The sequence below is a fragment of the Corylus avellana genome, chromosome 4 (genome assembly GCF_965113065.1).
Source record: "Corylus avellana chromosome 4, dhCorAvel1.hap1.2, whole genome shotgun sequence".
Lineage (NCBI taxonomy): Eukaryota > Viridiplantae > Streptophyta > Magnoliopsida > Fagales > Betulaceae > Corylus > Corylus avellana.
The window spans coordinates 586,119-647,066 of record NC_142493.1 but is presented as its reverse complement, the minus strand read 5'-3'; the positions used below and the strand labels follow the sequence as shown (position 1 = coordinate 647,066).

The window sequence follows — 60,948 nt, the reverse complement described above, 5'->3', positions numbered from 1 at the left end:
AGAGTTCTCTAAATGGTTTCCTCTTCGTAACCAAATTTCTGTGTTCTTGATTGCAAATTTCCTTTCAGTATTTGATTGATTTTTAACTGCTAAGTTAGATCTGTTTTCTGGATAATTTTTGTAAAACTCCTAGACGTGTGAGTAGGTAATAATTGGAGTCGTTTTAGGATTTTCAGTGATGAAGGTGCCCCTTATTGTAGAATTACACAATCAAACTTCCTAATACTAGTGACACTAGCTAGTAACAAACCTAGAAATGTAAATCATTATTTCGTGGGAATCAATCCGCTATTTAATAAAACAGTCAATGTGGCTACACTTAAAGCTGAAGGTGCACCTCCATGATACAAGGACAGTCAAACATTCCTTGATGTCGATGGCAAGGGACCAGTTGTAAGAAGCTTGTCATGGTACTCTTTGAAGCAAATCTGGAAGCCTCTCTCACTTACATCCACCTTCCACTCTTCAAACGCCTCTAAGACCTGCAGAATTGACGTCCCATCTTTACTGATTACCTCTAAAAAATTGGTCATGAACACAGCCCATCTTTTCTCATTCTTGAAAGAACGTAATAACTCTTGAACTTCCTCGTCAAAATCCTGCGGTTTGCAGCTTTTTCCAACGCGAGACAATTCGATGATAATGTTTGTTTCCCTTATGAGCTGATCCTCAACCACGACATTTACTTTTTGGGAAAATTGTTCAATCCATTTGTTGTCCTTGCCTCCGCAGAGGAAAGTGTACTCTTCGATCTGATTGCACAAGATATATATGTTTAAACTCAAATTTTATTTGAAGGTGCATTAATTATAATTTCTTCCTAAAACTGGATGCATGAATATGCACACACGTGTGTATGTATGTTTGTGCAAGAGATATGTATGTGCATTCATTTAAGGACAAAAATTTTCTCTAAACCAGTTTGGGAGAGATTTTCTCCAACCTACCTTAATAGGTACCAAGTGTCATTTTTTACATGTTTTATTTAATATTCTTAACAGACATTTATTATCATTATACTAACCTAGGAATTAGGATCATCTCTAGTTCAATATTTGAACAGAGGAATTGAATATCCAGTTAGATATATTTGAGGAGTATTTGTATCCCGTCAAAAAGTGAAATGACAAAAATACCCGTCAAATATAACTAATTAGATATTATCCCGTTTAAATGAGCTAGAAAGGATCCAATTCCCTAACTTAGGAAGTCAAACATTGATTTTTTAGAAACTCAAACATGTTAATTAATTATTAAATGACACTTTGCACTTGTTAGAGTAGGTTGAAGGAAATTTCCTCCAAACTAATTTTGAGGAAATTTGTGTCATTCATTCAAAGTTGTGAAAAAAACTTTACTTCGTATGGTCCAGGTACACTCCTGTAAGATGACTTATACTCCCAATTCACTGGAGTGAAAGGGAAGGCACGCGTTCGATGTTGTCGAATCCTTTCGAGTGCATCTTCGTTTTCCACGTCCCCTTGTGGGTTCATCACCACAATAATAGGTTGATTGTCAAACTGCTCCTTAATGAACTTGATGCTTGCTACCAGTGAAAAGTATTGCACTATGTACCATGGCATCCTAGACCGCAACATCTCAAACTTCTTTTTTAGGTTATCGGTCCACTGCTCCACAATTGGGATCCATACAATTTTGTATTGGTCCCCCATCTCCCTTATTCCATCATTAATTGACTTCAAACCCGAGAGATCATTCTTGTGGATGTCCAAGCTTGAAATGAATAGTAGAAGATTCTTCTTTTTTAGCACGTTGATTCTAACCTGTTAAATTTGTGCAAGACAATTGTGAAAATTCAAGTCAACACTTCAATAAATTATTCTTAATATGTCCATTGCACATAATTCAAACGAGGTGCCATTATATTTAGTTTTGTATGTAAATGTAGTTATGACTGTAATATAGTAATTAAATTGATGAAGGAAACAATACGTACGAACAAAGTTGAAAAAGAAAAGCATTTTGAGGGAGGGTCAGCTGACGGCCTATCAGGTTGGCCAGTTAGAAACCCATTGAATCTATGTTGGAAAGTTCAGCCCCAAACCTTTGGTTCGATTATTTTTTTATTGGCCCAATAATATTTTGGATTTGGGCACAATCTTGAATGTTATCGGGAGTAGAGGGAAGGGGTCGATCAATAGGGATCAAATGCCCCTCTTAACCCCAAAAGTTTTCTTTACACCTCTATAATTTTTTTTGGATGTAGTGGTTGTTCAGTGTTCAGAGATTTAGGTTAATGCTGAAGGAGTTTGAATTATAATCCTTTCTATTTCAAATGAACTGAATAATATCTAGTTAATTATAGTGGATAACTAATTTAACTAAATGATGCGTTTAATATTTCTGTGGCGTCGAAATCCATATAACTGCTGAATGGCACTTTGTGTCAACTTCTCTTCCAACAAATTAAGCAATATTTTCTGTATGCTAAATATCTTAATTTGTTATTGTCTAGCATTTTGGTAAATTTCCCCCATGATTCCCTGAACAAAATCGCTACGTACAATTCCTTTGCAATTTGTAGTGTTTCTATTTTTTATGAATAGTTTTAGGAATTTTTTAATGAATATTTATTTAATGGTGAAGATGTGGAAGCACTATAAAATAATGAAATTTGAATAAATCGTGACTTGAATCAATACAAATAAGAAAAATGTTAAAGGCACAACACAAACCCAACTCAAAACCAACTTCTCTCCTACGTGGCTTTTTTTTTTTTAAAAAAATAAAAGTTGAAATTTTAAACCATTCAGATCGTCTTTTCCCCTTTCAGATCCAAACATCCTCTCTCAGTCTCTCGCTCCCCCTCCCGCGCTCATCCTCTTTCTCCTCCGGCGAGGTGTTCGGCCACCGGCGAAGCTGTCCGTACGTCGCTCCTGTCTCTCTCACTCCGGCGCAAGGTTCCGTCTCTGTCTCTCTCACTCCAGCGACGTCTTCGGCCACCGAGTACTCCAAGAAGCACGTCGAGGCCCCAAAAGCAGCCGCCGCGTCCGAAGAACGCTCCACCTCCTCCTCCGACGACCTCAAGGCCTGGGACGCCGAGTTCGTCAAGTTCGACCAGGCCACCCTCTTCGATCTCATCCTGGTGTGTCTTCTTCCTTATAAACTCAAATCCCCCTGTTAGATCTTTTTATTATTGATTTTTTTTCTTCTGATTAGGGTTTTGGGTTTTCTCGGCTTCAGTGTCTTTGATGTGTTTTTGTTTGGTTGGTGAGAAATATTCAGGGGGAATAGTAAATAGATTTGAGTGCTTCCGTTGTTTATTGACCAAACAACCTTTAAATATGTTATGGCGTTGAAGTGGCATGAGAAGAAGTAATTAATCAAATAAGAACAAAGAGAAAGCATGAGAAGAAGTAATCAAATAAGAACAGAGATTGCTGAAGATGTCAAATGAGACGGTTTTGTTTATGATCGAAATCTTATTTCTCTTTGATTTATTCATCATACTATTATAATATATGATGACCCAAAAAGGCATGCACATGTATGTATCGGTTGTCCAAGTTTGTTCTTTTTTAATAATTTTTTTTTTCTTTCAATTTTCTCGTTTATCTGGTCTCTAACAAAGTGAGATTTTCCCGAAAGTACTTATATTTGCAAAGACTATGTATAGAACTTGGTTTGAATTGGTGAGCGGAGAAAATGATAATGAAATATTCCAGATAATGACCTCTTCATATCTCAATCTTTTAGCATTGTTGGGTTAGTATATATATATATATATATATATATATATATATATATATATATATATGTATATATGTTAGATTGGTGGCTGAAGCAAGGCATGAAGGAATTGCCAATGGCTTCATAAAAGTGTTTGAAGTGTATGGTATAAGTGTGCTTGCAAAAGTGAAGCATCCATTATCAAGGAATTGTCTCGGAATAGTTGCTAGTGTTTAAAGTGTTTGGAATGGCTGCAATGCACTGGCAATTGGCAAGTGCTATTATTAAGTAATGGATCGGAACATGGACTTATGGGTCTTTGAAGTATTAGGGTCATCATCGAGGTGAATTTTTGGCCAAGTGAATATTGCTTTTATCAGGCTTGTTACTTTTTCCAGTCTTTTATTTAAGGAATTCGTTTGGTAGCTCTATCTGTTTTCTTTTGTGAAGTATTGCTTCTGTAAGCGTAGGCTCTCGTTTGTTTTTTTTTTTTTTTTTTTTTTTCAATTTTGAATGTTCTTTCCTTCTTCTCCATAAGTGGGTGTTTATCTCATTTACTCTATTTCTATTTAGGTTGTGCCCCTCTACGCCTTACCTTCTATGTCTTAATAAGATTGAACTACTTTTCCAAATACAATCTGGTTTATGCTTATGAATCAGTTGATGACTAAATTTATCAGATTATGGGATTTCTCTCCTTTTTGAAGGTCCAGTTAGTAGCACAAGTTTTTTGGACCTGCAATTTGTAGATCATCATGGCGGTAGATTTTTTTTTTGGGTGTTCCTTGAAGGGTGTTTGTTCTTGCATTTAACATGCACTAAACTACTATTGCATTATATGAGTAACTTCAACCATATTCACACCTTAAATTTCAATCTCACTTTGGAGTATGTCTGATTGGCAGGCTGCAAACTATCTGAACATCAAGAGCTTGCTGGATTTGACTTGCCAGACAGTGGCTGACATGATCAAGGGCAAAACTCCTGAGGAAATCCGCAAGACATTCAACATTAAGAATGACTTCACACCAGAGGAAGAGGAGGAGGTTCGTTGGGAGAATCAATGGGCCTTTGAGTGAAGATCCAAAATAAAGCACATCTGTTTTTTTGTGGCTTATGTTTCTCATTTGTGCTGGCAAAAGGGGATGTTGTTTCTACCTATCTAAGACTTCTTAAGATATTAACTTACTATTCTGGCAGTTACTATTGTAGACAATGGTTGTTTTGCTCAAACCTTGGCCCCACTTCCCTCCCTCTCCATTTATTTTTCCCATGATGTTCAATGGATCTTTTTTTTCTATGCTAATATGGTATATGCTGTTTTCATTCAGTGCTTTGTCCTTGTGATTCTTTTATCTACAATTTAGTCTTTGTTAGATTAAGGCGATTCACCATTGACTTTGCTAGAGGGGATCCAATTGAGCTTTGGCTGCAGAGGTCGTGAGACAGGGGGTTGTCTCATTATGCTATGTCCAAAGAGATTTCTTCAGTGGGTTGTTTATAATAGCTCTATCTAATGAGCCAGATGTAGAATTTTGTAGGTGCTTCATTTATATTGCTATGTATATGCTCCTTATCTCATCCTAACATTTATTTGATATTATCTTCCAATGATAATGTGCTAAAGAGAAATGATCAACCTTAACAGCATCCAAAGTGGTTAAACATCATCATAATCAAATCCGTTTTTCTGGTTTTAGCCTTCTGCAATCAATCTTGCCTTGTATCTATCAATCTTCTTACCATTTGCAGTGAGTGTTTCTCATTTCTTTTTTTTTTTTTTTTTTTTTTTTGGTGCACACTAATTGTGGTCAGGATTATACTCCAATCTTATTTTGCTCAACAAGATATGTGCACAAAAGACATTAATAAGCACGACAAAATTTAGATCACATCATCACATAAAACGCGAAAAAATCAATGAATGGAATTTTCATCATTGAATACAAATTAAACATCGTATGATTATATACATAAACAAGTCCGGCGGGTATGATAACAATGACTTCAATGAAAGAATTGAATTCAATGAAGACGAAGAAATTCTCATGCTTTCTATACCAGTTCTGTAGCCAAAGATTGTGTCCTTTCCTATGTAATTGCTACACTATAGAGAATTTTTCCCGGAAAATAATCAAACCTGCAGCAAATGCTCCAACATCTTAAAGAAAGAGTTGTCTAAAGGAAATTGTTTTGTTCACACTCTATTCCAACAGTGGCTCCATCATAGGTTTCGAAAAAGGGGTATGGAGTTTCATGGTGTATGTAACTGCCACCCCAACTAGTGAACAAAATGGTGGTATGAGACCCAAACCAATCCTTGTAACTGAAATATAGACATGTATTGGACTGGTCAAATGAACTGCTGGAGAGGAACCTGCAGTAGGAGCATATATGAAGTTAAATAGAATTTAAATTGAGAACTATTATTGGCATTTGAGAGTAAGAACTCATGAATTTTACACAAAAAAAAAAAATGAAGGGGGGGGGGGGGGGGGGGGGGGGGGGGGGGGTGGAGGAAAAAGTGTTAATGCTACTGATTGAGTCTGCAAATTACAAAGACAACAAATAACAGAGGAATTAATCTGGAGATTAGAAGAAACTACATGTCCGGAAAAACCAGTATCAAACTTTGATCAAACTACATGGCACATGTACTGGTTCTTGGTGTTTTCCACCGTTTTGGTTCCAGATTACAGAATCTTTACAGAAAACACCAAGAACTAGTACACAGGAATCAAAACAGCACTAACATTTGAAACAAAAACAACAGCCCAGCAAACATTTTACAAGCTCAACAAATAGAAGCCGTTATGTTTTCAGTGGTCAATGAAAAACAGTTTTGGGCTGACCACTATCTTATGCTGCTCCAAACACGCAAAAAAGGAAAAAAAAAAAACAAAAAAAAAGTTTTCCAGACAATCTTTTATGCCGAAATAAATGGGGCCGTAATACTTGAATAATCATGGGTGTGCAGAATCTGCAGATACACACCCAACAAAGTACCTAGTATCATATGAGAAAATCCTTTATGTTAAAGCTGTTGCAAAGAATGAAGATTCAGATGACATACTTTGAAACGACTGAAGAACATACAAGGCAAGCCCACATGCGATTTTGTCCAAGAAGCTCAATGATCCACACACAAATGCACAGCCGCCAAGATTCTCACCAATTAGAACACTTTGCATGCTTACTCCAGTCACTTGTTATATTTGAGAAAAAGTTAAAATTTAAAAAAGAACCAAGATGAAAGTAATTACAAACGAGATCATATGCAACTAAGATGGTTTTTGTTTCTTTCCTATATATATATATTTGGGTTTTTGGTCATGCTAGGATTTGAACCGCTCTTCATGTGGTTGTTATTTACCACCTATCATTCTATCTACTGCAAATTGGAATTCAGCTCCCATATAAATTACATTGACCGAAACTACAATAAAGTGTCCACACCTCTCTTCCCAATATTGCCAAAAAAAAAACATTTGCACAAAAGACCATAACCAACCTAACCGAATGTACTGCAATTGATGTAGAAATACTCTTACATTGTCATCTAGTAAGTTTCTTTTCCCCTGATAAAAGAAAATATTTTTTTTATAACAAAAATTTTATTTTACTAATGTTAAATCCAGAAAGCAACAATCAACTTTGAAACAGTCCAAAAAACTGAGATATATAGAAAACCAAAGTAATAACAGAGATATTCATATTGGTACATTTTTATTCACAACATTCATAGTGTTGTTACTAAAAGAAATAATGCAATACAAGGACTTACATTTGACAAACCGTAGAGAATAATGCAAATGCGAAATCTGACCAAAAACTATCTTTCTCGGGCATGAACAAACACAGCCTCAACCAACAGAAAAAGAAGTAAAAACCTAAACCCTAAATAATATTCAAAAAACAGAAATCTAAACCCTAAATACACATAAATCTAATACACTATTCTAGCACCCACTACACATAAATCAAAAAGCCTTAGATTTTGAATGTGGATGAGAGAGAGGGATTACTTACCATCGGTGGAGGAGAGAGAGAGCCTTCGGCTTCGCCGGAGTGAGAGAGAGACAGGAGCTTCGCCGGTGGCTGTAGACGTCACCGGAGTGAGAGAGACAGTGGACGGAACCTTGCGACGGACGGACAGCTTCGCCGGTGCCGAAGAACTCGCCGGAGGACAGAGAGGGTGAGCGCGGGAGGGAGAGCGATGGAGTGAGAGAGGATTTCCGGTGGCCGAAAAACTCGTCGGAGGAGAGAGAGGGTGAGCACGGGAGGGAGAGCGAGGGACTGAGAGGGAATTTCCGGTGGCCGATGAACTCGCCGGAGGAGAGAGGGTGAGCGCGGGAGGGAGAGCGAGGGACTGAGAGAGAACTTTTAGAATTCTGAAAATTTGACTTTTACAGACTTTTGATTTGGTTTTAAAAAAAATATGTAATAAAAAATAAATAAATGCCATGTAGGAGAGAAGTTGGTTTTAAGTTGAGTTTGTGTTGTGTCTATATCAAATCTCATAAATAAATGATCTAAAGAGACCTGAAGTTACAGGTAAATGGAGCTTCATTATGATGCAATGATTAGTCTTATTTACATTGAAAATGATATATTTAAGACTATTAGCAATAAAGAGATCATGCAATGATTTCAATATAAAGATTCGTCGAGGACAATTGAATAAATTAACGCTAGAAATGACAAAATAAATTGTAAGTTATATTTTATATGTTTTAAACAATAATTAAATTTTGTTAGTTATATTCTTTAATTCATTTTGTTCAACTTTATTTTTAATCTTAACCCCATCTGAACCAAAATTCTGACTCTACCATGGCCAAAAATGATCTTAATCAACATTTCATTTTTAATATTATTTATATAGTCGTAACTGTATATGAGCCGCAATTTTATGTGGTGAAAAAGTGAGAATTAAAAAAAAAAAAAGAAAAAAAAAAAGGGTATGTTTGCATGTTTTCAGTTGTAGAGCTAACCATTTCGTTGGTGGAACCGTCAATGAGAGGTTGCATAGCATCCCTGGCCAAAAGTTTCTCCAAATTTCTTCATGTATCCAGTTTCTCTGCAATGAACAATTAGAATTTTTGGTCAGCGTTGTTTCTCATTTAATTAAGCCATGCATGTGCAATAGATTCAATGGAAATTGAGAGTGTCCATTAAGTGCATTTAGAATGACAAATTTGTCCAAAAAATTTGCCCCCAAAAGAAAAAGACAATATCACCCTCTTTTTTTCTAGATAAAAAAGTGAGAGGGGATGACTAGTGTAATTTTTTTCCTTGGGTGTGACCATCGGGGTTTTCACCCGCTGTGGATTAATGTTCGGTTTGAGCCATAACTACTACCTAGGAAGGCGAGTCCGCACTACAGCCTCACTAAAGTGCAAGTTGGTAAAGCCCCTTCTTAGTAGCATCTAGTTCACAGACTACTACTTTTAGTAGGTTCGAACCCGTGACCACTAGAAAGAAAGGAGGGGAGAATTGAACCTTATCCTTTACCAACTCAACTACCACCTTGGTGGTGACAATATCACCAAGGTTCTAAATTGATACTTTCAATTTCATTTAAAATGAAAATAATCCGTTTCCAAATTCAATGGGGCATGCTTAATTCTTTATGATTGAAATCAGCCCAGTGGCTAACCTATTTTAAAGTGGCACGTGCGTATCATTTTCTTGGCCAAGGGCAATAAATTCTGTGTCTTGTCCCTGAAAGCAAGCAACATGGTCATTAATTTGCAATAGATTAAAACCATAATATTATCTATCAAATATTTTATTTTGACACCCTAAGTGGACACGTATAAATTGGCCTGTAGGCAATTACATTACAACAAATCTGATTATTGTGACATGACAATGATTTGAGCATACATAGTACATGTCAAGGACAATAACTTACTTATCTATCTAAAAATTTTAAGCTGATAGGAATAGGTAAATTTAATTACTTAATCATTACTTTAACACTCTCACTCACATGTGGGCTCAAACTCATTTTTAATGGGTGAGGCCTAACACATAGAATATTTAATTTAAATAGGGTGATTTGATTAAGTCAAGGTTCAATCCCAGGACCTTTGGCTCTCATACCATGTTAAATCACCAGTTATTTTAAAAGCTTAAGTTGATAGGAATAAGTAAATTTAATCACTTAATCATTACTTTAACATATTCGACTAACATCTTTATTTTATCTAAGAAAGTTATTCATGACATTGAACAAAAGTTTAATATTAGATTTTAATGGAATGCTAGAGCTAAAGTGGCTTGGAGAGATTTGTGTGTTCCGAAGGAGGAGGGGGGTTTGTGTATAAAAAAGTTGGAGGTTTGGAACCATCATGCTTCTATGTTGAGGCATATTTGGAGTATTTTTGCTAGATCATGATCTATTTGTGTGGCTTGGGTCATGGTGTACTTGTTGAGGGGTAGGGAGTTTTTGGAATGTAAATATCCCTCAAAACAGTACATGCATGGACTTGGAGGAAACTCTTAAAGTTACGAGATGTAGCTAAGAAGTTTCTGCATTTTGATGTTGGAGATGGGCAGGATATTCGTCCTTGGTTTGACTGTTGGCATCCGAGTGCAGGCTTTATGATATTATGGGCATCATGTTGTTTTGGAAGTTAGAAGTAAATTGGACGTTAAACTTTCTTCTGCCAGTGAGGGGAATTGATGTTGGTTTCCAGCTCGATCTGACTATATGGTGAATATGTATCCAAAGCAAGCTGAGTTTGATTCAGATTGGTGGCAATGATAAGGCTAAGAGCACTAGCAGCCTTTCTTAAGTTTAGGAAAAAATTCAAAAAAACTACAAAAGCACCCATTCGACTTATATATTGTTATTAAAATAACAACATGCATGTTGTAGTTTAAGCAACGGTCAATATTGAATCTCTCAAAAATTTTCTTCATTTTCTCTCTCATGTTAAAAGCTTCTAAAAGTAAGTTAATTTTGAGATTCAATCTTAACCATTACTTATTAAAATAACAGCATGTAAGCTAGATCCCAAAAACACACCCACATCAAAAGCCCTATATTTAACCTACACCAATGGATATCCACAATAATTCCGATTCCAATGCGTTGGGAAACACTGTAGTTACCCAATGCTTTATTAAATTATAAATAAATCATTTTCTCTCCTATCTCCTTCATATGTCCCAACAATTCTCCCTCCTCTCTCATTCTCTCTGTTGAGCATTGAAAGTTGCAATGATAAAAAGAAATAATGCTATTTAATTCATATAGGGAAAAAGAAAAAAGAGAAAAAAAAATAATAAAGATAAGACTAAAAAATATTATTTAATTAATATAGGAAAAAAATAAGGAAATCTATTGTGAAGTGTTTTTTTATAGGGAATCAAAAAGTAGTTTTATTCTTTAAATTTAGGGAAAATGGTTGAGAAGCTGCCGCTAGTGCTCTAAATGGAGATTCACTAAAGCTGGTGTGCTCTCTGCTGGAATTCAACCCTAGTAACTAAAGAGATTTTTGTAGTTTTGTGTTTGTTGATATAAAATTCAATAATTCATAAAAAATAAAAAATAAAAAATAAAAAATTTTAAAAAAAACTTACTCATCGTTAGTGAGACAACACAACTGAGTTCTGCAAGCTGCAACAGTAATGATAATCCAGTAGATACCCCTGATGAGAAGACCCACATAAAATGACCAATATTCTGTATCATCACCCTTTGTATCGTTCTTAGTAGATAGCTTGTTCCATCCATTAAAGATGTCGTTCATGACGGCCAACGCGTAATTGATAATTTTGTTAAGTTCACCAATTGTTTTCCTGCATTTTTGGAGGTCTAGGTGCTTTAAGGTGACAGGTACATGTTTTGGAATCTTTACTGATTCGACAAGTTGGTGCGACAAGTGAAGCTGGGGAAGAGCCAAAAAATTCTCATAATCCAAAGCAAAAGCTGCAAGTGTCAATACTGCCTTAGTATTCCATGAATAGCTTGAGAGTTTGCTAAGTATTGACATCGTTGTTTTGTGTGCAATTTCCACACCTGGAGCCTTACTTGCCATCTGACATTACATATTTGCGATTGTGAACAAAAAAAAAAAAAAACGTAACTATATAGTAACAATGATCATATTCCTCTTCTTGGCTGTGGAAAGGCATCTTAAAGTCTAAGCCAATCATCTCTCAAGGTGCTTGCCATAAGATTCATAGTTTTTCCTCCCTTTCTGTTTGGAACTCCTCCTGGATTCCTACTGTGCCTTTTTTCACCCCCACTCCTCTCCTTCTGAGTAGGTCCTTTTATCCAGACTTGATAATATCAAATCTCATTACTCAAATGGCTCTTGGAATCTCCCTCTTCTGGTCTCTTTGTTCACTTCCCCATGTGTCCAAGAAATTCTAAAGATTCCAATCAGCCCTAACCTTTCCACTTCTTTTCTTTGGACCCCCTCTTCAAATGGCAATTTTTCTACCTGCTCAGCTTATAGGTTGATTAGCAACCCTAGAACCCCTACTGTCATTTCTCCTCTTGAGTCTAGCTCTTGGAAGGCTTTATGGAATCTTAAGCTTAATGCTAGGCTGATTTTGTTTCTCTAGAAAATTGCTTGGGACATTCTCCCTTCTAAAGTCAGGCTGAAAGCTATCTTCAATATCCCTCATTCAGAATCCCTTTGCCCTCTTTGCAGCTCTGAAGATGATTCTCTTTCCCATCTCTTCTTTCGTTGCATTTTTGCTAGAGCAGCATGGAGATCCTCTTTTTGGCCTCTTGATTCCTTAGTTTGGTCCTCTCTTAGTCTCCCAGACTGGATAAAAGGCATCATCTATCCTTACTCTTCTTTTGGCATTCCTAAAGCTGATTCTCACTTTGTTTCAAATTTATGCTTCGGTTTTATGTGATCTTCTTTGGTTTTCTAGAAATAAAGCAGTGCATGAAGGCATTATTCCAGATATCATTTCTTTGGCTAGCTCCATCAGAAGAACATCTCTGGATCATGCAGCAGCTTGGAAATCTTCTTCCCCTATTACTGTAAAAGAATTCTGGTCTCCTCCCCCAGCAGGTTCACACAAGATCAATTTTGACAATGCTATAAAGGAAAAAATTTCAGTGCAGGCTGCTGTTTGCAAAGATTCAAAGGGTCACATAGTTAAGGCTATTTCCCAAATAAATAGCCATTCTTTCTAACTATTACCTCAAAGGAAAGTTGTTTGAGTGTGCATAATAATAGATTTAAACTGTGTCTGGACTCATTTTCCTCCATGTTCTTCGGGTGTTCCTTGCCCTATATAAAGTAATTCATAAGTAATCATTTGATCAATAACTAAAAATAACTTTATTCCATCTATTTGTTCTGATCTCCTAGGATAAACGTGTTAAATCTTATTGCTCGACTATTATATCCCACCTTCGAACTAGAAGGAAAAAGTGAAAAAAACATAAAATCTTATGAAGAATTAAATGATGGTAAAAGCATACATACCAGTAAGACGTTGTCAACAATATGGGTTGCGCGCTTAAGAATGTTTTTGACGACAAGGAAAAGAGAGTGGGCATCAAAATTTTCTTCAGCAGGAACATGGCCATGGGTTGCAGAAATTAGATTCAGGATCTGCTCGTCGGACATGGTTAACACGTCCAGCTTATTGCTGGAGTTCCCATTCCCCATAGTTGTCTATTGCAAATTAAAACTTAAGAGGTTAGAAAGTCTTAGGTTTGGAAAACAACAGAGAAGGTGGCTTGTGTCTGTTGTCATATGGTGTACGTGGCCTATATATAATATTCATAGACCGGGAATCTGAAAGATAATTAATTCGCACTAGGTTATGCGCTTGTGTTATAAGATTTCAACAACTACTACCATTGAAAAATGAAAATTATGAGTCGCAGGATTCGAGAATTAGTAAACTAAAAAAATAAAGGTTCACAATGATTGAAAATGCTTCGAGCGTTAACCACGTGAATATATAAAAAGACTTGAATAAAAAAAACCAAGAAACTCCAGCTTCATCGTTGATGCTTAAGTTCTATTAAAAAAACACATAGGTATTGAAAGTGCTGCATGGGAGTGTTGTTGCAGCTTGGTTTTTGCTTTCCTGGCCTCTATTCATGGGGACAGATTGGTGGTAGTTGATTTTGGCTATTTGTCTATGTTTCTTGGTGATGCAGAGATATAGGTTGTGGGTGTACAGATTCTGTGGATTTTTTCTTGTTTAGATTGCTGTCTACCTGTCTTATTACTGCATAGTTTTAGCGTTTAGGAAACTTAATTGGTTGTTTTTTTGGAGTTTCTAGTTTAAAAATAATTAGAGAGCATTGTACTCATTTGTTGATATATATATGAAAGATTTACTCATTTACCAAAAATAAATAAATAAATAAAATGTTTCTCACATGTTTATTAAAAAATTATATATTTTTCATACACTAAAGAATACGTACGTGATAAATTTATAAATTAGATTGGTGATCAAAATTTCTCCAACCCAATTTTTTTAAAAAAATTATTTCCATTTTAATTTAGCTGCCCTATTTCTAATTTTCACGGCTTTCTTGAAATTGGAAATAGGTTAATATATATATATTACACATAATACATATATACTATGAAAAGTACAGCATGAGTAGCGGAAAAAGACCCTAGAAAATATAAAGTCATGTTGATGGGTCGGAAATGGTAGAATTAATACAGAAAACGCACATGGACATGCATGGTAGATTAATTAACTATTTTATAGCATAACTCTTAATGAACTGTTTGACAATAACCCATCTAATCATTTTGAATCCCACGTAGAAAGATCTCCAAATCTCAGTACTTAATAAAAAATCACCTTGAATCTCCAAAAATGATCTGTTTAATAATAAACAAACCTATGGAACAATTTTTTAAAAAAAAAATTTTTGCCAACGTGGTTCATATATAAATAAACCTGTCCTGAAAAACCTCGTCCTCATAGCAGTCGTTTTGTTTGAACACATCTAGTCAACGACATCACAGCCAACATTTGGTCTATATAAGTTTCATAATTTTAATCATTTACATCACACCACAACACAACTGGCTGGTAGTCGATCAACCCGCGTGGCATCAGATTAGGTTGGCGACCACCGCCGAACCATCAGATTTGGTTTGCGATCGCTATAGGCAGGGGTCATCACACAACAATATATATTTTTTTATTTAACTTTTTTATTTTTAAAAAGTGTTATATATATATATTTTTTGAAGTGTTCTAAATTTTGAGAAAAAGTGTTATATAAATATAAAAAATTATATTTATTAATTAAAGATATGGATAAGTGGCTTAATGTTAAAGGCTCTTCTAATTAGCTCCTAGGTGAGAGGTTTGAATCTCCTCCATTACTATAAAAACATTTTTACCCATAAAAAAAAATAATAACTGATTAGGGTGATTAATAAACAACTTAGAATAGATGATTCTGGTTTTTAATGATGGTTTAGTGTGTCCATTTTATGATTTGGGTTTTCGCATATATGGAATAGACTATTGAGCTAGATATTGTTTAAAATATTAATTAGGTATGTTTCACACTATAGAAGTTCAAGATATTCGAAATTATAAATAAGTGGATGAGGTAAGTAAATGCTTAGAGAGCTTTTTTAATAGTCACATATATGCAATATGGTAGAGGATTGAGCATGTTTTACTTTTCAATAACATGTTCTGAACCTAGCAAATTTTAGAACATGTTACACTACTTCAAATGGACGAATAATTATATATGATTTCCTCAGTAAATGAATGATAAATATATGGTATGACATAAAACATCGGTACGTGCGATATAATGGCCATGAACATACTTTTTGAGATTTCTTTTCTCGATCACTTTTGTACCACATAAAATAATACTTTTCTTTTTCAAATTTGTCCTTACATAATGTTTCCTTCATCAATGTACTATACTGTCATAGTTACATCCTTTAATTTAGACCACCGTAGCGTAATATATGTTCAACACAGGCCAAGAGAAAAGACTAGTTGAGTAACAAAAAGTTCTTAATATTCTAATTTTACATTGATTTTGTACATATGGAATAGACACTACACACCCAAAAAAAAAAAACACCCTAATTAGTAACGTTTGGAATATGGACGTTTTTTTAAAAATGTTGCTAATTTGAGGCGTTTTACAATTCAAACATCCCTATTAAAAAATAGCGACATATGAACAGTGTTACTCTTCATGCATAAATATAGACATGTGAATAGTGTTACTGTTCACACGTCCCTATTCACGCATAAATATGGACATTTGAACAGTAAAACAATGAATATAGACGTTTGAACAGTAAAACACCTCAAATTAGTAACATCTTTCAAATGTCCCTAATTTTAAAAATATTGGCGCTTAAAGTTTGTATTTATAACAACTACCTACACATAAAAACTTCAAAATTTCTCATCTTTCGATTTCACACACATAACACTAATTTTTTTGCTTTTTGAAAAAAAGTGTTGGGTGGCTGCCGATTTCCAAACCGGTAGCCACCCTTGAGGGAGGGGGTGACCCGTGAGCCACCCCAGAGGTGGTTGGGGGTGGCGCCAGCCACCTTTGGGGTGGCTTGCGAGCCACCCTTGAGCCTGGGGTGGTTGCCACCCCTCTAATTTTTTATTTATTTTATTAAAAAAAAAAAAATTAACTTGAGTTTGTTTTATTTTTTTTTTAAAAAAAAGACAGTTAATTTGATTTTTCATGTTTTATATATATTATTATAAATATTATTTTGGGAAAATTTATTTTTTAAAATATTAGGGACATTTAAACAATACAAAACTTCAGCTTTCAAAAGGTGACGTGCATACTAGCTATTGCCACGTCCCCTTTTATAAGGGGACTTGTCAGTGAAAATGTCCCCTTTTAGGAACATTTTTCACTATTTAAATGTTCATAATTTTAATTATAGTCACTTTATTTGGAACATTTGCAAAATGTCACTATTTGAGCGCCCCTAATTAAATAGGAACTTTTTTGGCCTTAAAATATCACCTTATTAAAAATGTCCATAATAAGTTTTTTTTTTTAAAAAATAAATTTTTTTTTTTTAAGTAGTGAGAGTTGTACGAGATACATGAATAAATGTAATTATGGCTTCAGTAAAAGCTTTGGCATTATTCTTATAGCTAGTTATACTTTATTTTCTGTTGCTGGTCTAATTAAAGTAAAGTTATAATAGTAGCACCTCGTGGAATTTATAGACGTAGAAAAATAAAAGGGTAATAATGTTGGGGCGTTACACGTGATCTAGATCTTGAGTGCATTAGAAAATAAAATGTAATCAAAATGCAATCCAATACAGTCAGAACTACAGCTACTTTAATTTAGGGATGCGATTGCACAGACGACATAATGGACAATACAGTTTGTATGAAAGTGAGGATCAACGTGAGAGCAACACCTATTGAAGCAGCGGCAATCCAAGGAGTGCCAAAATAATCCCGCTTCAAGGAAGTCAGCCAACCATGCGAAGGTTTCTCGTAGAAGTCTTTCAAATCCTCACAAAGATTATAATATTTGGAACTCATGGTTGAATATACGATACCTGTGCTCAGATTGTTGATAAAACTTGCATCGTTGTTACCTAGCCCATTAACCACGATCCCCTTCTGACTAAGTAAATGCACATCTCTTTCACTCTTGATAAGAATACTTAACATGACGTATTCCTCATTTGGATAGTAACATTGCTCCAAAGCCATGAGGTTTCGAGCAAAAAGCTCTGTGAAATCGTCCAAAGTAAAATGTGGGATTTTTAACACACCCTTCTCATAGTGTAGGTCAAGGTCAAGTAAGCATTTGCTTGAATGATTCACCTCAAACTTCAATCCTACCTCATCCAGTTGGGTTGCACCGTACACATACGGTTCTTTTTTAGTTTTTCTCTTGGGTAGACTTTGGGGGAGGTAAAATTTTCTAAGCAAATCAACAAAGTGCTTTATATTTGGATCGATCGGGATTGTGATGCAAATTTTGAATGTTGTAAACCCTAAAGTAGTGAAAGGTAAGCTCAATGAAGGAAGGTAAGTTTGTCTGAGATGAAAATGCAAGGTCAAATAATTTCTTAATAATAAAGAAAGGAAGTTGATTTTCAAGTAACATAAAGTCCAGCTGCATCCTAGAAGCCAACCATGGCTTTTGTACTATCTTGTCATCAGGTGTCCATACTGATTTTCCCTGGCGATATCTGTAAAAAATCTCAATAATGAAGCTCGCATCTATTAAGATCATTTTCACAAAATCATACCTGCTAAGTGGAATAGTCTCTGCATAAGATTGACGAACACTTTGTTCTGACTCTTCAATAGTGCTTACTAAAATCTCTATGTCTATCCCGGACCGGTCCACGAATCCCTTGAGATAACTCTCTTTATACTTTTCCATGCTTTGCAATTTTTTGTTGTCACGATGAAAGGGCCCTATTGAAATAACCTGAGGAGTGTAGACTTTTTCGTTCAATTTGCGAAGGTGATCCGGAACCTTGTAGATACAAGGCTCGGATGATGAGAGAGGCTGTACTTTCTTTAGCATTTCTGTGATGTCAATTACCAAACTGTCACGTTGATATTCATCAATTTGTTGAATTTCCGCACTTGGTGATTGTTTGAGAAATCTGCTCGGCGAATACCAGGTAGCAGCCATATCTAACTAAACCGCTGAGATTGAGGGGGGCTATTGGAGCATCTGTCAACAACTCTCCAGATAAGCCAGAAGAGACGTCCAAGACTTCATCCAAGATAAAGACTTCCACCTATACACATAATTTACGACAGCTAGCTCAAGATTCAGAAGCCGTGATCGATGCTGGTGTAAATTTGCTCTAATTAATCTTTAAAACAAAATCAAATGAAATGATTAAAATTTGAAGTAAAAATTAAAGTAAGGCCGATGATGGCTTAAGAATAACTAAAACAAAAAAACAAGAAGCTGATGAAATTGGAGTAGAACACGGTGTTCAAACTCATGACTACTTTTGGTTCTAATACCATGTTATATTATCATTTGTTCTAAAAGTTTAAGTTGATAAAAAGAAATAAATTAATTTAATTATTTAATCAATATTTTAACACACCTAAAGATGAACAAGACTGCAATCCATATATATATATATATCAACATTAAATCACTGCAAACAAAATCAATAGACAATGGGATAAAGTATATATAGAGAGTGCATGAAACTATGGAAGGGAGAGATTATAGGACCTGCTGCGCAAAAAAGGTATTGAAGCCGGCCTGTTGTGCCACGCGTATAAAGGAGATGGAGAGGCAGCGCGCTTTCACAGGGCTATGCAGCAGATCACCTTCGTTTCTTTTGTAAATGAAATGTAGATCTGATTTGCAGCCTCCAACAATAGACCATGGGGGAGTTTATAAATAAAAAGAAGTTGCAGTCTCTCTAATCTATTTAATTACCTAAGGACGATGTAATTAAGTATCCGGTTCAGATCCGCTACCATAACTATAAAGTCAACGATTGATTGTTCTCATCTTAACAAAGTTTTAAAGTATCATTTAGACGAAGAATTTTTTTTTTTTTTTTTTTATGGTTGTGTTTGCAGACTGCATAAAATTTCTTTGGGGGACTTAAATAAATACCTCGTGCTTGTCTCATGTACTTCTTTGACCTACAATTCTCAACATCCTTAGTTATACCTCCTTATATATGTTTATTCTTAATTAATACATGAGACACAAGATAATGTGAGTGATCGATTTCATTACACCCTTCCTCCGTCCTCCTTGAACCATGTTTGTTGGTGGCATGGCGCGCATGAAGTAATTCTAGAAATCTTTTTGTGTTTCAGTCCCTCAAAAAATGATGTGACTATTTTTTTTTTTTTGGGAAAATGAATAATATTATTTCATCAAATAAAGATCCATCTAGAGCATAGCTCTAACATAAAAGAGCATACTGCTCTAATGTTACAATAGGGTGGATGCATTCAGGTATCTCCTCCATCCAAACATGTTCTGAGGAACATGTTAGTCCAAACTTTGCCAGACCATGGGTTGCCATATTTGCTTCCCTCTTTACGTGGCAGCACGTCCATCTCCTCATTCTCTCCAGAATTGTGTTGGCATTCTCTACCACTTGACCATAAGGTCTGAAATTAGCACTGGAATCCATGAATGCTTGAACGACCTGTAGCGAATCGCCCTCCAGGATAACATCTTGTATACCCACATCTCTACAAAAATTCATAGCCTCTCGAGCTGCCGTGACTATTAAAATCACAATTTGATCAAAATTTAATAATGATCAATCACAAGCCCAATAGTAGTTTTAATAGCCACATCATTCTTGGAGTAACTCAAGAGGAATACAAAAGGAACTTTTAAAATTTTGCTCAGCGCGCATGTGTTGCTTTCTTAACTCTCATTAATTAATCTTTGTATTAACGCATCATACAAAGAACATCTGACCCGGCCATATCAATTTTGACTTCATTCCCTCATAACATACCACCAAACGGCTGGCCTGGCACCCATCAGTCGCTAAAAATTGAATAATGTTTATAAATAAAGCATGCAATACATATATGCGAAGGAAAAAATAAATAAAAAATTGAAACAACAAGATAATTTGTGGTGTACAAATCACTATTTTTAAGAAAATATGTACCCCGTCCGAAAAAAACATTATTATTAAGTTGCTAGCAAATTGTTTCTAGAATATAATAAAACTTATAAATTTTACGGATAATAATTTTGAAGAATTTTCACAATTTCACTTGTGAACTTCTAAAACTAAAAATGAAAACGGAATATAAAAATCTGTGGATAAATGTATACAAATGCATCCAACCCATTATGTGACTAAAACAAACCATATGCTTAATTGCTTATACTAGTCCACTAAAAAAAACTTAAGAGTAATTACCTTTTCCCCAATCAATTATAATGTATTGTCACTTTGTCCACATAAATTGACAATCCTGCTATTTGATCCTATCAAACTACCATTTTGTGCCCAAAACTCCAATTTCGTCACTTAATCATGTTAAATTGGATGGTATATTTTCTTTTAGATGTTAAATTTTCTTAAAAGACAGAAATACCCCAAAATTAAAAATTTAAACAAAAAATATAAATATATAAATTATTATTTAAAAAAAAAAAAAGGGTTTAGCTTAAACCCTAGGGAGGGAGTGGCCAACGAGCCACCACCAAATATGGCTGGGGGTTGGCCGCACGCCACCCCCAGCCACCTCTGGGGTGGCTCGTTGGCCCCCCAGTAGCTACCCCCTATTTTTGTTTTATAATATATATATATATATATATATATATATATATATATTTTTTTTTTTTTTTTTCTTTTAATTTTTTATTTGGGGTATTTCTATTTTTTAAGGAAATTTAACATCTAAAAGAGAATATTTCGTTCAATTTAATGTGGTTGACTGGCGGAATAAGAGTTTTGGACAGAAAATGGTAGTTTGATAGGGTTGGATAGTAAGGTTGTCAGTTCATAAGGGTAAAGTGACAATACATTGTAGTTAATGGGAAAAAAGATAATTACCCAAAAAATAACAACATATTTTTTGCTTAAGACGTATGCAACAAGTGCAAGCCATGTCAACTTTGCTTAACACGCCAGCCTCTTGGATTTGGCACTTAATTAGAAGTTAGAACAACTGAACAAGAGCCAAAGGTGGAGATGATAATCCATATATTCAAGTGCTTCAAGGTGTACGTCAATGTACGAGAGGAACTTTTACAAACACCTCACAGAATCATATGCATGAAGATTTTCAAGGCGCTGATTTTTGCCAATTAAGGATGATAAGCAACCTCTTTTTGACGGTTCAACCAACCAAATGGCTAGCTCTACAAACAAAAACATATATATAATTCTCTTTTTGAATTTTGTTTCTCACTTTTACACCACATACGACATAAAATTGCAGTTCAGTTCATATATGTTTATTAAGAGATAATTAGGATATCTTTCAAGAATTATGCAAATAAATAGTATTAATTAATTAAAATGAAACGTTGAACAATATCATGTTGAGGGCATAACAATCAAGACAGTGCCCCAATTGGGCCAACGAAAAATAGTTGGATGAGAGGTTTGGGGCCAAACTTTTCAACAAATGTTCAAATTAAGGATTCTGGATTCATGGCTAGCCTCATAGGCCGTCAGGCTGGCCCTCCCAAGTATGACTTTTCTTTTTCAAGCTTGTATATATGTACGTATTGTTTTCCTTCCTCAATGTACAGTCACAGCTATATCCTTCACGCTTGCCACGAATCTGAATATTCATGGTGCCTCGTCTTCATTATGTGCAAAAGACACTTTAAGAATAATTTAATTAATTAACATTTGATTTATTTTTCATAATTGTGTTGCACAAGCAGGTTAATTGTCTGGGACCGGGAGAAAATATCTCCTAGTGGCCCCATTCTTTTTTACACTTATTTACAACATTACTCTCACCCCTCAACACATGTACACACCACTTTTGTACTTGAGGATAAAAGGAGATAGAAGAGAAGGAAATGAGGTTCTTCTCCTTCCGCCACGGAAGACCCCTCTCTCTCTCTCTCTCTCTCTCTCTTGCTTTGACGTTCTTCTCTCCTCATTTATTATATACTTCACTCAACACACTGATTGATAGATATTAGAGGCAAATTTTCATCATATTTTTTATCCACAAATAAAAATATTAACTTAAATATCAGAGAGTCTTCGGCTTCAACCGAAGACCCTCTAACCTTATTTTTGTTTTGCAAGAACTTCATTGCCGTACAAGAAGTTCTTTACAGCTTAACCATCAATAAAATTACTGAGCAGCAAATTCTTGAACTAAAAAAACGCTCTAACACAAGTCAACATCAACACGCTAGAAATTAAAGAAGAATGTTTTATTGTTCATTTCAAGCTTGGACATCCCATGAATGTTATCTCAATTTTGATGCCAATTTATAATGGAATAAGGAAGAAGGGGGACCAATACAAAATTCTATGATTCCCAATTATAGAGCAGTGGACCAATGACTTGTAAAAGAAGTTTGAGATATTGCAGTCTAAGATGCCATGGTACATAGTGAAATACTTTTCACCAATAGCATGCTTCATGTTCATTAAGGAGTGGAACTTAGAGAATAAGCCAATTATCGTAGCGATGAATAGGGCTGTTAAGTGAGCGAAGCGTCTCGCGAGCAAGCTCGGGCTCGGCTCGCATAAGCTCGGCTCGTGCTCGACTCGAATATTAAATGAAGCACTTCATGAACACAAATCCTGGCTCGAATATTAAACGAAGTAAGCTCGGCTCGACTCGGTTAAGTTCGAGAACAGCTCGTATAAGCTCGAGTGTGTGTATGAGATTTATAATTAATTATCATGAAGGGTCTAGAATTTTTCATTCTCTAACGCTTAAATATAAATGCAATTTTAAGGTTTTAATAATTATGAGATTTATAATTAATTATCTATTACTTAGTTTATTTATATATATATATATATATATATATATATATATATATATATATATATATAAATAAACTAAGTAATAGATAATTAATTATAAATCTCATAATTATTAAAACCTTAAAATTGCATTTATATTTAAGCGTTAGAGAATGAAAAATTCTAGACCCTTCATGATAAAAGAGAGAGAGAGAGCAATCATTAAAAAAACCTCGATTCAATTAGAGCAGATCCAAATGAAAGGAAGAAAAATCAAGCAGAAACTATTGAGGGAGATTGCGAAAGGCATAAACTATTGATGAATCAAATAAACCCAAACACTATCACTACATGTCTGGTGAGTGAGAGTGAGAGAGTGGGAAATGAGAGTTCAGGTGGAAGATCCGTTGTGAGTGGTGAGGGGGATTGAGAGAGAGACGTTAAAAAAATATTTTTTTGTAAATGGCGTTGTCCCACTGCAGTCTGAATGCAACCTGTTAACTTGTCCCACATTGTTAAGAAAACATCAATCTCCAAGTTTGCTTATCTATAAAATGATGCATATCCTCTCTCTTTGAAACCAAATGCCTTGCTGTATTAACTCAGGCTCCATACTCGACTAGCCAAGCTAAGCAAATACTCATATGCAAACTAACTTCTTAAGTCATTTAAGAGTACTTGAAGTTAAAAAAAAATTTTAAAACAAAAACATTAAATATAAGAGCCAGCTCGCGAGCTGGCTCGGCTCGATTTATTATTAGCTCGAACTCGATTTTTTTTGGCTCACCCTTGAGCTCGACCCGAGCTCGAGCTCGAGTAAAATTTAAATGAGTTAAGCTTGAACAAGGAAAGCTCGCTCAAGCTCAGCTCGTTTACACCCCTAGCGATGAACCCACAAGGGGATATGAAAAAAGAAAATCCACTTGAAATGAATATACATGCATATCTTTTGCACGGACACATATACACCTATGCACATATTAATGCATGCAGTTTTAAGCCAAACTCAAAATGCACCTTCAAATAAAATGTAATTTTTGAAGAGTACACTTTCCTATGTGAGAGCATCTACAACAGTCCTTATAAATTGGTGTTTTCAGCTAAATTTAACTATTATACCCCATTTTCTTATTTTAAGACGGACTCATTTATAAAGATGCCTATTCAAAGCAAACTATAAAATGTGTGCTCAAACTTGACTTGTTGGAAGCTCAGGAGAGCTCGAGCGGTAATTCACTGACTACTTCAGTGGAAAAAAACAACATAATAACAAAATCTTCTTAACCATGATTTATTTGTTAAACATAAAAAGAAAAAGTAACAAACCAGAAAAAGAGAAAGCATAGTAACAAAATCTTCGTAAACTTTGAATTTCGAATTTAACCATGATTTATTCGTTAAACAGATCACTAGCTACACCAAATTTCACTGGCCGGCCACCTAGAATATATATACAGAATTCGTATAATTAATAATAACTACATGCAATTAGTTCATACTTCTGTATCAAAAACATATTTTTGCAACTTAATTTAAATGGGAGTTTAAGTATTATCACTCTAACCTATAATGCTAGGAATTTGTTCATGCATGCATAAAAAGATGCCCACCAATAGCAACAACAAAAAAGGATAACGTTGGCATCAGATTACCATCGCGATCAAGATTACAAAATCAAACTTGTTAATACTGGTTACAAACTTAGACCCAGTTTGACGTCGATGGCAGGGAACCAGTTCGAAGCAAGTCTTTGAAGCACCTCTTTATGCGTCTCCCCCTACGCACACGCCCCTTCCACTGTTCAAATCTCTCCAAGAAGGTCAGAATTGTTGTCCCATGATTACTGATTACCTCATTAAAATCATCCATGAACACGGCCCATCTAAGCTCATTCTTAAAGGGACGCAGTAACTCTTGAATATCCTTGTCAAAATGCTGCAGCATGAAGGGACGCAATAACTCTAGATCATTCTCGTCAAAATGCGGCAGCTTGAAGGGACGCGATAACTCTTGAACTTTCTTGACAAAATGCAGCACTTCGCAGTCTTTTCCAACGAAATAAAATGTTATGACAATGTTTCCAGCTTCAGTTATCAATGGATCCTTGGCCACGGCATTAAAGTTTTGGGAAAATCGTTGGATCCATATTTTGTCCTTGCCTCCACAGTAGAAAGTGCAAACTTCGTTCTGATTGCACAAGATATATATGTAAGTATGTAACATCAAATTTTATTTGAAGGCGTACTATATATGAAGTTTGCCTAAAACTGCATGCATGAATATGTACGTGTATTCATTTAGAGTAGTAAAGAAGACATTACTTGATGAGGTCCAGGTGGATTGATGAAACCTGTACGTGGAACTGGTTTAGGCGGAGTGAAAGGGAAGGCATTCATTCCCCATTCCCGAATCAAGCCAAGTGCATCTTTGTTTTTGACATCTCCTTGCGAGTTCATCACCACGATAATCGGCTCATTATCGAAGTGCCAATCCTCCTTAAGGAACTTGATTCCTGCTACTAATGAAAAGTACTGCACTATGTACCATGGCATATCTGACCGCAACATCTCAAACTTCATTCGCAGCTTATAGGTCCACTGCTCCACTATTGGGATCCATACAATTTTGAACGTGTCCTTCTTCCTCATTCCAATATAAATTGAAATCAAAGTCGAGATATCATCACTAGAAATGTTCAGACCTGAAATGAACAATAGAACATTTTTCTTTTCTAGCACGTCAACGCTAACCTGTTTGTGCACATAATTCAGAGGAGGTACCAAAATATGCAGTTTAGTAGCAAGTGTAAATTAAGGATGCAGTTGTGACTGTAGTATAGTACATTGACAAATTAGCTACAAAAAAACTTGAAAAAGAAATGTATTGTAACAGAGGGCCAGCCTGACTGCCAATGAGGCTAGCCAGTCAAAAATTCTTTGAACGTGTTGGAAAGTTTGGCCCCAAGTCTATAGTGTTCGACTATTTTTCGTTGGCCCAATAATATTTTGAATTTGGGCACGGTCTTGACTATGATGACCCAAAAGTGATCTTGCTTGACATTTCATTTTAACATTATTTATTTGCATAACTCTTGTAACACATAGGTTACGTTTGGTATGCGAAGTGGCTATTCCATTAGAAAAATAAATAGCTTTTATTAGAAATAGAAGAATATTGAATGGAATAACCTTCGAATAACCATTCTCATTGTCCATGAGGGAATAACTATTATCTTCTCAATTTAAGGAATAGTTATTAATCCTTCATTGGCAATGGCTATTCCAAGTGTATGAGCCTTATCATATATTCTGACATTAAGACTATTCTATTCAAACTTCTTCAAGTCTTAATAAAAGCTATTTCTCTATTCTAATAGAATAAACATTCAGCGTTTGGTACGTACCCATAGTCTTACCATATATAAACTGCGATTGTATGTGGTGCAAAAGTGAGAAATAAAATTCTAAAAAAAGTTTGTGTTTTGCAGAGCTAACCATTTCCTTGGTGGACCCATCAAAAAGAGATTGCTTATCATCCTTGGCAAAAATCAACCCCTTGAAAACCTCCACGATTTCGTCGGGTGTATGTAAAAGTTCCTTCAGTTTCCTTTCTGCCTTCTTTTCCTCTGCAGTGAACAAGGAACTTTGGTCAGCATTGTTGCCCATTTTTAAGCCATTATATTTCATATATGTGCAATAGATCTAATGGCGCATGCTTCCTTATGATTGAAATCAGCCTTGTGGCTAGCTAACCTATACGAAATTGTTCGTCAAGTATGCAATCCTCTAGTTCTGAGTGCCAGTCACTGATTTCCTCAGCCAAGAGATAAAGATCCTGTGTCTTGTCCCTGAAATCATGCAACCATGGTCATTTGTAATAGATTAAAAGAACAATATTATCTATCAAATATTTTATTTTGACACCCCAGCATATAATACCTATGAATTGGCCAATAAGCAATTGCATTGCAACAAGTCTTATAATTGTGACATGGCAGAGATTTCTGCACGAAGGATTTGAGAATATATACATAGTACATGTCAAGGACTACAAGAACTTACTTTTCGTGAGTGAGACAACACATCCAATACTTTAGGTTTGAGAGGATGCCGCTGATTTTCTCAGCGAAGGGCTTGTCCCTAAAATCATGCAACCATGGCCTTTTGCAATATAGCTAGATTAAAAGGATAATATTATCTATCAAATTTTGACACCCTAGTGTATAGTACCTATGAATTGACCAATGAGCAATTGCATTACAACAAGTCTCATAAATGTGGCATGGCAAGGATTTCTACACAAAGAATTTGAGCATACATAGTACACAAGAACTTACTCATCACTGGTGAGACAACACATCTGAGTTGTGCAAGCTACAACAGAAATGATAATCCCGTAGACACAAAACGAGATACGGCCCAGGATATATGAGCATGGCTTATCCTCTATGTAGTTGTTAGTAGATAGCTTCTTCAACTCAAAGACGGACTCCGAGAAGTCCAACACATCATTGATCATTGTGTTAAGTTCACTAATTGTTTCCTTACATGTTGGGAGGTCTAGATGCTTTAAGGTTGCAGGTACATGTTTTGGGATCTCCACTTGGCGCGATGAGTGAAGCTGGGCAGGAACCGAGAAATACTTGTAATTCAAAGCAAAAGCTGCAAGTGCCAGCACCGCCTTAGCTTCCCAGGAATAGCTCGAGAGTTTGTTAAGTATTAAAATAGTTCTTTTGTGTGCAGTTTCCGCACATAGAGCCTTGCATGCCATCTGAGATTACACATTTGTTACTATGGAAAAAATGCTAATTTGGTAACTATACCGTAAAAAAGATGACATTCATCTCAATTGTAATTCTTGTCACAAACATTGAAAAAAAAAAAAAAAAAAAAAAACTTTACTTTATACTTCTTAACTCTCTCTCGTAGAAAATTCCTAAATTTCAAAAACTCTCATCTTAATCTCTGAACTTCAATTTCAATCGATTTATCCTTTTAAACGTAAAAAGGGATAAAATAACGTTTATATCCTTAACTTCTTTTTTTTTATAAAATTTCAATTTACCCTTAATTTCAAACTAAAAAAAAAAAAAAAAAAAAAAAAAAAAAAAAAAAGAAGATAATCAAAAGATAATTTAGCCTTTTAGACATTTCCATTAAAAAGTTAACCCTAAAACTAACGGAGTAAATTGATTGAAATTGAAAATTTAGTGGGGATAAATGTATGGGTATAAAGTGAATTTAAAAATAAAATAAAAAATGTGCTATTCTTTGTAACTACCTCAGAGGAAAGTTGCCGGAGTCCAAGTCTGCAGAATAGTGGATCAAAGCTGTCTTTGGACACATTTAGCTCCAGGTTCTCCGGGTGTTCCTGGCTGCCCTATATATAGTAAGTCATAAGTAATTATCAGTGAAAGAAACCTCAAAAACGAACTTGATCCCATCAGTAACTAAAAAAAAAACCTTTATCCCATGTATTTGTTCTGATCTCCTGGAATAAACGTGTTAAATCTTAGTAGTCGACTATTATATTTATATCCCCGTTTCGGACTAGAAGAAAAAAGAGAATCTTATATGAAGAATATGAATTATGATGGTAGAAACATATATACCAGTAAGGCATTGTCAACAGTACGGATAATGTGCTTAAGATCGTTTTTGATGTCAACGAAAAGAGAGTCGGCGTCAATGTTTTCGTCAGCAGGAACATGGCCATGGGTTGCAGAAATTTGAGAAATTAGACGCATGTGACTATCGTAGCAAAAGGGCCTGTCCCACATGGTTAACGGTGGTGAATGAGACAACTAGTCTGATTTGAGAAGAGAAAAAGCAAATAAAAAATGGAAGCTTGCAGAGTTGCAGAAGGGTTTCAAAAGCAAAAGAGATCCGTTGAGAAGAAATGATTTGGGAAAGTAATGCTATTGGGGCTACGCGTCTTCTATCCGACTGTTGGAGGCTGTTTGGCAACTGCACTGTTCATGTATGGGATGGAGCGCTGCCATCGCAGAAATGACCGGCTGCAGGGGAAAAGTAACTGCAAGTTTGAAAAAATGGTGTTGCTGAAATTCCTATTTTATCCTTACGTTTTCCCATATGGGTTGTATTATGGTAATTTTGAACCGTAGGCTTTTTTGTCATTCTACCGCCTGATGGCTTGTCGAAGACTGAAATTCTTGGAGCCTGTGCCGTGTTAATTCAGAACAAGACTGCTCTGTGCACCGACGGCAAACAGTGCCGTGAAGCGTTGGATTTGCCAACAACGCCTTGGATCATAAAAGTCTTGGCTTATTAACACGTGAGGTGAGGCTCATGTGGAAGATGGAAAACTAAATTGGGCTCAGCTGGTTGGAAGTGGACGGGCCTAATAGCGTGGGTCATTCAGTTAGTCACTCGGCTCAAAAAGTGTCATTCATTCGGAGCCATTTAGTTTCTTGTAAAATGACGATGGCCCAACCATATTTCCTTAATTCACTTCTATCTATACATTCATTGTCACGCCAGGATAAGTACAAATTAGAAACCTAATAAATTCACTTCTTGATTTTTTTTTTTTTACAAGTCCGCATAAGAGGGGGAGAAAAATTCTAACTAATGACCTCCGCTTCATGAGGCATAGTCCCAACTGATTAAAGTACCTCTTGGGGGCAAATTCACTTCTTAATGTGGAGGGTATAAAATTTAAAAAATATGACCATTATGATAGATAAATATATTCTAATACCAAATATTCTCAATTTAAGGACTAATACATAAGTTTTACACACATTCAATGAGTCTTGAACATATGATCTCATCCTTCCAAGGAGGAGGAGGGAGTGTCATTTCAAGATAGAGTTACTAGTATGGGCATGCAAAATGTAAGTGTAAGACAATTTTTCTAAATAATGAAGAATATTTACATCATATGACATGGTACATGTGTACATGTAGAAGAATGACTATGGGATACCATTATATGGGTAGAACCCCATGGTCAAAGAGATTTACGTTTATGTTTGGCCTTAGATCCAATGCTTGTTTGTGACGCCGAACCATGTACTGATGCAGTCACTATGACGACTTTGATTGCAACAATGGCTACTTGAGGTTAGATTCGGTTGAATTGCCAGTGGAAGACGGTATGCGACAGTATATATTTGGGGCACCAGTATTGTACTACAAGTCTCTCTGGACAATATCAACTCTATTGAGAATGAGTTAAGGGCTCAAATAGACCATTAAGAATAACATTTTGACCATTAACTTATATATGTATCGATAAATTTCCATGCATCAACATACAAATGACTTATTATTGAGATTATGCCAGTCTTCTTTATAAAATAAACCACATTTTCTCTAATTGGTATAATAGTGGAGATAACATTAATCTTTTTATAAAATGTATATTTCAAACAACTACTTGAGGCTCTTTGTGTAGACAATTTTATAACAATTCGACTTACAAAGTCGTGGACTTACCCGGTTATTTCTTTCTACTGTGAAACACTTCGATGCATGTTGTGTAGATTAGCACGCGTCCAGTAATAGATGGGAGTATTCCGCTAAGCTGAAGCTGCTAAGTGAAGGAAGTACTCTTAGTTAAGTTTGATAGCATGGTTATGTTTGTTGGTTTGACCTTATTGTGACCGTTGGTTGCTAGCTTATTTTGTAAGCAAACATTCCCTTCAATAAATCCCACCAAAGGGCAATTGAGAATATATCTTTCCTTCTACACCTCTTCCTATTGCTAAAATTTTTTTGAAATTATCTCACAAGAAAAAATGGTTGTCTTTATTAGCTTTCGCTCTTGGAAGTGCATCATTAATGAAGGTAGACACAATCTAATTATGGGAGGTTGTGTGTCAAGGGATCCAATCACATCGAGTTAAATACAACGGGAGCCATAAATAAACCTTTAAGGACAACACTCTTGTCTGATTATATACCATTATGAAATCTTTTTATATTTTATTTTCATATCTTGTATTTTAGTTATTCTATTGTTAATTTTCAAATTAGTATTATTTTATTTCAACAAGAGTTTTTGCATCTTACATATAATTTCCCAACAAGTGGGGCTAATTATAAGGGAATCCACACCTCACATGCTAACCTACTGTTTCATGTGTGAAGCGTACGTCCATCCAATATTTCTAATGCAAGTGATTTTATGCTTCTCATTAAAAAAGTGTGGGCTTTTTATCATTGAAAAAGTGATGTCAATTTATAATGGAATAAGAAAGAAAACCAGTACAAAGTTGTATGATTCCCAATTATAGAGCAGTGGACCGATGACTTGTAAAAGAAGTTTGAGATTTTGTGGTCGAAGATGCCATGGTAGATAGTGAAATACTCTTGACCAATAGCATGCTTCATGTTAATTAAGGAGTGGAACTTCGAGAATAAGCCTATTATCGTAGCGATGAACCCACAAGGGGATATGAAAAAAGAAAATGCACTTGAAATGAATATACATACATATCTTTTGCAGGGACACATATACACATATGCACATATTAATGCATGCAGTTTTAAGCCAAATTCAAAATGCACCTTCAAATAAAATGTAATTTTTGATATATATATATATATATATTGTGCAATCAAATTGAAGAGTACACTTTCCTATGTGAGAGCATCTCCAGCGGTCCTTATAAATTGGTGTTTTCAACTAAATTTAACTATTATACCCTATTTTCTTATTTCAAGACTGACTCATTTATAAAGATGCCTATTCGAAACGAGCTATAAAATGTGTGCTCAAACTCAACTTGTTGGAAACTCAGGAGAGCTCGAGCGGTAATTCGCTGACTAAGCTTGAGTGGAAAGAACAACATAATAATAACCATAGTAACAAAATCTTCTTAACCATGATTTATTTGTTAAACATAAAAAGAAGAAGTAACCAACCAGAAAAAGAGAAAGCATAGTAACAAAATCTTCGGAAACTTTGAATTTCGAATTTAACCATGATTTATTAGTTAAACAGACTAGCTAGCTACGCCAAATTTCACCGGCCATCTAGAATATATATACAGAATTCGTATAATTAATAATAACTACATGCAATTAGTTCATACTTCTGAATCAAAAACATATTTTGATACAATTATGAAGAGAGCAATTCATAGAATAATAATAAAATAAAAATTGACTATGATTTAACACGTGATTTTTTCGACTTAATTTAAATGGGAGTTTAAGTATTATCAGTCTAACCTAAAATGCTAGGAATTTATTCATGCATGAAAAAGATGCCCACCAATTGCAACAACAAAAAAGATAACGTTGGCTTCAGATTACTGTATACACCACCTGGATACAAGACAGTCATACATTCATTGACGTAGATGTTGATGGCAGGGAACCAGTTTGAAGCAAGTCTATGAAGCAAGTCTCTATGCCTCTCCTTCGCACATTCCCCTTCCACTGTTCAAATCTCTCCAAGAAGGCCACAATTGTCGCCCCATCTTTACTGATTACCTCATTAAAACCATTCATGAACATGGCCCATCTACGCTCCTTCTTGAAGGGACGCAATAACTCTTGAATATCCTCGTCAATACGCCTCTGTTTGGTGTCTTTTCCAACAAAATGCAATTTTATGAAAATGTGTTCAGCTTCAGCTATCAATGGATCCTCAGCCACAGCATTAAATTTTTTGCAAAATTGTTGGATCCATTTTGTGTCGTTGCCTCCACAGTAGAAAGTGCAAACGTCATTCTGATTGCACAAGATATATATGTCTAACATCAAATTTTATTTGAGGCCATGCATGAATATATGCATGTGTGTATATATGTGATGCAGCATGACTTAGTGGGCTGCAGCGAAGAACATCAATAAGCAGCAGATAAATAATTTTAGATCTTTAGTCTATCAATGATCTGAGAATTTTTCTAAAAACAATATATACTCTCTAAAGTTTATAGGAAAAGAAGAATAAACACAACTCTGAGTATTCTCATTAATCAAAATCAATAATAAAACAACAACTGATTTTCTATGGAGGCTATAAGCATATATTTATAGCCCAAAACCCTAAACCTAATAAAATATGACATAAATACTCAAAAAACTCTAAACCTAATAAAATAACGAAATAAAGACTCTCAAAACCCTAACCCTAATAAAGTAATAACATAAAGTGGGTTTAAGATAATAAAAAACGCAGAAAATTAACATAATGCCCCGCGTGCGCTCGATTGTAGCACACGGGTGCTCGATCGTTGTTTCAGAGAGCAGGTGTGCTCGATAGTGTGATCGATCGCAGTCACAGGGCATAACAAGCGCAGGTGCGCTCGAGCACACTACCAGAAACCATTATCCGAGCTGCATCAATATGTATATGCAAAGGATATGTACATGTATTCATTTAGAGTAGTGAAGAAGACATTGGCTTCGTTTGATAAACGATTTTGTTTTGGTTTTGGTTCGATACTGTAGCAGGAAGTGATTGATATGAAAAAAAAGTAAGAATATATATATATATATATATTTTTTTTAAAGTGAAAAAGTAAGAATGTTTGGTATGGAAAAATAAAAAAAATTTGTTTTGTAATGATTTTTTTATTTGAATAATAATAAAAAATGATTAATATGATGTAAAAAGTAAGAAAATATTAAAAAAATAAAAAAGTGTGATGAATAGTGTAGAGCCAAAAACAGGCAAAATCGTTTATCAAATGATGCCATTACTTCATGAGGTCCATGTGTGATGCAGCGTGACTTAGTAGGCTGCAGCGAAGAACAACAATAAAAGAACGGATAAACAATTCCAGATCTAGATTCTATCAAAGACCTAAGAATTCTTCTAAAAACAATAGATACTCTCTAAAGTTTATAGGAAAAGAAGAATAAACTCAACTCTGAGTATTCTCATTAATCAAAATCAATAATAAACAACAACTGTTTTCTCTAGAGGCTATAAGCATATATTTATAGCCCCAAAACCCTAAACATAATAAAATATGACATAAATATCCCCAAAACCCTACACCTAATAAAATAACGAAATAAAGGCTCCCAAAACCCTAATCCTACTAAAACAAGGAAATAAAGACGGCTTGACCTAATTTAACAACGCAGAAAATTAACATAATGCTCCGTGTGCGATCGATCGCAGGTATAGTGCGATCGATCGCACGACCAGGGAACCTGCGACCTGCATCATCTCGCACACGGAGCATTATGTTAATTTTCTGCGTTGTTAAATTAGGTCAAGCCGTCTTTATTTCCTTGTTTTAGTAGGATTAGGGTTTTGGGAGCCTTTATTTCGTTATTTTATTAGGTGTAGGGTTTTGGGGATATTTATGTCATATTTTATTATGTTTAGGGTTTTGGGGCTATAAATATATGCTTATAGCCTCTAGAGAAAACAGTTGTTGTTTATTATTGATTTTGATTAATGAGAATACTCAGAGTTGAGTTTATTCTTCTTTTCCTATAAACTTTAGAGAGTATCTATTGTTTTTAGAAGAATTCTTAGGTCTTTGATAGAATCTAGATCTGGAATTGTTTATCCGTTCTTTTATTGTTGTTCTTCGCTGCAGCCTACTAAGTCACGCTGCATCAGTTGGTATCAGAGCTCAGTTACGTTCCATGAATGGGGAGGAGCAACCGCTTTGCAGACATGAACGAGGTGTACGTGCGCACAGAGACAACACATAAGGAGCAACCGGCGATTCGTTTGCGGCACATGGAGGAGAGGTTTGGTGGTCTAACCGTGCGGAAGGAGGGGCGTGCGTGCACCCAACACGGGGTCCCTACCGATCACTTGGCCGACATGGATGGTCAGAGCGTTCGTCGTCGTCAACCAAAGCCGATGTACGCGGTGGCGGGTGATAAATTTATCGTTGAGAGTGAACCTGTCAATCCTTATGCGGGGCGCGGAGTGCGGAAGGAATTTCCAACGGCACAAGCCTATGCTATACCACGGGGCGCAGGCGTCAAGCTCGACACCCAAAAAGAAAAGATAGAAAAGTCAAAAAAAAAGAGGGTGCCTAAGGAGGCGGCAGAGATGACGAATCAATCGGTGATTCGTTGGCAACGCATGAAGGATGATGTGGAGATATTGCGGAAAGAAATAGAGGCCTTCACGACCCGAGTTGACAACCTAGTCGGCCCTAAAGTTCGTCACCATCAAGCAAATCCAGGCTTTGTGGATGAAGATAATGTGGTTGTCGTTCATAGGGTGCAATCTCAACGACGGAGAGCATGGAGTGAGACGGAGATGCCGCGACAGGCCAACTTGACCATTATTCGCGAGCCTCAAATCCATCAACCAAATCTATATTCTATGGAGGAGGAAAGAGAATTGGTAAATGAAGAGTTTCAGGAATCCGAGTTCATTAATGAAGAGTTCACACACGAAGATGTTGAAGATCCTTCGCAAGAATTCGTGGATTGGAATCCTCCACCAACCTATGATGAGGAGCCCAAAGAAGATGACTCATGGGAAGAGGAAAGACCCACGGAGGAGCACGAAAAAGATGGATTTTTTTCCTTGTTTGGCGGTCTCTATCCCGAAGAAGATGACCCGTTGGAAGAGGAAGAATCCCCGGATGATGTTGGCGATTATGGAGAGGTTGATGAAGACTTTTCAGGTGAAGTGTCTAATTTTAATAGTGAAGAGGTTGATTATGTTGATTTCCTTGGCGTTGAAGATATTTTAAATTCGTCTAACGAAGATTATGGTGAGTTTTATGCAGATGAGGAAAATTATATGTTCACAGGGGAAACAATAGTTGACCCGTTCTTGAGTATTTTTATGGCACATGGAAGGGAGAAGGAACGGGAGAAGAACGGCAAATCTCAAGTATTGCCAAGTGGTGTATGGGGCTTTCATGTCAACCATCAAGGTATTTCGATGACGAGAAATGTCACCCTTATTTTCGGGCGTTGTCTTGGCTTGGTCTTGAGGAACAACGAGTGGGATGAATTGACTGGGCATCCGAAGGATCGTGGAAAGAACCGGTGGAATTCGAGGGCGAATTCTCTCCAACAAGGGGAGGATGATGCAGGTCGCAGGTTCCCTGGTCGTGCGATCGATCGCACTATACCTGCGATCGATCGCACACGGAGCATTATGTTAATTTTCTGCGTTGTTAAATTAGGTCAAGCCGTCTTTATTTCCTTGTTTTAGTAGGATTAGGGTTTTGGGAGCCTTTATTTCGTTATTTTATTAGGTGTAGGGTTTTGGGGATATTTATGTCATATTTTATTATGTTTAGGGTTTTGGGGCTATAAATATATGCTTATAGCCTCTAGAGAAAACAGTTGTTGTTTATTATTGATTTTGATTAATGAGAATACTCAGAGTTGAGTTTATTCTTCTTTTCCTATAAACTTTAGAGAGTATCTATTGTTTTTAGAAGAATTCTTAGGTCTTTGATAGAATCTAGATCTGGAATTGTTTATCCGTTCTTTTATTGTTGTTCTTCGCTGCAGCCTACTAAGTCACGCTGCATCAGTATCAGAGCTCAGTTACGTTCCATGAATGGGGAGGAGCAACCGCTTTGCAGACATGAACGAGGTGTACGTGCGCACAGAGACAACACATAAGGAGCAACCGGCGATTCGTTTGCGGCACATGGAGGAGAGGTTTGGTGGTCTAACCGTGCGGAAGGAGGGGCGTGCGTGCACCCAACACGGGGTCCCTACCGATCACTTGGCCGACATGGATGGTCAGAGCGTTCGTCGTCGTCAACCAAAGCCGATGTACGCGGTGGCGGGTGATAAATTTATCGTTGAGAGTGAACCTGTCAATCCTTATGCGGGGCGCGGAGTGCGGAAGGAATTTCCAACGGCACAAGCCTATGCTATACCACGGGGCGCAGGCGTCAAGCTCGACACCCAAAAAGAAAAGATAGAAAAGTCAAAAAAAAAGAGGGTGCCTAAGGAGGCGGCAGAGATGACGAATCAATCGGTGATTCGTTGGCAACGCATGAAGGATGATGTGGAGATATTGCGGAAAGAAATAGAGGCCTTCACGACCCGAGTTGACAACCTAGTCGGCCCTAAAGTTCGTCACCATCAAGCAAATCCAGGCTTTGTGGATGAAGATAATGTGGTTGTCGTTCATAGGGTGCAATCTCAACGACGGAGAGCATGGAGTGAGACGGAGATGCCGCGACAGGCCAACTTGACCATTATTCGCGCGCCTCAAATCCATCAACCAAATCTATATTCTATGGAGGAGGAAAGAGAATTGGTAAATGAAGAGTTTCAGGAATCCGAGTTCATTAATGAAGAGTTCACACACGAAGATGTTGAAGATCCTTCGCAAGAATTCGTGGATTGGAATCCTCCACCAACCTATGATGAGGAGCCCGAAGAAGATGACTCATGGGAAGAGGAAAGACCCACGGAGGAGCACGAAAAAGATGGATTTTTTTCCTTGTTTGGCGGTCTCTATCCCGAAGAAGATGACCCGTTGGAAGAGGAAGAATCCCCGGATGATGTTGGCGATTATGGAGAGGTTGATGAAGACTTTTCAGGTGAAGTGTCTAATTTTAATAGTGAAGAGGTTGATTATGTTGATTTCCTTGGCGTTGAAGATATTTTAAATTCGTCTAACGAAGATTATGGTGAGTTTTATGCGGATGAGGAAAATTATATGTTCACAGGGGAAACAATAGTTGACCCGTTCTTGAGTATTTTTATGGCACATGGAAGGGAGAAGGAACGGGAGAAGAACGGCAAATCTCAAGTATTGCCAAGTGGTGTATGGGGCTTTCATGTCAACCATCAAGGTATTTCGATGACGAGAAATGTCACCCTTATTTTCGGGCGTTGTCTTGGCTTGGTCTTGAGGAACAACGAGTGGGATGAATTGACTGGGCATCCGAAGGATCGTGGAAAGAACCGGTGGAATTCGAGGGCGAATTCTCTCCAACAAGGGGAGGATGATGCAGGTCGCAGGTTCCCTGGTCGTGCGATCGATCGCACTATACCTGCGATCGATCGCACACGGAGCATTATGTTAATTTTCTGCGTTGTTAAATTAGGTCAAGCCGTCTTTATTTCCTTGTTTTAGTAGGATTAGGGTTTTGGGAGCCTTTATTTCGTTATTTTATTAGGTGTAGGGTTTTGGGGATATTTATGTCATATTTTATTATGTTTAGGGTTTTGGGGCTATAAATATATGCTTATAGCCTCTAGAGAAAACAATGCAGCGAAGGATAGTAATGAACAAGAAAACAGCAAGTAGAAGGGATAAATATTTCTAAGATTGTGAGACTATCACAAGAATCAAAGAAACCTTCTCAAATCAATAGATGCTATCTATAAATTTAAGGGAAAAGTGATGAAGAAACTCAACTCTGAGTATTCTTATTGAGAAAACCAAATAATAATCATAAAAACTGAGTTTGCTAGAGGCTATAAGCATGTATTTATAGCCTCCAATACTCCTAATACTACTAAAATACGGAATAGGGACTTTCAAAACCCTAATCCCAACAAAATAAGGAAAGAAAGTCGTTTTACAGCGAAATAAATGCGGAAAAGTAACATAAGCGCCCCGAGTGCGCTCGATCGCAGGTAACTTGCGATCGATCGCACTTCCAGAGGCTAGGTGCGCTCAATTATGCGATCGATCGCTGAAACAGGGGCCATCGGTCGCAGTTCCAGGAACTCCATTCTCCAACACAGGGGAACTGCGATCGATCGCAATCAGGGTGCGATCGATCGCACTTCCAGGGACTACTTCTTTTGCTGCGCGAGTCTGGGATCGTGTCACCATCTTCTGGGGCGTCTTCACACACTTATCCATTCCCGTCTTCTTCATGAAGTCCCATACACTTCGGTCTACATCATCCTCCCCAGGTTGGAGAGAATTCGCCCTCGAATTTGCATCCTCGTCCGAAGAATCTTCAGTGAACGGGACAAGGTGTTTGACATTAAAGACATCAGACGTCTTAATATGGCTAGGCAACTTCAAGCGATAAGCATTTGAATTGATTTTCTCGACAACCTCGACTGGACCAATCTTGCGAGCCGCCAACTTGTTGTATTCTCCCACCGGAAACCTATCTTTAGTTAACACGGCCCACACGAAATCTCCCTCCTCAAATTCGACAGCCCGGCGCTTCCTATCCGCATCCGCCTTATACTTTGCTGTGGAGGCTTGTAAATTTTGAGTGGTGAACTGGTGACCCTCTATGATCTGGGCTACTAAATCTTCGGCCTTACCATGAGGTCGCTTCAAATCCGGAATAGGTGCCAAATCCAATGGGGCACGAGGATTACTCCCATAAATGATTGTGAATGGGCTAAGGCCGGTACTCCGGTTAGTGGAACGGTTGTAGGCGAACTCGGCTTGGAACAATTTCTGGTCCCACGACTTGAGGTGCTCCCCTACCAAGCTCCGGAGTAAGGCTCCTAGTGAGCGGTTGACGACCTCTGTTTGCCCATCCGTCTGTGGATGGTAGGCGCTGCTAAAGTCAAGCTTAGTACGAGACAAGTGCCACAAACATCGCCAAAAGTGGCTAAGGAACCGTGTGTCTCGGTCAGAAACAATGGACAATGGTAGCCCATGTAGGCGGTAGACCTCTCGAAAATACAATTGTGCCACATGTACCGCATCGGCTGTTTTCTTACAAGCAATGAAATGCACCATTTTAGAGAATCGATCAACAACCACAAAGATAGAGTCGTTACCTCTTTGGGTCTTTGGTAAGCCCAGCACGAAGTCCATGCTCACATTGGTCCACGGCCCCTCTGGAATGGGAAGGGGCATATACAAGCCAGCATTGGTAGCCGACCCCTTGGACACGTGACAAATTCGGCAATTTTTCACCAATCTTTCCACCTCTTTCCTCATGCTCGGCCAATAGAACTGGTCCGCCACCAGTTGTAGTGTTTTATCCCGCCCCATGTGCCCCTCATTGTGGCGTTCTTGGATAATCTTCAAGCGCAGGCTGCCCTCAGGAATGCACAGTTGAGTACCTTTGAAAAGGAACCCATTGTACAAACCAAAGTCGTCTCTGACCCCCGAGGAGACCTCTCCAACAATAGGACCAAAAAACGGATCAATAGACAAAGAATCTTTCAATAAGTCAAAGCCTAGTACCTCCGAACTCATGGCGGTCAATAGAGATGATTTCCGGCTGAGGGCATCGGCCACTTTGTTCAAGGTTCCCGACTTGTGCTTGATAGTAAATGAGAATTGTTGGACAAAGGCAGCCCATTTAGCATGTCGGGATGATAACTTATCTTGACTATGGAGGTGTTTGAGGGCCTCATGGTCCGAATACAAGATGAAGTCATTGGAGGCAAGGTATGAGCTCCAATGTTTCAGTGCTTGCACCAATGCATAAAACTCAATATCATATGTGCTATAATTAAGTTGTGCATTCTTCAATTTCTCACTGAAATAAGCCACAGGCTGGCTCTTTTGGCTGAGTACCGCCCCAATGCCGATCTTTGAGGCATCACAATGTAACTCAAAGGGTAAGTCAAAGTCCGGAAGGACTAGTAATGGGGCTGTAGTCAATTTTACCTTGATCAACTCAAAGGCGGTAGTTGCAGCGTCACTCCACACAAATTTTCCCGCCTTCATACACTCCGTAAGAGGTGCCAAGATGGTACTAAAATTTTGAATAAAACGCCGATAAAAAGATACTAACCCATGGAAGCTACGTACCTCATGAAGTGTTGTTGGGAGAGGCCAATCCCGAACTGCTGCGACCTTGGACTCATCCACCGCCAACCCATCTTTGGACACCACGTAGCCAAGGAAAAGAACCGAATCGGCCATGAAAGAACACTTAGCCGGTGCCGCATAAAATTTTTCTCTACGCAACACATCGAGGACCTCCCGTATATGTCGAATGTGTTCCTCCGCGGTGGAGCTATAGATGAGGATGTCATCAAAGTAGACGACTACAAACTTCCCGATGAAGGGGCGGAATGCTTGGTTCATCACCCTCATGAAGGTGCTAGGAGCATTGGACAACCCAAATGGCATCACCAACCATTCATAGAGCCCTTCGCGCGTTTTGAACGCAGTCTTCCATTCATCGCCAACCCGCACCCGAATTTGGTGGTACCCACTCTTCAAATCCAGCTTTGTGAAAACCCTTGCCCCACTCAGTTGATCCAATAAATCATCCAAACGAGGGATAGGAAATCGGTACCTCACGGTGATTTTATTGATGGCTCGGCTATCTACGCACATCCTCCATGTGCCATCCTTCTTAGGCGTGAGTAAGGCGGGGACTGCACATGGGCTTAAGCTCTCCCGAATATGCCCTTTGACGAGAAGTTCTTCCACTTGTCGCCTCAATTCTTCATGCTCCTTAGGACTCATGCGGTAATGTGGGCGGTTGGGAAGACTAGAACCGGGCACCAAGTCGATTTGGTGTTGAATGTCACGAAGGGGTGGAAGCTCCTTGGGTAACTCTACCGGGAACACATCGCAAAATTCGTCTAACAAACCCGTGACCGCAGTCGGAACTACCTCCGTAGAGCCACACTCCTTGCCATATAAGAGATACACACAATCCGAATCGAGCATCTCCTTAATGAACTCATGCTTAGCTAGCAATGTTTGACCCGCCCCTTTAGACGGTTTGGAATCTTCTTTCGAATTTGGAAGGAGAGTAAGTTTGACATTATCCACAAAAAAACTATAGGTATTCTTCCTCCCGTCATGATGAGCACTCCGATCATATTGCCATGGCCGTCCGAGTAATAAATGGCATGCATCCATGGCCACCACATCACACCATGTTTCATCTTTATACTTATTGCCAATTGAAAAATTCACAAGGCAACGTTTGGATACTATTACCTCGTTTCCTTTCTTAAGCCACTCCAAGCGGTACGGTGCCGGGTGTGTCTCGGTCCCAAGGCCCAATTTCCGAACCGCTTCCTCCGCTACTACGTTCTCACAACTACCCCCATCAATGACAAGCTTGCACCCTTTGCCCCCAATTGTGCATGTTGTCTGAAACAAATTATGGCGTTGGCCATCGTCGCTCTCCGCCTTCCGGGGTGTAAAACACACCCTCCGAAGCATTAATAGAGGGCTGTCATCCCCGGTAACAAATTCTTCATCCACCCTACCATAGTCGTCGAACACCGCTTCATGCTCATCCTCCTCTCCTGGTTCTCCGAATGTGTCTCCCGAGTCAATGAGTAGCCCCTTAGCATATCTTTCTCCTTTGCGGCAATCCGCCATCCGGTGGCCCGGTTCTCCACACTTAAAACATTTAGGCCCATTGGATGTTGCAGCTCGAGTCGGGGGCCCCATGGTGGTTCTCATGACGGGAGGTTCCCGATGATGTAGACCGAAGTGTATGGGACTTCATGAAGAAGACGGGAATGGATAAGTGTGTGAAGACGCCCCAGAAGATGGTGACACGATCCCAGACTCGCGCAGCAAAAGAAGTAGTCCCTGGAAGTGCGATCGATCGCACCCTGATTGCGATCGATCGCAGTTCCCCTGTGTTGGAGAATGGAGTTCCTGGAACTGCGACCGATGGCCCCTGTTTCAGCGATCGATCGCATAATTGAGCGCACCTAGCCTCTGGAAGTGCGATCGATCGCAAGTTACCTGCGATCGAGCGCACTCGGGGCGCTTATGTTACTTTTCCGCATTTATTTCGCTGTAAAACGACTTTCTTTCCTTATTTTGTTGGGATTAGGGTTTTGAAAGTCCCTATTCCGTATTTTAGTAGTATTAGGAGTATTGGAGGCTATAAATACATGCTTATAGCCTCTAGCAAACTCAGTTTTTATGATTATTATTTGGTTTTCTTAATAAGAATACTCAGAGTTGAGTTTCTTCATCACTTTTCCCTTAAATTTATAGATAGCATCTATTGATTTGAGAAGGTTTCTTTGATTCTTGTGATAGTCTCACAATCTTAGAAATATTTATCCCTTCTACTTGCTGTTTTCTTGTTCATTACTATCCTTCGCTGCATCAGTTGGTATCAGAGCCCAAGTTTCTTTCCATGGCACCAAACACAAGAGGAGGAAGGGGTAACCGCTATGCAAATTTGGAGAATGTGTATGAACGTGAGGACTCAGTTCGTGGAGAACAAGCGGCAGCACAATGGCAACTTATGGAGGACACAATCGCAGAATTGAGGGCACAACTTGCAGCCGCCAATACTCGGTTGGCCAATCCGGAGTTCCACCGTGAGCGTCGCCACCAACCCCCACCGCCTGGCTCGGATGGGGAAGACGAACAAGGTACGGAGAATGAAGCTGGGAACCCTTTTGCAGGGCACCGAGTACATGGCCATCAACCCCATGTACAAGCCCATGCCAATCGATGGGAGAGCGGTTTCAAACTCGATATTCCAGAATTCCACGGGGGCCTTCAACCCGAAGAATTTTTGGATTGGATAGCAGCAGTTGGAGAAATTCTTGATTTCAAAGGGGTGCCCGAGGATCGACGAGTTTCTTTGGTCGCAACCAAATTCCGGGGAAGAGCAGCGGCATGGTGGCAACAATTGAAGCAAGCAAGGGAACGGCAGGGCAAGAAGAAAATCAACAGTTGGGATAAATTGTTAAAGCACATGCGACCGGCCTTTTTACCATACAATTACACCCGAACCATGTATCAAAAGCTGCAAAATTTGAGCCAAGGTTCGAAGTCCGTGGATGAATATACGGAAGAATTTTACAAGTACCTCACTCGCGTGGATCTAGCCGAAACAAACGACCAATTAGTGTCACGATACATTGGAGGTTTGCGCCAACAAATTCAGGATTCCCTAAACCTCTTTGATCCCCCTAACGTGTCCGAGGCCCATCAAAGAGCACTATTGCTGGAAAGGACGGCATCTAGAGGGTCCTTTGGAGGATTTGGTCGAGGGACTGGGGGCAGCACAAACCGATCAAGTGGGCCTTTCACGGCACGCAGCACCACTCCCACCCCAAACCAAGGCCGTACCCCAACCACCATGGGGCCCCCGACTCGAGCTGCAACATCCAATGGGCCTAAATGTTTTAAGTGTGGAGAACCGGGCCACCGGATGGCGGATTGCCGCAAAGGAGAAAGATATGCTAAGGGGCTACTCATTGACTCGGGAGACACATTCGGAGAACCAGGAGAGGAGGATGAGCATGAAGCGGTGTTCGACGACTATGGTAGGGTGGATGAAGAATTTGTTACCGGGGATGACAGCCCTCTATTAATGCTTCGGAGGGTGTGTTTTACACCCCGGAAGGCGGAGAGCGACGATGGCCAACGCCATAATTTGTTTCAGACAACATGCACAATTGGGGGCAAAGGGTGCAAGCTTGTCATTGATGGGGGTAGTTGTGAGAACGTAGTAGCGGAGGAAGCGGTTCGGAAATTGGGCCTTGGGACCGAGACACACCCGGCACCGTACCGCTTGGAGTGGCTTAAGAAAGGAAACGAGGTAATAGTATCCAAACGTTGCCTTGTGAATTTTTCAATTGGCAATAAGTATAAAGATGAAACATGGTGTGATGTGGTGGCCATGGATGCATGCCATTTATTACTCGGACGGCCATGGCAATATGATCGGAGTGCTCATCATGACGGGAGGAAGAATACCTATAGTTTTTTTGTGGATAATGTCAAACTTACTCTCCTTCCAAATTCGAAAGAAGATTCCAAACCGTCTAAAGGGGCGGGTCAAACATTGCTAGCTAAGCATGAGTTCATTAAGGAGATGCTCGATTCGGATTGTGTGTATCTCTTATATGGCAAGGAGTGTGGCTCTACGGAGGTAGTTCCGACTGCGGTCACGGGTTTGTTAGACGAATTTTGCGATGTGTTCCCGGTAGAGTTACCCAAGGAGCTTCCACCCCTTCGTGACATTCAACACCAAATCGACTTGGTGCCCGGTTCTAGTCTTCCCAACCGCCCACATTACCGCATGAGTCCTAAGGAGCATGAAGAATTGAGGCGACAAGTGGAAGAACTTCTCGTCAAAGGGCATATTCGGGAGAGCTTAAGCCCATGTGCAGTCCCCGCCTTACTCACGCCTAAGAAGGATGGCACATGGAGGATGTGCGTAGATAGCCGAGCCATCAATAAAATCACCGTGAGGTACCGATTTCCTATCCCTCGTTTGGATGATTTATTGGATCAACTGAGTGGGGCAAGGGTTTTCACAAAGCTGGATTTGAAGAGTGGGTACCACCAAATTCGGGTGCGGGTTGGCGATGAATGGAAGACTGCGTTCAAAACGCGCGAAGGGCTCTATGAATGGTTGGTGATGCCATTTGGGTTGTCCAATGCTCCTAGCACCTTCATGAGGGTGATGAACCAAGCATTCCGCCCCTTCATCGGGAAGTTTGTAGTCGTCTACTTTGATGACATCCTCATCTATAGCTCCACCGCGGAGGAACACATTCGACATATACGGGAGGTCCTCGATGTGTTGCGTAGAGAAAAATTTTATGCGGCACCGGCTAAGTGTTCTTTCATGGCCGATTCGGTTCTTTTCCTTGGCTACGTGGTGTCCAAAGATGGGTTGGCGGTGGATGAGTCCAAGGTCGCAGCAGTTCGGGATTGGCCTCTCCCAACAACACTTCATGAGGTACGTAGCTTCCATGGGTTAGTATCTTTTTATCGGCGTTTTATTCAAAATTTTAGTACCATCTTGGCACCTCTTACGGAGTGTATGAAGGCGGGAAAATTTGTGTGGAGTGACGCTGCAACTACCGCCTTTGAGTTGATCAAGGTAAAATTGACTACAGCCCCATTACTAGTCCTTCCGGACTTTGACTTACCCTTTGAGTTACATTGTGATGCCTCAAAGATCGGCATTGGGGCGGTACTCAGCCAAAAGAGCCAGCCTGTGGCTTATTTCAGTGAGAAATTGAAGAATGCACAACTTAATTATAGCACATATGATATTGAGTTTTATGCATTGGTGCAAGCACTGAAACATTGGAGCTCATACCTTGCCTCCAATGACTTCATCTTGTATTCGGACCATGAGGCCCTCAAACACCTCCATAGTCAAGATAAGTTATCATCCCGACATGCTAAATGGGCTGCCTTTGTCCAACAATTCTCATTTACTATCAAGCACAAGTCGGGAACCTTGAACAAAGTGGCCGATGCCCTCAGCCGGAAATCATCTCTATTGACCGCCATGAGTTCGGAGGTACTAGGCTTTGACTTATTGAAAGATTCTTTGTCTATTGATCCGTTTTTTGGTCCTATTGTTGGAGAGGTCTCCTCGGGGGTCAGAGACGACTTTGGTTTGTACAATGGGTTCCTTTTCAAAGGTACTCAACTGTGCATTCCTGAGGGCAGCCTGCGCTTGAAGATTATCCAAGAACGCCACAATGAGGGGCACATGGGGCGGGATAAAACACTACAACTGGTGGCGGACCAGTTCTATTGGCCGAGCATGAGGAAAGAGGTGGAAAGATTGGTGAAAAATTGCCGAATTTGTCACGTGTCCAAGGGGTCGGCTACCAATGCTGGCTTGTATATGCCCCTTCCCATTCCAGAGGGGCCGTGGACCAATGTGAGCATGGACTTCGTGCTGGGCTTACCAAAGACCCAAAGAGGTAACGACTCTATCTTTGTGGTTGTTGATCGATTCTCTAAAATGGTGCATTTCATTGCTTGTAAGAAAACAGCCGATGCGGTACATGTGGCACAATTGTATTTTCGAGAGGTCTACCGCCTACATGGGCTACCATTGTCCATTGTTTCTGACCGAGACACACGGTTCCTTAGCCACTTTTGGCGATGTTTGTGGCACTTGTCTCGTACTAAGCTTGACTTTAGCAGCGCCTACCATCCACAGACGGATGGGCAAACAGAGGTCGTCAACCGCTCACTAGGAGCCTTACTCCGGAGCTTGGTAGGGGAGCACCTCAAGTCGTGGGACCAGAAATTGTTCCAAGCCGAGTTCGCCTACAACCGTTCCACTAACCGGAGTACCGGCCTTAGCCCATTCACAATCATTTATGGGAGTAATCCTCGTGCCCCATTGGATTTGGCACCTATTCCGGATTTGAAGCGACCTCATGGTAAGGCCGAAGATTTAGTAGCCCAGATCATAGAGGGTCACCAGTTCACCACTCAAAATTTACAAGCCTCCACAGCAAAGTATAAGGCGGATGCGGATAGGAAGCGCCGGGCTGTCGAATTTGAGGAGGGAGATTTCGTGTGGGCCGTGTTAACTAAAGATAGGTTTCCGGTGGGAGAATACAACAAGTTGGCGGCTCGCAAGATTGGTCCAGTCGAGGTTGTCGAGAAAATCAATTCAAATGCTTATCGCTTGAAGTTGCCTAGCCATATTAAGACGTCTGATGTCTTTAATGTCAAACACCTTGTCCCGTTCACTGAAGATTCTTCGGACGAGGATGCAAATTCGAGGGCGAATTCTCTCCAACCTGGGGAGGATGATGTAGACCGAAGTGTATGGGACTTCATGAAGAAGACGGGAATGGATAAGTGTGTGAAGACGCCCCAGAAGATGGTGACACGATCCCAGACTCGCGCAGCAAAAGAAGTAGTCCCTGGAAGTGCGATCGATCGCACCCTGATTGCGATCGATCGCAGTTCCCCTGTGTTGGAGAATGGAGTTCCTGGAACTGCGACCGATGGCCCCTGTTTCAGCGATCGATCGCATAATTGAGCGCACCTAGCCTCTGGAAGTGCGATCGATCGCAAGTTACCTGCGATCGAGCGCACTCGGGGCGCTTATGTTACTTTTCCGCATTTATTTCGCTGTAAAACGACTTTCTTTCCTTATTTTGTTGGGATTAGGGTTTTGAAAGTCCCTATTCCGTATTTTAGTAGTATTAGGAGTATTGGAGGCTATAAATACATGCTTATAGCCTCTAGCAAACTCAGTTTTTATGATTATTATTTGGTTTTCTCAATAAGAATACTCAGAGTTGAGTTTCTTCATCACTTTTCCCTTAAATTTATAGATAGCATCTATTGATTTGAGAAGGTTTCTTTGATTCTTGTGATAGTCTCACAATCTTAGAAATATTTATCCCTTCTACTTGCTGTTTTCTTGTTCATTACTATCCTTCGCTGCATTGTTTTCTCTAGAGGCTATAAGCATATATTTATAGCCCCAAAACCCTAAACATAATAAAATATGACATAAATATCCCCAAAACCCTACACCTAATAAAATAACGAAATAAAGGCTCCCAAAACCCTAATCCTACTAAAACAAGGAAATAAAGACGGCTTGACCTAATTTAACAACGCAGAAAATTAACATAATGCTCCGTGTGCGATCGATCGCAGGTATAGTGCGATCGATCGCACGACCAGGGAACCTGCGACCTGCATCATCCTCCCCTTGTTGGAGAGAATTCGCCCTCGAATTCCACCGGTTCTTTCCACGATCCTTCGGATGCCCAGTCAATTCATCCCACTCGTTGTTCCTCAAGACCAAGCCAAGACAACGCCCGAAAATAAGGGTGACATTTCTCGTCATCGAAATACCTTGATGGTTGACATGAAAGCCCCATACACCACTTGGCAATACTTGAGATTTGCCGTTCTTCTCCCGTTCCTTCTCCCTTCCATGTGCCATAAAAATACTCAAGAACGGGTCAACTATTGTTTCCCCTGTGAACATATAATTTTCCTCATCCGCATAAAACTCACCATAATCTTCGTTAGACGAATTTAAAATATCTTCAACGCCAAGGAAATCAACATAATCAACCTCTTCACTATTAAAATTAGACACTTCACCTGAAAAGTCTTCATCAACCTCTCCATAATCGCCAACATCATCCGGGGATTCTTCCTCTTCCAACGGGTCATCTTCTTCGGGATAGAGACCGCCAAACAAGGAAAAAAATCCATCTTTTTCGTGCTCCTCCGTGGGTCTTTCCTCTTCCCATGAGTCATCTTCTTCGGGCTCCTCATCATAGGTTGGTGGAGGATTCCAATCCACGAATTCTTGCGAAGGATCTTCAACATCTTCGTGTGTGAACTCTTCATTAATGAACTCGGATTCCTGAAACTCTTCATTTACCAATTCTCTTTCCTCCTCCATAGAATATAGATTTGGTTGATGGATTTGAGGCTCGCGAATAATGGTCAAGTTGGCCTGTCGCGGCATCTCCGTCTCACTCCATGCTCTCCGTCGTTGAGATTGCACCCTATGAACGACAACCACATTATCTTCATCCACAAAGCCTGGATTTGCTTGATGGTGACGAACTTTAGGGCCGACTAGGTTGTCAACTCGGGTCGTGAAGGCCTCTATTTCTTTCCGCAATATCTCCACATCATCCTTCATGCGTTGCCAACGAATCACCGATTGATTCGTCATCTCTGCCGCCTCCTTAGGCACCCTCTTTTTTTTTGACTTTTCTATCTTTTCTTTTTGGGTGTCGAGCTTGACGCCTGCGCCCCGTGGTATAGCATAGGCTTGTGCCGTTGGAAATTCCTTCCGCACTCCGCGCCCCGCATAAGGATTGACAGGTTCACTCTCAACGATAAATTTATCACCCGCCACCGCGTACATCGGCTTTGGTTGACGACGACGAACGCTCTGACCATCCATGTCGGCCAAGTGATCGGTAGGGACCCCGTGTTGGGTGCACGCACGCCCCTCCTTCCGCACGGTTAGACCACCAAACCTCTCCTCCATGTGCCGCAAACGAATCGCCGGTTGCTCCTTATGTGTTGTCTCTGTGCGCACGTACACCTCGTTCATGTCTGCAAAGCGGTTGCTCCTCCCCATTCATGGAACGTAACTGAGCTTTGATACCAACTGATGCAGCGTGACTTAGTAGGCTGCAGCGAAGAACAACAATAAAAGAACGGATAAACAATTCCAGATCTAGATTCTATCAAAGACCTAAGAATTCTTCTAAAAACAATAGATACTCTCTAAAGTTTATAGGAAAAGAAGAATAAACTCAACTCTGAGTATTCTCATTAATCAAAATCAATAATAAACAACAACTGTTTTCTCTAGAGGCTATAAGCATATATTTATAGCCCCAAAACCCTAAACATAATAAAATATGACATAAATATCCCCAAAACCCTACACCTAATAAAATAACGAAATAAAGGCTCCCAAAACCCTAATCCTACTAAAACAAGGAAATAAAGACGGCTTGACCTAATTTAACAACGCAGAAAATTAACATAATGCTCCGTGTGCGATCGATCGCAGCCGAAAATAAGGGTGACATTTCTCGTCATCGAAATACCTTGATGGTTGACATGAAAGCCCCATACACCACTTGGCAATACTTGAGATTTGCCGTTCTTCTCCAGTTCCTTCTCCCTTCCATGTGCCATAAAAATACTCAAGAACGGGTCAACTATTGTTTCCCCTGTGAACATATAATTTTCCTCATCCGCATAAAACTCACCATAATCTTCGTTAGACGAATTTAAAATATCTTCAACGCCAAGGAAATCAACATAATCAACCTCTTCACTATTAAAATTAGACACTTCACCTGAAAAGTCTTCATCAACCTCTCCATAATCGCCAACATCATCCGGGGATTCTTCCTCTTCCAACGGGTCATCTTCTTCGGGATAGAGACCGCCAAACAAGGAAAAAAATCCATCTTTTTCGTGCTCCTCCGTGGGTCTTTCCTCTTCCCATGAGTCATCTTCTTCGGGCTCCTCATCATAGGTTGGTGGAGGATTCCAATCCACAAATTCTTGCGAAGGATCTTCAACATCTTCGTGTGTGAACTCTTCATTAATGAACTCGGATTCCTGAAACTCTTCATTTACCAATTCTCTTTCCTCCTCCATAGAATATAGATTTGGTTGATGGATTTGAGGCTCGCGAATAATGGTCAAGTTGGCCTGTCGCGGCATCTCCGTCTCACTCCATGCTCTCCGTCGTTGAGATTGCACCCTATGAACGACAACCACATTATCTTCATCCACAAAGCGTGGATTTGCTTGATGGTGACGAACTTTAGGGCCGACTAGGTTGTCAACTCGGGTCGTGAAGGCCTCTATTTCTTTCCGCAATATCTCCACATCATCCTTCATGCGTTGCCAACGAATCACCGATTGATTCGTCATCTCTGCCGCCTCCTTAGGCACCCTCTTTTTTTTTGACTTTTCTATCTTTTCTTTTTGGGTGTCGAGCTTGACGCCTGCGCCCCGTGGTATAGCATAGGCTTGTGCCGTTGGAAATTCCTTCCGCACTCCGCGCCCTGCATAAGGATTGACAGGTTCACTCTCAACGATAAATTTGTCACCCGCCACCGCGTACATCGGCTTTGGTTGACGACGACGAACGCTCTGACCATCCATGTCGGCCAAGTGATCGGTAGGGACCCCGTGTTGGGTGCACGCACGCCCCTCCTTCCGCACGGTTAGACCACCAAACCTCTCCTCCATGTGCCGCAAACGAATCGCCGGTTGCTCCTTATGTGTTGTCTCTGTGCGCACGTACACCTCGTTCATGTCTGCAAAGCGGTTGCTCCTCCCCATTCATGGAACGTAACTGAGCTCTGATACCAACTGATGCAGCGTGACTTAGTAGGCTGCAGCGAAGAACAACAATAAAAGAACGGATAAACAATTCCAGATCTAGATTCTATCAAAGACCTAAGAATTCTTCTAAAAACAATAGATACTCTCTAAAGTTTATAGGAAAAGAAGAATAAACTCAACTCTGAGTATTCTCATTAATCAAAATCAATAATAAACAACAACTGTTTTCTCTAGAGGCTATAAGCATATATTTATAGCCCCAAAACCCTAAACATAATAAAATATGACATAAATATCCCCAAAACCCTACACCTAATAAAATAACGAAATAAAGGCTCCCAAAACCCTAATCCTACTAAAACAAGGAAATAAAGACGGCTTGACCTAATTTAACAACGCAGAAAATTAACATAATGCTCCGTGTGCGATCGATCGCAGGTATAGTGCGATCGATCGCACGACCAGGGAACCTGCGACCTGCATCATCCTCCCCTTGTTGGAGAGAATTCGCCCTCGAATTCCACCGGTTCTTTCCACGATCCTTCGGATGCCCAGTCAATTCATCCCACTCGTTGTTCCTCAATACCAAGCCAAGACAACGCCCGAAAATAAGGGTGACATTTCTCGTCATCGAAATACCTTGATGGTTGACATGAAAGCCCCATACACCACTTGGCAATACTTGAGATTTGCCGTTCTTCTCCCGTTCCTTCTCCCTTCCATGTGCCATAAAAATACTCAAGAACGGGTCAACTATTGTTTCCCCTGTGAACATATAATTTTCCTCATCCGCATAAAACTCACCATAATCTTCGTTAGACGAATTTAAAATATCTTCAACGCCAAGGAAATCAACATAATCAACCTCTTCACTATTAAAATTAGACACTTCACCTGAAAAGTCTTCATCAACCTCTCCATAATCGCCAACATCATCCGGGGATTCTTCCTCTTCCAACGGGTCATCTTCTTCGGGATAGAGACCGCCAAACAAGGAAAAAAATCCATCTTTTTCGTGCTCCTCCGTGGGTCTTTCCTCTTCCCATGAGTCATCTTCTTCGGGCTCCTCATCATAGGTTGGTGGAGGATTCCAATCCACGAATTCTTGCGAAGGATCTTCAACATCTTCGTGTGTGAACTCTTCATTAATGAACTCGGATTCCTGAAACTCTTCATTTACCAATTCTCTTTCCTCCTCCATAGAATATAGATTTGGTTGATGGATTTGAGGCTCGCGAATAATGGTCAAGTTGGCCTGTCGCGGCATCTCCGTCTCACTCCATGCTCTCCGTCGTTGAGATTGCACCCTATGAACGACAACCACATTATCTTCATCCACAAAGCCTGGATTTGCTTGATGGTGACGAACTTTAGGGCCGACTAGGTTGTCAACTCGGGTCGTGAAGGCCTCTATTTCTTTCCGCAATATCTCCACATCATCCTTCATGCGTTGCCAACGAATCACCGATTGATTCGTCATCTCTGCCGCCTCCTTAGGCACCCTCTTTTTTTTTGACTTTTCTATCTTTTCTTTTTGGGTGTCGAGCTTGACGCCTGCGCCCCGTGGTATAGCATAGGCTTGTGCCGTTGGAAATTCCTTCCGCACTCCGCGCCCCGCATAAGGATTGACAGGTTCACTCTCAACGATAAATTTATCACCCGCCACCGCGTACATCGGCTTTGGTTGACGACGACGAACGCTCTGACCATCCATGTCGGCCAAGTGATCGGTAGGGACCCCGTGTTGGGTGCACGCACGCCCCTCCTTCCGCACGGTTAGACCACCAAACCTCTCCTCCATGTGCCGCAAACGAATCGCCGGTTGCTCCTTATGTGTTGTCTCTGTGCGCACGTACACCTCGTTCATGTCTGCAAAGCGGTTGCTCCTCCCCATTCATGGAACGTAACTGAGCTCTGATACCAACTGATGCAGCGTGACTTAGTAGGCTGCAGCGAAGAACAACAATAAAAGAACGGATAAACAATTCCAGATCTAGATTCTATCAAAGACCTAAGAATTCTTCTAAAAACAATAGATACTCTCTAAAGTTTATAGGAAAAGAAGAATAAACTCAACTCTGAGTATTCTCATTAATCAAAATCAATAATAAACAACAACTGTTTTCTCTAGAGGCTATAAGCATATATTTATAGCCCCAAAACCCTAAACATAATAAAATATGACATAAATATCCCCAAAACCCTACACCTAATAAAATAACGAAATAAAGGCTCCCAAAACCCTAATCCTACTAAAACAAGGAAATAAAGACGGCTTGACCTAATTTAACAACGCAGAAAATTAACATAATGCTCCGTGTGCGATCGATCGCAGGTATAGTGCGATCGATCGCACGACCAGGGAACCTGCGACCTGCATCAATGTGCATTGCTCAAAGCCGTCTCCGGAATATACCAACCTCTACCTCTACCTGCAACTAGTGCATCCATTCCGACTTCCCGAATCAAGTCGAGTGCATCTTTGTTTTTGACATCCCCTTGCGAGTTCAGCTCCACGACAATAGGCTCATTATCAAAGTGCCACTCCTCCTTAATGAACTCGATTCCTGCTACTGGTGAAAAGTATTGCATTATGTACCATGGCATATCAAACCGCAACATCTCAAATTGCATTCGCAGGTAATTGGTCCACTGCTCCACAATTGGGATCCATACAATTTTGAACTTGTCCTTCTTCCTTATTCCAATATAAATTGGAATCAAAGTCGAGATGTCATCACTGGAGATGTTCAAGCTTGAAATGAACAATAGAATATTCTTCTCTTTCAGCACGTCAACGCTCACCTGTTTGTGCACATAATTCAAAGGTGGTACTATAATATTCAATTTTGCTGCAAGTGTAAATTAATGATGCAGTTGTGACTGTAGTCTAGTACATTGACGAATTACCTACGAAAAAATTGAAAATAAAAGGTATTATTATGCAGGGCCAGCATGATAGCCAATCATTCCAGCTGGTCCAAAATCCTTTGAACATGTGTTGGAAAGTTTGGCCACAAGTCTATAGTGTTTAACTATTTTTCGTTGGCCCAATAATATTTTGAATTTGGCCACGGTCTTGATTGTTATGACCCAAAAGTGATATTGCTTGACATTTCATGCTTAATATTATTAATTTGCATAATTCTTGTAACACAGGTTACGTTTGGTACGCGGAATGACTATTTCATTAGGAAAATACATAACTTTTATTGGAAATAGTTACACGTATTAGAGCCTTATCATATGCTTTGACACTAAAGTTATTCTATTCAACCTTCTTCCATTTTTAATAAAAGCTATTTCTTTTTTCTAATGGAATAGGCATTCTGCGCTTGGTATGTACCCATAGTGAACTTCAATTATTTATTTGGTGCAAAAGTGAGAAAAAAGAAATTCTACAAAAAGTTTGTTTGTTTTGCAGAGCTAACCATTTCCTTGGTGGAACCATCAAAAAGAGACTGCTTATCATCCTTGGAAAAAATCAACCCCTTGAAAACGTCCACGATTTCGTCAGGTGTTTGTAAAAGTTCATTCAGTTTCATTTCTGCCTTCTTTTTCTCTGCAGTGAACAAGTAACTTTGGTCAGCATTGTTGCCCATTTTTAAGCCATTATATTGCATGTGCAATAGATCTAATATAATGGAGCATGCTTCCTTATGATTCAAATCGGCCTTGTGGCTAACGTACCCAGTGGCGGAGCCAGACAATTTATACTATGGGTGCCGCTAAAATTTTTTTGGCATAATAAAAAATTTTTACACCCTAAAAATTTGATAATTCACACAATATATGCATTACAACAAAATATCTATAAAAGTTCGTGCTCAAATTGATATATTAGAAATGTAACATGTCGGCACTATACGAAAAAAAAAACTTTCATTCCCAATATGAAAAAAATTTTCATGTTGGCACTATGTGAAAAAATTTTTCATATGTCGGCACTATATGAAAATATTTTGAAATTATTTTATGCTTCCATTGAGATCTTGAAATTGATGAGCTCTTATTGAGATCTCGAAATGGCACAAAAGAAATACGATGTGTAGATGCCTCCCGGACAAACTAGCCACTAGTATTAGGCCACACAATTTTTTTTTTCTTTTTTTTCTTTTTTTTTTATTTGAAAAAAAATATATTTTTTAATTTTTTTTAAGAAAAGAAATAAAAAATTTAATTAGGTGGCCACGTCATCACTGATGACGTGGCCACTTATACCTGGTGTCGAATTTTAATTGGTCTACGTGTCAATGACGTGGACTTCCGTTAAATTAACTAACGGTCAATGGATGGAAGGACCAATTTGGTCTTTATCAAAACCACATGTACCTCCTATGATACAAATCAAAACCTAGGGGAAAAAAAATTAAGGTGTCCAAACCCTAAAGGGTTTTTAGTATTTAACCATTCTTTTTATTTAAGATGTTCTCATTACAAAAATAAAATAATATTATAAAAAAATTGTAAAAATAAAGTTATACGATCGAGTTGGTAGAACGTTTTCTTGCTTATCACGTGTTGGTTCAATAACGGTAACCAAAACCCAAAGTACGTACCTATAAGAGATTGTTCCCATCGTATCGAGTTCTTTCGGTTTGAGAGCTCGGAAGCCAAGAGCGAAACATCATGTGTCTTGTCCCTGAAATCATGCAACCATGGTCATTTGTAATAGATTAAAAGGACAATATTATCTATTAAATATATAATCTAATCTAATATAATATATAATAGGAGAGTTTTAGACAGGAGAGTCTAAGAGTTTAACACATGGCACTCTATTTATCTGACAAATCATTATATTAAATGAAACTGTGCGTTTGAAATTTTTAAAGTTTTAAGTAGAATAGGCTAATATTATGACATGTGTCATTCCATTTAAAATCAAAACACACGTGTTTTTTTTTCAAACTACCCTCTTTCTCAATCTCAACAGCCATCAAACATTATTTATCCCCATGGTTATCTAATATTTAATATAATCTAATATCAAATCTCTAATATCATATATAATCTAATCTTCTATATATAATAGGGTAGTTTTTAGTAGAAGGGCATAAAATTGCGGCATGTGGTGTTTTAAAATGCTACCAAGTGTCATTTTAAGTTAAAAACAATCAAAAGTTGTCATGTTTCACACTTTCACTCAAACACTGTTTCCCCTTCCATTAAACTTGATAAACTAACGGTCTTTACATTTTAAAACATTACATACAACAACAAAGAAAAGAAAATCATCTTCGTCAACAAGGTTCTCTTTTCTTTCTTTTTCTTTTTGTGCTTCTTGAGAAAAAAAAAATGTTCGTTTAATTTGCACAATTTTTTTTTCTCTCCAAACGTTTTTCAGTTTGTTTCTAGATCGTTCTCCTGTTCAAAATATTTCAAAAATCAGATTTAATTACGTTTGTACAATTTTTGTCATCTCCAAATGGTTTTCTCCTTCTCTTCAAAATATTTCAAAAATCAGATTTAATTACGTTAGTACATTTTTTGTTCTCTACAAGTGTTTTTCAGTTTGTTTTGATTTCAAAATTTTGTTTCACTTTCACTCAAACATGGTTTCCCCTTCCATTGAAGGTGATAAACTAACCGTCTTTACAGTTTAAAACATCACAGACTACAACAAATGAACAGAAAATTATCTTCGTCAACAAGGTTTTCTTATCTTTCTTTTTCTTTTTGTGCTTCTTGAGAGAAAAAAAAGGTTCCATTTAATTTGTACAATTTTTTTCTCTCCAAACATTTTTCAGTTTGTTTCTAGATCGTCTTCCTATTCAAAATATTTCAAAAATCAAATTTAATTAGGTTTGTACAATTTTTGTTCTCTCCAAATGCTTTTCTTCTCCTGCTCAAAATTTTTCTAAAATTAGATTTAATTACGTTTGTAAAATTTTTGTTCTCTCCAAATGCTTTTCAGCTTGTTTTAATTTCAATATTTTGTTTCTAGATCGTCCTCCTGTTCAAACTATTTCAAATTTTAGATTTGATTATGTTTGTACAATTTTTTTACACTTCAAACCTTTTTAAGTTTGTTTTGATTTCAATATTTTTTCAAATTTTTTTTTTAAAAATGTATAAACACATACTAACAAGAAATCATATTTGCAATTGCAACTCATTTAACTACAAATATTTACACAAACTGTTCAAAAACAATGTCACTGAAACTATAGTAATATTTGTCTTGATTTTTTTTTTCTTCAAATTATCCTAATTTATCAAGTTCGTAAATATAGAATACATGTGATTGCTTTTTATTTTTTTTGGAAATAATTTACAATATGCCTAGAGGTATAGCCATTATTTTTTTCTTGAATTTTTATTTAATAACTTTATTTTGTTTTGTAGCATTAATTGCTTAATGTTGTTAGTGTACGTTTTTCTCTATAGATTTCCTTGCTATATAAATATTACAATTAATAAAATGAATTGTTATATAATTATATTATTTAGTTGAAATATGATTCAAAACAATGTCACTGAAACTATAGTAATATTTGTCTTGATTTTTTTTTTCTTCAAATTATCCTAATTTATCAAGTTCGTAAATATAGAATACATGTGATTGCTTTTTATTTTTTTTGGAAATAATTTACAATATGCCTAGAGGTATAGCCATTATTTTTTTCTTGAATTTTTATTTAATAACTTTATTTTGTTTTGTAGCATTAATTGCTTAATGTTGTTAGTGTACGTTTTTCTCTATAGATTTCCTTGCTATATAAATATTACAATTAATAAAATGAATTGTTATATAATTATATTATTTAGTTGAAATATGATTCAAAACAATGTCACTGAAACTATTGTTATATTTATCTTAACTTTTTTACAAAATATATATATAATGTTTGTAATTAAATGCAAGTGATTTATTATTGTTCTTTTTTTTTCATTATTCTTCTTAATTTTTATTTAGGTTCTTTACTTTTTTTTTTTCTAGCATTAATTTCTAACAATACATTTTGTTTGTATTGCACTCTTTAGGTAAAATAATTAACATGGCAGATCTATAATTGATATGCTTTAAGGTTGTTTTAAAATGCATTCCTATTTTTCATTTTTGGTTAAATTGAAATTAAGATTGATGCCAATTTTTCACTTTTAAGTACAAAAACATAGCATTATGATATAATAACTTAAATTGTTCTTATCCAATTTGTAGATTATCTATTATGTTTGACACATATATGCTTTTGTGTGAATATAGAGTTTTCTATTGGTGTTTTTGATAAGAGATATGACGATTTTTTAGTTTACGATATTGTACATTGATAGTTTTTTTCCTATGTTTAATGCACATTGTTTAGGTGCTTAATTGATTGTTATCATTGGCTTTAAAGGTTTTATTGGAGCAAAAAAAAAGTATATAGCGAAGACAACTTTTTTCTATTATATTAGTATTTTTCATTTTTTGTTTGACTTTATATTTTGTGTTTCTGCTCTTATCTTTTCGATTTGTCTTTATCTTCTATTCTAATTTATATATTTTGTTTAATTCTAATTGCTTAATTTTCCCTTTTTGTAAATTTTATAATGAATTAAGGGAAATAATGTTGAGAGAGTTTTCTATCGTTGTTTTTGATACGAGGTATGACGATTTTTTAGTTTACGCTGCTGTTCATTATATATATAAATATTGTTTGATCAAGGACATTTCGTAGGAAAAAATAAAGCATAGAATAAAGAATTGATCGACGACATTAGCTTTTAGAGTTTTTATAATAGATTATGATTTTTACCTTCAAAATTTTTATGAGGTTATATCAAATTAATTTTTGGGTAGCCTAATAGTTAATATAAGAAATATGATGTGTGTGATAATGTGTTATTTTGATAGTCAAGAATATTTACAAGACTCATTTAGGTACTTATAAGATTGTTACAATTAGGCTTTTATGGTGGGTATGAGAAATGCTAAGTTTACAAACACATTTTACAAAAAATACTTTTACAAACTGATGTGGTACAAAAAAAAAAAAAAAAAAATATATATATATATATATATATAATAAAAATAAAAATAAAAGGTTTTTTTTGAATGATTATATAGTCAAAAAAATATTTATAGTTCCTTTCGTTTACTACATCTATAAGTACAACTATTTAATATGTTTCAATTTATAAGGATTACAGTTTATAAAATTCTAAATTTAATGATAACCATGATTTAATGAATGTTTTTTTTTATTTTGGATAGCCAATTAGTTAATTCAAAGAGGAGAAGGAAATTAGTTAGTATAATTTTTCAAACTTCTCTATTTGAAAGTATTTTAAATAAAGTTATTTTTGATAATGCAATTATGCAAGGATAAGGCCTAAGGGCATGGAAAAATGACTTGAGCATTTGTGTTGTTGTAAAATGTAAATGATCTCTCAATGATTTTCTTTTTCTTTTAAAGCTTTATAGAAGGGTTCTTATTTTTTTTTTTTTTTTTTTTTTTACTTCTGTCATTTATACGTCCATTAATTGTTATTATTATTATTATTATTATTATTATTATTTTCTGTCCTTTCATTTTTAAAAACGTACAACCCGTGCATTGCACGGGGTACAAGCTTATATAATATATAATAGAGAGTTTTAGACAGGAGAGTCTAAGAGTTTGACACGTGGCATTCTATTTATCTGACAAATCATTATATTAAATGAAACTGTGTGTTTAAATATTTTTAAGTTTTAAATAGAATAGGCTAATATCATGACATGTGTCATTCTATTTAAAATGAAAACACATGTGTTTTTTTTTCAAACTACCCACTTTCTCAATCTCAACTGCCATATCTAATCTAATCTAATCTAATATATATATCTAATCTAATCATCTAATCATCATCATATATATGAAAGCGGAGTTATGACTTAGAGAGGCTAATATTGCGACATGTGACGTCTTTTTATGAAGACAATTGTCCATGTTTAAGTGTAAAACAAACGTTTAGTTTTTTTTTTTTTTTAACAAAAACAAAGCTTTGGTGAAGCGTTGTACCTTCAGTTATTTTGAAAAAATAACTTATCCAATAAACAGTAAATCAAACCTCTTTTAAAACCACATATCTAAATCAAACCTCTTTTTCATACCTCTCTCCTCACTTTGTTTCTCCTAAACGTCTATGGCATGCGGTTATTCCAACATAGAGCATCTCAAGGGGACAACTATGGAGAAGAAGATGGCTTCGGGATGTTCTACATGATGCAGGGGGACCTCCATGCCTGAATTCCCACAACCAACAACTAATACACGCTCCCCACTATAACTCTCGCCGGATTTGTAGTCACAAGCATGCATGACGTCACCACCAAACTCTTCGAAGCCTTCAAACTTCGGCACCACTTTCTTTACATTCTCACCGTTGGCTGGCCACCACGAGCCACCGGCAAATGTACTCAACTTGATTGCCTTGGTTGTTTGAACTGCTTTCTCTATTGGTTTGGATC

General features: G+C 38.0%; 2 protein-coding genes, 1 long non-coding RNA gene and 2 pseudogenes across 4 annotated transcripts; 1 reads left to right on the top strand and 4 right to left on the bottom strand.

Moving 5' to 3' along the window:
• Window positions 1–356: 356 nt before the first annotated feature.
• Window positions 357–13,313, bottom strand: LOC148586060 (protein SIEVE ELEMENT OCCLUSION B-like). The gene is made up of 7 exons (XM_088515233.1): window positions 13,155–13,313; window positions 12,867–12,956; window positions 11,284–11,741; window positions 9,367–9,414; window positions 8,685–8,751; window positions 1,359–1,784; window positions 357–752 (listed from the first exon to the last, which is right to left on the bottom strand). Exons 1-7 carry the CDS (start codon window positions 13,296–13,298, stop codon window positions 357–359), a joined length of 1,629 nt encoding a protein of 542 aa, XP_088371359.1. The 5' UTR covers window positions 13,299–13,313.
• On the top strand, window positions 1,912–4,981 carry LOC148586062 (SKP1-like protein 1A pseudogene; annotated as a pseudogene). The gene is made up of 3 exons (XR_015911844.1): window positions 1,912–1,917; window positions 2,795–3,106; window positions 4,596–4,981. The product of XR_015911844.1 is annotated as an SKP1-like protein 1A pseudogene (transcript).
• Window positions 5,560–6,886, bottom strand: LOC148586061 (uncharacterized). The gene is made up of 2 exons (XR_015911863.1): window positions 6,764–6,886; window positions 5,560–6,067 (listed from the first exon to the last, which is right to left on the bottom strand). It is a non-coding gene; the product is annotated as an uncharacterized LOC148586061 (long non-coding RNA).
• A 3,706-nt stretch (window positions 13,314–17,019) lies between the features above and the next one.
• Window positions 17,020–18,337, bottom strand: LOC148586059 (UPF0481 protein At3g47200-like; annotated as a pseudogene).
• Window positions 18,338–24,604: 6,267 nt separating this feature from the next.
• Window positions 24,605–29,127, bottom strand: LOC132177149 (protein SIEVE ELEMENT OCCLUSION B-like). Its single transcript, XM_088515954.1, has 7 exons — window positions 28,723–29,127; window positions 28,392–28,490; window positions 27,448–27,881; window positions 26,864–26,958; window positions 26,606–26,736; window positions 25,433–25,861; window positions 24,605–25,298 (listed from the first exon to the last, which is right to left on the bottom strand). The coding sequence occupies exons 1-7, from the start codon at window positions 28,888–28,890 to the stop codon at window positions 24,813–24,815; spliced, it is 1,842 nt and encodes a 613-aa protein (XP_088372080.1). The 5' UTR covers window positions 28,891–29,127; the 3' UTR covers window positions 24,605–24,812.
• Between the last annotated feature and the right edge of the window lie 31,821 nt (window positions 29,128–60,948).

Coding starts and splice junctions, on each gene's coding strand:
- LOC132177149 (XM_088515954.1), bottom strand. CDS start 28,890: ATGTGGGACAGGCCCTTTTGCTACGATAGTCACATGCGTCTAATTTCT. Junction 26,959..27,447: donor TGTTGTCTCACCAGTGATGA/GTAAGTTCTTGT, acceptor GCATGATTTCAG/GGACAAGACACAGGATCTTT. Junction 26,737..26,863: donor TGACGAACAATTTCGTATAG/GTTAGCTAGCCA, acceptor TGTTCACTGCAG/AGGAAAAGAAGGCAGAAAGG.
- LOC148586060 (XM_088515233.1), bottom strand. CDS start 13,298: ATGTCCGACGAGCAGATCCTGAATCTAATTTCTGCAACCCATGGCCAT. Junction 9,415..11,283: donor TGTTGTCTCACTAACGATGA/GTAAGTTTTTTT, acceptor GCTTGCTTTCAG/GGACAAGACACAGAATTTAT. Junction 1,785..8,684: donor ACGGTTCCACCAACGAAATG/GTTAGCTCTACA, acceptor CAAATTTAACAG/GTTAGAATCAACGTGCTAAA.